Source organism: Symphalangus syndactylus, chromosome 12 (assembly GCF_028878055.3).
Source record: "Symphalangus syndactylus isolate Jambi chromosome 12, NHGRI_mSymSyn1-v2.1_pri, whole genome shotgun sequence".
Classification (NCBI taxonomy): Eukaryota; Metazoa; Chordata; class Mammalia; order Primates; family Hylobatidae; genus Symphalangus; species Symphalangus syndactylus.
In genome coordinates this window covers 87,625,744-87,697,832 of record NC_072441.2, presented here as the reverse complement: position 1 = coordinate 87,697,832, position 72,089 = coordinate 87,625,744, and the positions used below count along the sequence as shown (strand labels likewise).

The 72,089-nt window shown below is 37.6% G+C and overlaps 2 protein-coding genes and 1 pseudogene across 2 annotated transcripts; 1 reads left to right on the top strand and 2 right to left on the bottom strand.

Moving 5' to 3' along the window:
- Positions 1–30,943: 30,943 nt before the first annotated feature.
- OR10J1 (olfactory receptor family 10 subfamily J member 1) lies at positions 30,944–32,189 on the bottom strand. The gene has a single exon (XM_063628165.1). The coding sequence runs from the start codon at positions 32,150–32,152 to the stop codon at positions 31,190–31,192; it is 963 nt and encodes a 320-aa protein (XP_063484235.1). The 5' UTR covers positions 32,153–32,189; the 3' UTR covers positions 30,944–31,189.
- Positions 32,190–38,719: 6,530 nt separating this feature from the next.
- Positions 38,720–39,694, bottom strand: LOC134734881 (olfactory receptor 10J4-like). Its single transcript, XM_063628235.1, is given in 3 exon segments — positions 38,720–38,794; positions 38,796–39,022; positions 39,025–39,694. Coding segments are annotated over 3 exon segments (972 nt in total).
- Positions 39,695–58,799: 19,105 nt separating this feature from the next.
- Positions 58,800–62,340, top strand: LOC134734880 (olfactory receptor 10J3-like; annotated as a pseudogene).
- The last annotated feature ends 9,749 nt before the right edge of the window (positions 62,341–72,089 follow it).

Sequence of the window (72,089 nt, the reverse complement as noted above, 5' to 3'; positions counted from 1 at the left end):
CCCTTATAGAGGTGCAGATAGAGGCTCTCCAGGCAGGAAAAGCAAACCATTACCTAGAGTAAGTTTCTGTCCTGTGAGAATAAACTGCTAACCCTTCCAGGAAGAAAGGAGCCCAATGTAGTCAACTTGCCAATAAATAGCTGGTTTGTCTCCTTGATAAATAGTGCTATACTTGGGGTTCATTATTGGTCTCTGTTACTGGCAGTCGGATAATCAGAGGTGCTAGTAGTTATCAAAAGCTTAGTGACTGGCAATACATGCATAGCCTCTACCTCTGCCACTGTTGAAGATGTTCCTGTCAAATCAGGACTAAGTTGATCACTGATAAAAGCTGGCTAATATCAAGTGGCTGAGTCACTCCATCTACTTGATTGTTTAGTGATTCTTCTATGTTGATGCTTCCTGGTAGTAACAAATGTGTGATACAAGGATCACACTTCATGTCCACTCTCACATATATATCCACATGCCTCTATTTCAGACTTTCTTGTCTGCAATCTTCCAATCCTTTTCCTTTTAGGTTCCTGACAAACAAGTCGGGCTATTTGTTATGCTTATGAGTCTACCCATATTCTAATGTAGGGGCACTTCTCATTTAGCAAAAAGTAAATAATCAGGTGTACCATCCAAAGCCCCACCAGTTAGGAAAACTTTCCTACTGCACCATCTTTGAAGGCTATAATGCATCTATTTTTGACTTGTACCCACATATTGAGTTGATGCATCCACAAACCAAGCTAGTACATTTTCTTTTTTTTTTTTTTTTTTTTTTTTTTTTTGAGACAGTCTTTCTCTGTCCCCCAGGCTGGAGTGTGGTGGCGCGATCTCGGCTCACTGCAACCTCCACCTCCTGGGTTCACACCATTCTCCTGCCTCAGCCTCCCGAGTAGCTGGGACCACAGGCGCCCGCCAGCACGCCCGGCTAATTTTTTTTTTTTTTGTATTTTTTAGTAGAGACGGGGTTTTACCGTGTTAGCCAGGATGGTCTCGATCTCCTGACCTCGTGATCCACCCGCCTCGGCCTCCCAAAGTGCTGGGATTACAGGCTTGAGCCACCGCGCCCGGCCAAGCTAGTACATTTTCTTTATGCAGAACCTTCATAGTGAACTAAGGAAGGGTGATGCAGATACCACCCTGGCTGGTGACATGGAGATTTAGTTTACATGTTTATGCAACTTGCTTTTATGTTTTTGCCTTCTGGTCCTGCTTGTGCTGTCTCTGATGTACACTGTGGATCTTTTGAATAATTGTTACTGGGCCTATCTCACTTTACAATTTTGAAGGTCAAGCAAGATCTACTTCATGAAGAAAAATTCTAAATGCATGGTCACTGGTGTCCATTGTTGCCAAACATTCTATCTCTATTAGGGCCTCGTAGCTTGCCAGTGGCTGATTTTCCAAAAGTGTGTGATTCTCTGCTCTAGAAGGCATAACCCTGCTACAGAACCTCAAAGACTTATGTTGTGATTCTTCCTCTAGAGCTTGCCATATGTTCTACACTACGTATTTTTCTACCATTGACAGCTACAACAAAATAAGGTCTGCTAAATCATATAGCCCAAGTGACAGGTCTAATTGCACTACAACCTGTATCTGCTGCAGAACTCCTTCTATTCCAGGTCCTACTCAAAGTTGCAGGTCTATCATGTAATATAAAAGCTAGAGCATTACACCTAGTTTGTGGACTTACTGCCTCCAGAATGAAAAGGGGCTTACCAAGTATTGTGCTTCCTTTTTTTGTGGTAGGGGATGTGAGATGCACCAACTTGTGTTATTTGGAGGGAGTGTCATGGCATACCTCTGACCACGGGATTTCTGAAACCAAAATGACAAATTTCTGAGTGTTCAGAGTTTTTTTTTTCTCTCTCTCTGTAGTACATGTATCTTACCAAACCCTCTAGTATGCTAGCCACATTGCACTCACCCTGTCTGATCAACATGACGTGACTGATATGGTGGATCAGTGTGATGTTCTGTGGCAATGGCTTTCAGAACCATTGGATGAAAGGAACAGAATCTAGCACGAGCATTGAGGAGAAGCCTCTGCATCCATACTGCAGAATTGAGTCAAAGGAACGCCTGCTTCTTTTACAATTAGGATGCAGATTGCTCCACAACGTACACCGTTACAACCAGCATCAGAAATCCACAAAATTCAAAAGTTCACATATTTAGAGAAATGCTTCCTCTAGAGTCGCACTGCATTTGCTCTAATCTACTCCAGCAACATTGCCCAGGGCCCTGCTTCTCAATACCCATAAGGAAAGGCTGGAAGATGGCACCTTGGTTCAATTCTGCTGCTGAAAAATCAGTCCCTGTGCTTGTCAGTAAAAATGGCAAAAAAAAAAAAAAAAAAAAAAGAGGAAGATATGTAGTCTCTGTCTTACTACCAGCCTCTAAATCTTACATATATGTATCTGATGGGCTGAACCAAAATCACCTTGAGAACTGTAGTTTCAAGGGAGTCCAGGAAATATACCTTTGAGCCTTTCACTCTCTGCCATTTGGAAAGGCAAACTAGAAGAGTGAAGTAGATGTTGAACATGAGTCCACCATTTTCATCTCAATAATGATCCCTCATCAGATGGTTTTTGAAAGGATTAAATGTGATAACATATGGAATTGCTTATTACAGCAGCTAAATATAGTAATATTCAATAACTGTTGGGTCGTCGTTCTTAAACCATTTATTCATAATCAAAAGTATTAATTTTCAACCCCAAATCATGTCAATAACATTCAAAAGATGGACTTACTGTCAATTTGTCCATCTGTGATATAACTATATATAGGATTGACAATTTAAGTCAGTGCTGTCCAGTATGGTAGGACTGAGCACTTGAAACTTGCTGAGTCTGAATTGAACTGTTCTATAAGAATAAAATGCACACTGAATTTCAAAGACTTAGTATAAAGTAAATGTAAAATGTCTCACTAATAATTTTTTACTAATTAAATAGTGAAATGATATTTTAAAGAAATATTGCATTAATAAAATATATTATTCAAATTAATTTTATTTCTTTATTTCTGCATTTAAAAACTTTCGCCACTAGAAACATTAAAATTACATATGTAATTTAATTATACTTCTTTTGGACATTAATGCCAGAGCTAGTCCCTGAACTCTACCTTCTAAGTTTGCGTCTCCCTCTTGTGAGGGTCTTTCTCGCATTTCGAGTTCTCCTGCTTCTCTGGTTTTAATTATCCATATTACAGTTTAGATGAGGTATTTTTAAAAAATTCATTAAAAACATTATGAGAAACCATAAAGAAATATGACTACATCTGACTCTGATATTGGCTCTCCCACCCTGTCCCCTAAGTTATGAAACTCTGGAACATTCTGTTTTCTCCCTGTACTAACCTGAACACAGAACTTGGCACCTCTTCAAGCCTGAAAATAATCTCCAAAAGCCTGGGTAAGCAATGATAATGGTATTCTTGAAGAGCTGTAAAAGAAAATAGATGAAGGACTTTACATTGCACCCTTAAGGCAAATCTAACACCCCCTCCAATTACTCATTTCTAATGTTTTCCTGAATCCCTTCTCTGTTACTCAATGAATAGGGCTTCTGGCTCCCTCCTACTATTTCCTCCCTCTCTCCACTATCTTCCTGCCTCACTGGCCCCTTCCTCTGTCTCTAAGATTCACTCCTGTTAAAATTCCTCATCCCTTTAGTAAGCGGAACAATTTAGTTGCTGTATTGTGTTCCTTCGGCATTTCCTTAGGGTCTCATACTCCAAAAAAAGTAATTTCTTTTGAATAAATACAAAGTCTCCCTAAGAGGAATTTTGGGAAATATGATTTTCTTCATTTCATTACACAGAATAAATTGGATAACTTTAGAAAGTAAAGATTTCAATGCTAAGAAATTTGGTAAATACAATAAGGAGCTTTACCAAGTCTCAAGTCTCCTTAGTGTAAGACAGTCATTCCTAATCACATTTGGGTTGATACAGTCTACCTGCAGTTTGCACCTTCCGTTCTAATAACAAGGCAGGTTCCATCTTGTTTTACACTAGAAGAGCAGTTCATCAGTCTGAAGACAAAGCCAACACATATTTTTCTCATTTATGTCCCTTCCTACCATGTGTCCTTAATAATCTCCCTTTGATAACAAGTTTCTTAATTTAAGGTCAAAAATAGGTCATAGTTCATTTGTGTAGCTGTGTTAATTAACCCTCCAAATTCCAAGACAACAGCTCATCCTTGTTGGCTCACTTTATCAACTCTTCCATATTCTTCCAGTTCTTTGAAATTTATCTCTAGTATGTCCCATTTCCTAAGATGATGATTTTATCAGAATATAACCAGTGTAATATTCAGTATCATACTACCATAAATATATTGAGAGTTGAGAACACTAGAAAAATAATAATAAAACTAGGTTTCATTTATCAGCTAGCTACAGCTTTAAGTTGCTTTATATGCAATTAGCGCATTGTAATTATAATAACTATAAAAGAGGCAGGCATTATTATGTCTATATTGTACCTAGGAAACTATGGCTTAACAAGATTACGGCATTTCCCCTCAAAAAAAACGACATTCTATTTCCCATCAATGTGATGTTTCATTCAGGGTCCATACTCCATATACTTCCCCACTGCTCTGAAGTCCATAAAGTTCATTATAAAAGCATAGGGTTTTGGAATTGAAGGGACTTAGAGATTCTCTAATCCTATATACTCACTTTACAGTTATTACAGATGTCCCAACTAATTAGAACCATTCTTACCCCAAGACTTGGTTGATAGAATATTATACATTTAGGGACATGCAGGAGGTAATGTTAGTAACTTGGCTTGCAGAAAGGTTTAAAATATCTTTTTCCTTAATGACCCTAAATGAAGGCAAATGGCTTTCCAAGAACAGCTCTTTCAAGTAGGGAGCAACATATCAGCTGACTTGTTACCAGCTTTTTATTTGCATGATCAGTGTATTACCATCAACTTTTAGTAGCAGATAAAGGTATTTAAGGAATCAGCCTCAAGATGAGTAAACTTTTTCGGAAAAGGCTGTCACAAGCTTGGGTAGCTGTCTTACGGGCTTATTTCTTAGTCGTTTTGGGCTGTTGTAACAAAATATCTTAGATTGGGTAATTTATAAAACAGCAGAAATTTATTGCTTATAGCTCTGGAGGCTGAGAAGTCTAAGATCAAAGTGCTAGCAGATTTGGTTCTGATGAGGGCCTGTTTCACATAGATGGCACTTGCTGTGTCCTCACTTGGCAGAAGGGGCAAGGAAGCTTGCTTAAGCCTCCTTTATAAGGGTACAAATGGCATTTATGAGGGTGCAGCACTCATGACTTAATCACTTCTTGAAGGCCCCACCATATCATATTGGGTATTAGCTTCCGACATACGAATTTTTGGGACCACAACATTCAGACCATAGCAGCTTTGATACTGTTTGGGTATATCACGATTAATCAGCAGGGGGGTAGTGATTGCATCAGTGGAAAGAGGGAATGCTATGAAGACAAAAGTCAAGTTATTGAGCTCAAAAGATACACTGCTTACTTTGAAGTGTTTTCCAGGACTAACCCAGAACGAACTCCTCCCCATGTGGAAACCTTCCAGATGCTTTTGCCTGGTTGTTATAAATTGATCTCATATGGCACTGCCCATTAAGTTGGAGAGTATGCCACAAATATGTATTCTACAAATGTGTACTCTGTGTTTCATAGACTTTATGGTTTTCTTGAGGATGGTATGATGCCTATCTCTACTGAATATCAAATAGATCTTCAGAACTGAACAAAAATTGCTTAATTATACATTGTTCTTTCCTATGGCAGACATTCTTTTGTTGTTAGAGAGAGTCATTATGTAATAAAAAATCTTGAATTTTGGAGTAATAAAAACAAAGTGTTCCATCATATATTCATTTACTAAAAATATTTATCAAGAGATAATTCTATGTTAGTAACTGGCAAATGTTATAAATAAGACTTGTAAGGTTACTACTCTCATAGAACACAGATTCTAGAGAGAGGAGTTAGATAATTAATACATCAATAAATGAGTAAAATAAATCTTAAAAGGACAATAGGATGATAAGATTTGTGGCAAGGAGGTATTTTAGACTGGGTAGTCAGAGAAGGCCTCTCTTTGGAAGCAGCAACTGAGAAGGAAACATTATATAAGTGAACAGATAGGTCATAATTTAGCGCAGCTATAGGTAATATATAAAGGAATGGGTGTGGACGTGTACTAATAAGTCTTTTTTTTTCTTTTTTTTTTTTTTTTGAGACGGAGTCTCGCTCTGTCACCCAGGCTGGAGTGCAGTGGCGCAATCTTGGCTCACTGCAACCTCCACCTTCCAGGTTCAAGTGATTCTCCTGCCGCAGCCTCCCAAGTAGCTCGGATAACAGGTGTGTGCCCTCACACCAGGCTAATTTTTGTATTTTTAGTAGAGATGGCGTTTCACCATGTTGGTCAGGCTGGTCTTGAACTCCTGACCTCTTGATCTGCCTGCCTCAGCCTCCCAAAGTGCTGGAATTGAGCCATTGCTCCCATGTAAGTCTTTATTTAGAAAAACAGGCAGGGGTGGGGGAGTCAGATTTGGCCTGCAGGGGAAAACATTTCAGGCAGGAGGAATCTGGGAAGTTGAAAGGCCAAGGCTGGGTGTAGGCTTTGTATTCTTGTATTCTTGGAAAGTAGTATGGCTGGAGGCTAGTGACAGCGAGAGTGATAGGGTGTTGGAGACAGAGGTACAGGCCAGGTCAGGTAGGGCTTTTTAGACTTATGAAGAAATTTACATTTTATTCTAAATGCAGAAAGAAGCCACCAGAATGATTCACGCAGGGAACAGTGACACAATCTGATTTATATTTTAAAGAGGCTCTGGTTGCTGAGCAGTTACTATTTTTAGGGAAGCTAAAGTGGAAGCAAGGAGAGTCAGGAAGCTGTTACAGTAATCCTAGGAAAATACCATAGTGAAGACAGGGAGAGCTGGAAGTGTAGCAGTTTGAATCTCTCTCTTCACAGCTCCTTAACTATACATGAACTTTGAACTTCATTTCCTTCATCAGCTAAGTATAGATAAAATTCCTATTCTCTTTGTTAGGATAAAATAAGACTATAAGCCAAATGTCCAACAAATGGTTAGATGTTGGTTATGTTAGTTCTGTCTTTTTCTTCTTTGTCTAAAGCTCATACATTTTTTTTTCTTCCTTCTCCCCTTTCCTTCTTTTTCTCCTTTCCATGGATATTTATCTCCTTCCATAGATATTTAATGGTGAACTGGTTTGTGCAAAACACAGTACTTGGTACTGGAAGATATAGAGAGATCTTGTTTTCAAACATTTATTGAGGTATATAGTTGGGTGCTCAAACAAGCAGAACCTTTAGTTTTCGCTTTAGTTTTTCTTTACTTTTTTAGTAAGGCAAACTGCCATTCTAAAGTCCTAGCTAGTTATATAAATAATAATGAAGAAAAAGTCATCTTGGAGAAGATCTCCTTAGTTTTGGGCAGAATCAACTAAGGGTGATATACAAAAAAACTCCTTACATTAAAACAAAAATTAATTTAACATTGGTTCTGAGAATATACTGGAAGTTTTATCCTGGGAAACAAGTTTTTTTTTTTTTTTTCGTGACAAATATGCCCCAACCCACAACCCTTGTATATATGCAGCACAAGATTACTGGGGACGATGAGGTTATTAAAATAGCCACTGTAATTAAAGTGGTCTTGATATGGTTTGGGTGTGTCCCCACCCAAAATTTCATCTTGAACTGTAATCCCCACAATCACCATAATCCCCAAGTGTCAAGGAAGAGACAAGAGGGAGGCAACTGAATCATGGAGGCGGCTTCCTCCAAGCTGTTCTCATGATAGTGAGTCAGTTTTCACGAGATCTGATGGTTTTATAAGTGTTTGGTAGTTCCACCTGTGTTCATTCTCCTTCCTGACACCCTGTGAAGAAGGTGCCTTGCTTCCCCTTTGCCTTCCACCATGATGGTAAGTTTCTTGAGGCCTCACATGCTGAACTGTGAGTCAGTCAACTAAGCCTCTTTCCTTTATAAATTACCCAGTCTCAGGCAATTCTTTATAGCAAAGTGAAAATGGACTAACATACAACTGAAGTCATTTGGTAAACTTCAAGATCCCTCTTTCCACCTCTCACTGAAGGTAAGATCACCATGGCTGAAGTGGGGTGGATTTATCCTGAGTCAGATTTATGCTCTTGCTCTGTATGGTTCATACCTTTACAAACAGTTTTTAAATTAAAGCCTAAGTCATCCCAATTTTTCTCTCTGAATGATTTACCCTCCCAGAAGAAATGTTTTCAGTTAACTTGTAATTATCCATCTTTATGATGCAGCACAGTATTTTGGAAAATACACTAGTTTCAAATCAGCCATGTACCAGCTAGCTGCAGGATGTAGGACAGATTCCTTAAAATTTGTAAGATCCAGTTACCTCACTTATAAAATGAAGCCTTTGTACTAGATCATTCCAATGTCTTGTGCTCAGTGATTCAACAGAAGGACCAAATTGCATATCTGCCCCACAACTTTGGAGGCAAAGAGTAAGACAGTCAAAAGTAGAACTCTAGCAAGGTATAGTAAGAGAAGCAGGAGAAGTTGTTTGTAGAGAAAACACCACACAGCTTAATTTTGAAACCACATTATTCTCAGATTACATTTTTTAAAAATTGCTTTAGTTGAAAAATTTTATAAACTGTTGGTTAACAAATTTTTAAACCACAATAATAACTCTCTGCCTAGTATTCTATGTACCCCAGCCCCAGTGTGAACATTTCATTGCAATCAAGTCCTTACAGAAAACATCAGAAAGGCTATAAGATAACACCTTATAAGAGCAGGCTCATTTATCTGGGTACTTGAACATAATGAAGATACACATTCTTCTCTCATTGTATAGGATACCTATAGATAACCAAAGCCCAGTGAACTTTATGGCAGAAAGTAATTTAAAGTAATTAGGATTTTTTAAAAAGGAAAAAGAAATAGAGTTATGAGAAGAGAGATTTGGGATTAATACAGCAAAGGAGAAGGATTAACTCTAGTTTTGAATTCACTAGCCAGAAAGAAGTCTTTGGACCATTTTTGTGCAGCATGGGAATTTCACATGCAGAGAGGACCTGAGGAATTTCACATGCAGTGAAACATCACCTTTTTGCATTTTACTGAAATTGATGTTCATATTAAATCTATTTTATGTGGGAATGAGTAAAAAATTGATGATTTTAAAAACTAGATGATTTTAAAAACTAAAAACTACAATTTTCTACAATATTTTTGTACTAAAAAATTAGATTGCAATTCAAATGCTAAAAACTGGCTAATGGCTAATAAATATTGGACACACCTATGATGAATTATTTTGCATGCTTTAAATATTATGCTTATGAAGAGTCTGTAATACCATAGAGAAAATCTTTTACTTTATTAAGTGAAAAAGTAAAATGTGACTTTTATATAAAATATTATCTCAACATAAAAAACTATAAGAAATGTTCTTTCTATAATGTCCAGTTAGTTGGATTTTGAATCAATCATTCATTCATTCTTCTTTGTGTATTTTTTATAATATCCTATTTTTTCCAAATGGGTCCACAGTGTTTTTATTTGTAATTGGAAAACGAAATACTTAATTTGAAAACCTCCTTGTGTATAATCTGATTAAGTCTTGGAATATATAAAGAATCTCTTAGATTGTTTTGGAAAGAACAGTTATTCGTAAAGGCAAATAATTAATCAGAAGATATCTGGTAGCAATAAAACTGCTGAAAGCAGAAATGCTCTCTTTTATTTTTGAAAGCGTAAAATCAGAAAATTATTATTACAAGATATTATATTGTTGGTGATAGTGTGAAAGTTTAGTCTCCTGGCTTTCCCACCCCTCAGAGAGCAGAAGAAGATAAAGCAGGGCCAAGTAGAGAGTGATATTCCTGAGCATCAGCTGGTACAGCAAACACACAATAACAACAGCAAGCAAAACAAAACAAATATACAACAAACTCTTTACATTAAAGCAAAAATTGATTTAGTGCCTGCAGCAAAGGAAAGCTCTTTGCCTCTTTTCAACTACCTCTTTTCCGTTTGCATTTGGTAGCTCTCTTTGCCCGGTCTTTGGTGACCACTTGAATGCTACTCATTAATTTCAAGGCTAAATCCTCACCATTTTGCTTTTCTTTCTCTATAATCTCTCTCTCAGATATATTGTTCACTCTCATAGCTTAACTTTTTCACCTTATATTGATAGCTCCCTATTTTATATTCTAAGAACTTCTTACCTATCTTTCCAACTTTCTGCTGAGTATTTCCACTTAATGTCTTTAAAGTCACCTCTAACTAAATGTGTTTACAACTGAACTCACTCAAACTTCATATTTTTAGGAACCACCTCCTGCTTTCGGCACTCAGAATGGTAAGAGTGTTCTTTCATCCTATCTTCTTCATCATGATCCATATTAGATCTGGGACAAATTTCTGATTTAGCTTTTGTAACAACATTTACTTTCCATCTCTACTCTCATCCTTTTGGTTCAGGTTCCTGTCATCTCATTTTTGGTGACATTTTGGAAACATGAAAACATATTCTGAATGTAGTATGAGGTTCTCAGTTTGAGGCTAACTTGTGTTTCCACTGGGATTCAGACTTGTCAGACTTGAAGTCCACAGGAATCCATTTGCATAAAATAATTTTTATGTGAAAGAACTTCTGTGAAGGAACTTGTACAAGGGGAGGGGAGATGAAGGCAGAGGTTGGAGAGGGACAGCATATTTCCTGTTTCACATTGTGATGTCTGGAAGAGGTGCTGCAGGGCAGCTGTTGTCATGACGGGCTCTGTAGGAATAAAAATGTTTGTTTCTGGCCGGGCGCAGTGGCTCACGCCTGTAATCCCAGCACTTTGGGAGGCTGAGGTGGGCGGATCACGAGGTCAGGAGATTGAGACCATCCTGGCTAACACGGTGAAACCCCGTCTCCACTAAAAATACAAAAAAATTAGCCGGGCATGGCGGTCGCCTGTAGTCCCAGCTACTCGGGAGGCTGACGCAGGAGAATGGCGTGAACCCGGGAGGCGGAGCTTGCAGATGGCGCCACTGCACTCCAGCCTGGGCGACAGTGCGAGACTCTGTCTCAAAAAAAAAAGAATGTCTATTTCTGTTTCTATGTAATGAAGAGCAATGCCACTTGGAGAAGTTTTTCTACTCTTTTGTCTTTTGAGAAGACTGAAAAGACACAGTGTCAGTCAGCATGTGGTGATTGCAAGTTGTCTAGGTTCTTGGTGTTTTGAACAGAGTTGGACAAAACGCCCAGCAAAGCAAAGAAAGAATGAAGCAAAAAAAGAATGAAAGAATGAAAGCAGGGATTTATTGAAAACGAAAGTACACTCCACAGTGTGGGAGTGGGCTGAGCAGTAGCTCTGGGGCCAGGATACAGAATCTTCTTGGGTCCAAATGCTCCCTAGAAGTTTCCCATTGGCCACTTCATGCTCACCTCATGTCAATGAAGTGGTAGCCTGCAATCAGTCTGATTGATTGCAGAAAGCAGCCAACCAGGGGCTGAAGTGAAGTTACAAAGGTCACAATCCTGTGCAAACATCTGATTGGTTGCCAGAGGCTAGGGTGAATTACAAAGTTATACTTCTATACAAAGACTCCGCCCACAATCAATCTTATTGGTGGTGGACAGCAACCATTCAAAAGCTGTAGAGAAGTTACAAACTTGCAAAGGAAGACTGGACCTGCAATCAGTCTGATTTGTTGCGGACAGACAATTTCCCATCTGCCTGCAGAAAAGGTCAAAAGGAGTAGCCTCTGGTCCTTTTGTTACTTAGGTGTGGAAAGTTAGTGTTTTCCTTTCAATTTAGTTCTAGGAAGTCGGCATGAAACAGCCTTAGGTTCCCTCTCTCCAGACCCTATTCTCCTGCCTCAAGCATACAACCTTTATTTCCAGCTAAAATTCCTAGCTAAAAATGTCTAGCAAAATTCCTAGAAATAAGTGAATTAATGAAGACAAAATGAAGCAATACAAAGATATGTGATGGGAAGAGGGCAGATCTTACGAAAGACATATTATATTCCAGAATGACAATGGTAAATATTACACAAATATGTACAATTGACAAAAATACAATAACAATTTAGTGGAGAAAGGATAATCTTTTCAATAGGAAAATGAAACCTGACCTAACTTTCACCTTATGCAAAAATAAACTTAAATATGTTATAGATATATATGTAAATCTAAAACTATGAAACTTTTTGGAGAAAATCTTCCTGAACTGGAATTGGGCGAAGAGTTTTCAGACATGGTGCCAAAAAACGACAGAACTGATAAATCAAACTTCATCAAAATAAAAAACTTTTGCTTTGTGGAAGTAATTGTAAAGAGAATGAAAATACCAGCAATAGCCCAGGATAAGATGTTTGCAAAAAATTTATCTGACAATAGACTTGTATCCAGAATATATAAAGAACTCTCAAAATCCCAGACTTGGAATATAAACAATCCAGTTAAATATGTCAAAATATTTGAACAGACGCTTCACTGTAAGATGTAATGATGACAAGCACATGGAAAGCTATTCAGTATTATAACCCATTAAAGAAATAGAAAGTAAAACCTCTGTAATACAACTACACATGTAAAAGAATGGCTAAAAGATAAAAAAAAAAAACACATTGCCAACTGCTGGTAAGGATGCAGAACAACTGGAATTATCACATTGGGAAAGAAAAAACGTACAGCCACTCGAAAACAGTTTGGCAGTTTCTTATAAAATTAAACATATGCTCACTATATGACATGGATACCTCATTCTTTGCTATTTATCCAAATAGAATGGAAATTTATGTTCACACAAAACCCAATAGGCTAATGTTTCTAGCAGCTCTATTCATAATTACCAAAAACTGTAGCCAACCCAAATCTCCTTCAATGAACAAACAACAAGAGATACATCCATACAATGAAATACCATTCAGCATTATAAAGGAACAAACTGTTGATTGACTCAGCAGCTTGGATGCATCTCAATAGTATTAAGCTAAGTGTAAGAAGACAATTTCAAAAGGTCACATACTGTATGATTCCATTTACCTTATAGTCTTGAAAAGAGAAGACTACAGTAATAGAGAATAGATCAGTAATTGTTAGGATTGGGGTGAATGAGAGTTGTGACTGAAGGGATAGAATGAGAGAGTTTTTTAGATGATCAAATGATTCTGTATCCTAATTGTGGTGCTGGTTACAGAAATGAATACTTGCTAAATTTATAGAATTGCACACACACACAAGTCAACTTTCCTATGTGATAATTTTTAAAAACTTAATTAAAAATTTAAAAAATTATTTTCTGGTGGATTTCAGCAGTTCACAATCTTAATAATGAAGCTATGGGTATTACAACTCTATTGTAATGTTACCAATATGCATATATCCTCATAAATGATGTCTTTGCTTTTTTTTTTTAAATGCTGAGAGGCTAAGATTAATTTTGGTGAAAACTCAGCAAGAAAATTGGAATAAAATCAGAAAACCCATTACAGAGGAAGTAACCCAAATATGTAATTTAAAGCAAAATATTATTGAGAGGTATAATTCCAACTGCTCTTTTAAGAGATTGGACTATGCTAAAGTAAAGCACTCATCTGTCATCCAAGTTAAGGTGAATTTGGATATTTTGATTGGAAGAGAGATTTGGAGTGCTTAAATGTTCTGCATCACACAAAAAAGAGTGTTTTAAAATGTTGAGGAGAGACAACATAGTGAGCCTGAACTTCTATGTCTTCTTCACTCAGCAGTAATGAGGTGTGCTGCTCCTTCCCTGCTGGGGTGGTGTCAGAGGAGGCCAAGTTGAGTGTCAGGACTTATACTACCTGCCAGTAACAATAAGACCATCCCCCTCATAGTGTCAGTGGAAGTCAGTGGAGGTCACACAGGAGTGGTAACAAGGCACATCTAATTCTCCGAGCCAGGATGGTTTAAGTGGAAGCCTAGTGAGAAACTTTAATTCCCATCCTCACCCATCAGTAATAAGGAGATTGACCTCCCTTTAAGTGTCAGTGGAAGCCAAGTGGTGAACCTGGATTTTTGTCCCTACTTGGCATTAATGAGGTGGCACATCTTCTGCAACAGCAGTGTCAGAGAAAGCCAGCTAAGGCAGAATATTTTTAAAAGGATCCAAAGTCTCATAACATAATACAAAATATCTATGTTTCAACAGATAATCATGAATCTTATCAAGAACCAGGAATATCTCAAACTGAATGATAAAAGGCAATCAATAGATGGCAATATCAAGATGATACAAATGTTAGAATTAGCTGAGAAATTTTAAAGCAGCCATTCATAAAAATGCTTCATGAGCAATTATGAACATGCTTAAAACAGAGTAGAAGATCTTAGCAGATAAATAGAAAGTTTCAGCAAAAAAAAGAAAATATAAATTAGAACTAGATGAAGAATTTAGAATTGAAAAAAAAATCAATGTATGTACTCAACACTAGACAGGAGGGGACAGAGGAAAGAATCAGTGAATTGGATGATTAAAAAATAGAAACTATCCAGTCTATGAAATAGACGGAAAAGAATTGACAGAGCTTCAAGGACCTGGGAGAATATGACAAAGGAGCTATCATTTGTGTAATTGATTTCCTGGAACCAAAGGAGAAAGAGGACAGAGCTGAAAGAATTCAAATAATTCTTTCAAAGTATTCAAAGAATTGAAGGCTGAGAACTTCCCAAATTTGGCGAGAGACATAAAGCTACATATTCAAGGACTTGAGAGAACCTGAAACAAGATAAATTAAAACTAATTCACACCAAGACGCATCATAGTCCAACTTCTGAAAGCTATAGAAACAGGAACATTTTCAAAAGCAGTTAGAGAAACAACAAATTACCTGTACCAAAAAAAACAAAACAAAACAAAAACAACCAACCAAACAAAAAGAGTCAAATGGAGAGAATTTCTGATCAGAAACCACAAAGTTACAAGGAAACAATACAACATTTTTAAAGTACTGAACAAAACAACTCAGAATTCTATATCCAGCAAATATACCCCTCAGGAATAAAAGGGAAAACAAGACATTCTCAGATAAAAGAAAATTAAGAATTTGTTGCCAGCAGACTTACCCTAAAAGAATGGCCAATAGAAGTTCTTTCTGAACGTCTATGTCCACTCTACCCAGCAGTAATGAGGGGCCCAGCTCCTCCCCTGCTGGGATGGAGTCAGAAGAGGCTGAGTTGCGTGTCAGGACTTATATTGCCAGCCAGTAGTAATAAGACCACCCCACTCACAGGGTCAGTGGAAGTCACATAGGAGTGGCAATGAGACATACCTCTCCCTCCCAGACAGGAATGTTCTCTCAGAAAGGAAACAGTACCAGAAAAAAGCTTGAAATATCAGGGAGGAAGAAAGAAAACTGAATGTGAAAATAGAGGTAAATAAAATAGATTTTCCTTCTCTGGAGTTTTAAAAATTATGTTTGGTTAAAATAAAAATTATAACTGTTAGTGCTATAAGGGTTGATGTGGTTTTAAATTTGTGTAGAGGAAATATTTAAGACAATTATGTTATAAAAGAAGGAGGATAAAGGGATATAAATGGAGGTAAAATTTCTACTCTTTACTCAAACTGGTAAATTGATGACACCTATAGACTATGATAAATTTTGGATATATAATATAATACTTAATACAACCACCAAAAATCTATACCAAAATCTACATCTAAAACGAAACAGAAAAATCAAAATGGAATTTGAAAATATATCCATGTTACCCATAGGAAGGCATAAAAAAGAGAAACAAAAAAAAGATAAAATAGAAAAGAAATAAAATAGTAGATTTAAGTCCTAGCATATTAATAATTACATAAAATATAAATGGTCTAGATATACCAAATCAAAACAGATTGCAGAGTGGATGTCATAACATGACCTAAATATATGCTGTCTAGTAGAAATTAACTTTAAATATAGGCAGGTAGAAAATAAACTAATGGGAAAGAATAATCATGCAAGTATTAATTAAAAGAAACCAGGAGTGAGTATATTAATATCAGGTAAGGTAGGCTTCTGAGAAAAGAAAATGACCAGAGAAAGAGAGAGACATAATACGATGATAATCCTACAGCTAACTTTATACTTAATGGTGAAAGACTGACTGCTTTATCTGTAGGTTTGAAAATAAGGTAAATATGTCCACTTCCTTTTATTAACACAATGCTGTAACTAGCCAGCACAATAAGGCAAAAAGAGGAAATAAAAAGCGTCCAGATTGGAAAAAAAAGAAATAAAATGTCTTTCTTTGCAGAAGACATAATTGTCTATGTAGAAATTCCAAGGAGTCTTACAAAAATCTTTTAGAACTAACAAGTGAGTTCAGTCAGATCATGAAATACAAGATATACCTACAAAAATCAATTGTATTTCTATATACTAGTAATGAACACGCAGGCCTGAAATTAGTAGCAAAAAGCCATTTACAACTGGAAAAAAAGTGAAATAGCAGTAGGTATAACAAAATATGTATAGGACTTGTATACTCAAAGCTACAAATGCTGATAAAAAAATCAAAGATCAAAGTAAGTAAAGAGATATATGTGTTTATGGATTGGAAGACTCACATAGTGAATACATTACTTCTTCCTAAATTGATATATAGAAATAATGTAATTTCTATCAATATCTCAGAATTTTTTTGTAGATATAGAAAAGATTATTCTAAAATTTATATGGAAAAGCTAAGGAACTAGAATAGTTAAAATAATATAGGAAAGAAGGAATAAAGTGAAGAAATATGTCTACAAAATTTTAAGGCTTATTATATATTTATAATAATAAAGACTGTTAAGTATTGGTAGAAAGATAGATAAACAGATCAATAGGACAGAATAGAGAAACTAAAATAGTCACAAATATGTCCTACCTATATTTTAGAGAGATTACGAAGTAATTTGATGGAGAAAGAGCCTGTTCAACAATTAATGATGCTGGAGCACTTAGAGATTCACAGGCAAAAATAATAATAATAACAAACTTCAACCTAAGTCTCATATCTTATATAAAAATTAAGTCAAAGTAGACTATGCACATAAATATAGGCAGAGTTCTTTATATTAAAATTATGATCCATGAAAAATATGATAAATTGGGTTTCATTAAAATTTAAAATTTCATCAAAATTTAAAATGTTTGACAGCTTATTACTTATAATACCGAATAGGATTCCATTGTGTGGATGTTCAACAGCTTATTTACCTTCTCACTTATTGAATGACTTCTTGGTTGACTCCAATTTTTACAGACTATGAAGGAAGCTGCTATACACTTTTGTATGTAGGTTTCTTTGTGGACAAAAGTTTTTCATCATTTAGATAAACACCTAGCAGTGTGGTTGCTGGATCATAGGGCAAGAATATGTTTATCTTTGTGTAAAACTGTCCAACTCTCTTCCAAAGTAGCTATACCATGTTGATCCCAACCCGTAATGATTGAGAGTTCGTACTGTACCACATCTTCACGAGCAATTGGAGTTGTCAGTGTTTTAAATTTTAGCCATTCTAATAAGTACGTGGTTGTATTTCATTGTTATTTTAATTTTCATTTTCCTAATAAGAAATGATGGACCTTTATTCATGTGCTTATTTGCTATCTATAGATTTTTGATGAGGTTGCTATTCAGTTATTTGGCTCATTTTTAAATTGGGTTACTTGTTTTGTTATTGTTGAGTTGTAAGAGTTCTTTGTACATTTTGGATACAAGTTCAATTTCAGTAGCTTTCAGTTCTCTAACTTTGTTCTGTCCAGTATTGTGTTGGCTATTCTAGATCCTTTATCTTTCCATAAAAGATTTAGAAGCAGTTTGTCCATATTTACAAAATACCTTGCTGAGATTTTGATTAGCATTGTGTGAATCTGTAAATCTGTTGAGAAAAGATGCTATCTTAACAATATTGACTCTTTCAATCCAGGAACATGAAATATCTCAATTTGTTTAGATAATCTTTGATTTTTCTATTCAGTGTTATGTAGTTTTCTATATTAAAATTCTACACTTTTGTTTAGATTTATGTTTATTTTATTATTTGTGGTATTTATTTCTAATTTCGTTTTTTCATTACTGGTGCATAGAAAAAAAATTGACTTTTGTATAGTGACCTTGTATTCTATTACATTACCATACTCATTAGTCCTGGAAGCTTTGTTTGTAGGTTCTTTGGGGTTTATTCAATAATGTCAATTGTTAATAAAGACAACACTAACTCTTTCTTCCAATCTATATACCTTTTATTTCTTTTTCTTGTCTTATTGCAGAAACTAGGACTTCTGGTAGGATGTTGAATAGAAGTGCTGAGAGGGAACATCCTTGTCTTGCTTTTGATCTTAGGGGGAAAGAATTCAGTTTCTCACCTTAAGTATAATGTTAGTTGTGGGTTTAAACAATATTCTTTATCAAGTTGAAAAAGTTCTTTTTTATTCCTAATTTGCTGAGAATTTTACTTTTTCTAAATCAGAAGCCAGCATTGACTTTTGTCAGATGCTTTTCCTGCATCAACTGACATAAACATATGATTTTTCTTCTTTATCATGTTGATTTGGTGGATTACATTGATTGGCTTTTGAATCTTGAACTAGCCTTGAATACATGAAATAAACGACATTTAGTCATGGTGTATACTTTATCTTATATATTGTTGCATTTGATTTGCTCATATTTTGTCAATTTTTTTTGCCTTAACATTCATTAGAGATATTGTCTATGTTTTTAAAAAATGTGTCTATTTGATTTTGGTATGAAGGTAATAGTGACTTCATGGAATTACTCAAAAAACATTCTTTCTACTTCCACTTTCTATAAGAGACTGTGGAAAATTGGTATTATTTATTACTTAATTATTTGATAGAATTCACCAGTAAAACCATCTGGGCCTGTCACTTTAATTTTTTGAAAGGTTAATTACTATTAAATTATTTCTTTAATACGTATAAGGCTATTCAGTTTCTTTATTTCTCCTTGTGTGAGTTGTGGTACATTGTATCTTTCAAGGAATTGACCTATTTCATTTAAGTTGTCAAATTTCTGGGCATAGAGTTTTTCATATTCCCTTATAATCTTCTTAATGTCAGTGGGTCAGTAGTTATGGCCCCTTTTTCATTTAGGGTATTGCTAATTTGTGTGTTCTTTTATTTTTCTTCTTTCCCTTTCAAGAGGTTTATAAATTTTACAAAGAATCAGCTTTAAACTTTGCTGATAGTCTCAATATCAAACGTTTTTCTACTTTCAGTTTTATTGATTTCTGCTGATATTTATTTTTCTTCTGCTTGCTTTGTTTTTCTTTCCCTAGTTTCTTATGACAAGGCTTATGTTATTGATGCCAAATATTTCTTCTTTTCTATTGTATGCATTTAATGATTTAAATTTGCCTTCAAACATTACTATTTCTGCATGTCAAAAATGATAAGTTGTATTTCCATTTTCTTTCAGCTCAAAATATATTTTAAAAATTTCTCTTCAGACTTCTTCTTTGACCCGTGTGGTATATAGAAATTTTCACATATGCTGGGATTTTCCAGCTATCCTCTGTTCTTAATTTCTGGTTTTAACTTCACTGTGGTCTGATAACATACACTGTAAAATTTCTATTTTTAAAAATTGGTAAATGTGTGGTTTATGCTCCACAATGTCTATCTTGGTGAATGTTTCATGTGAGCTTCAGAAGAATGTGTATTCCACTGTCATTGGGTGGAGTATTCTATAAACATCAATTAGAGAAAGTGGTTGATAGTTCTGTTTAGTTCCTCTATATTCTTTCTGATATTCTGTGTTCTTAAACAATTACTGATGAAAGGGCATTTAAGTATTCACCTATAATAGGTTTGGCGCTTTACCTTTTCAGTTCTAAAAGTTTTTGACTCATGTATTTTGATGTCTTTTTGCTCCAAACATAGACATTTATATATCTTTTCATCTTGTAGAATCAATATTTTTATCATTATGTTTTACCCTTTTTTATATTTCATAATCTTCCTAGTTCAGAATTCAGCTTTGTCTGAAATTAATATAATTGCTGCAACTTTCTTTGGATTAGTGTTAGCATGGTATATTTTTCTCCATTTCTTTATTTTTAAGCTGTGTACATGGGTTTTTATTCAGATATAAACTATAAACAACCTATGAATGAATCCTGTGTGCCTCAAGTCTTTTAATTAAATGTATTTACACCATTCATATTTAAACAACCTTTAAATGAGTCTTGTTTTTTATTCATTTGACAGTCTTTTAATTGAAGCAACTGTTTTCTATTTATTGCATTTGTTTTTTGTTTGTTTTCTTCTTTTTTGCATTCTGTGCTTTTTTTTAAATTTTATTATTATTATACTTTAAGTTTTAGGGTACATGTGCACAACGTGCAGGTTTGTTACATATGTATACATGTGCCATTTTGGTGTGCTGCACCCATTAACTCATCATTTAGCATTAGACATATCTCCTAATGCTATCCTTCCCCCCGCCCCCGACCCCACAAGAGTCCCCGGTGTGTGATGTTCCCCTTCCTGTGTCCATGTGTTCTCATTGCTCAATTCCCATCTATGAGTGAGAACAGGCAGTGTTTGGTTTTTTGTCCTTGCGATAGTTTGCTGAGAATGCTGGTTTCCAGTTTCATCCATGTCCCTACAAAGGACATGAACTCATCATTTTTTATGGCTGCGTAGTATTCCATGGTATATATGTGCCACATTTTCTTAATCCAGTCTATCGTTGTTGGACATTTAGGTTGGTTCCAAGTCTTTCCTATCGTGAATAGTGCTGCTGTAAACATACGTGTGCATGTGTCTTTATAGCAGCATGATTTATAATCCTTTGGGTGTATACCCAGTAATGGGATGGCTGGATCAAATGGTATTTCTAGTTCTAGATCCCTGAGGAATCGCCACACTGACTTCCACAATGGATGAACTAGTTTACAGTCCCACCAACAGTGTAAAAGTGTTCCTATTTCTCCACATCCTCTCCAGCACCTGTTGTTTCCTGACTTTTTAATGATCGCTGTTCTAACTGGTGTGAGATGGTATCTCACTGTGGTTTTGATTTGCATTTCTCTGATGGCCAGTGATGATTAGCGTTTTTTCATGTGTTTTTTGGCTGCATAAATGTCTTCTTTTGAGAAATGTCTGTTCATATCCTTTGCTCACTTTTTGATAGGGTTGTTTGTTTTTTTCTTGTAAATTTGTTTGAGTTCATTGTAGATTCTGGATATTAGCCCTTTGTCAGATGAGTAGGTTGCAAAAATTTTCCCCATTCTGTAGGTTACCTGTTGATTCTGATGGTAGTTTCTTTTGCTGTGCAGAAGCTCTTTAGTTTAATTAGATCCCATTTGTCAATTTTGGCTTTTGTTGCCATTGCTTTTGGTGTTTTAGACATGAAGTCCTTGACCATGCCTATGTCCTGAATGATATTGCCTAGGTTTTCTTCTAGGGTTTTTATGGTTTTAGGTCTAGCATTTAAGTCTTTAATCCATCTTGACTTAATTTTTGTATAAGGTGTAAGGAAGGGATCCAGTTGCAGCTTTCTACATATGGCTAGCCAGTTTTCCCAGCACCATTTATTAAATAGGGAATCCTTTCCCCATTGCTTGTTTTTGTCAGGTTTGTCAAAGATCAGATAGTTGTAGATATGCGGCATTATTTCTGAGGGCTCTATTCTGTTCCATTGATCTATATCTCTGTTTTGGTACCAGTACCATGCTGTTTTGGTTACTGTAGCCTTGTAGTATAGTTTAAAGTCAGGTAGCGTGATGCCTCCAGCTTTGTTCTTTTGGCTTAGGATTGACTTGGTGATGCGGGCTCTTTTTTGGTTCCATATGAACTTTAAAGTAGTTTTTTCCAATTCTGTGAAGAAAGTCATTGGTAGCTTGATGGGGATGGCATTGAATCTATAAATTACCTTGGGCAGTATGGCCATTTTCACAGTATTGATTCTTCCTACCCATGAGCATGGAATGTTCTTCCATTTGTTTGTATCCTCTTTTATTTCATTGAGCAGTGGTTTGTAGTTCTCCTTGAAGAGGTCCTTCACATCCCTTGTAAGTTGGATTCCTAGGTATTTTATTCTCTTTGAAGCAATTGTGAATGGGAGTTCACTCATGATTTGGCTCTCTGTTTGTCTGTTATTGGTGTATAAGAATGCTTGTGATTTTTGTACATCAATTTTGTATCCTGAGACTTTGCTGAAGTTGCTTATCAGCTTGAGGAGATTTTGGGCTGAGATGATGGGGTTTTCTAGATATACAATCATGTCATCTGCAAACAGGGACAATTTGACTTCCTCTTTTCCTAATTGAATGCCCTTTATTTCCTTCTCCTGCCTGATTGCCCTGGCCAGAACTTCCCTCATTATGTTGAATAGGAGTGGTGAGAGAGGGCATCCCTGTCTTGTGCAAAGGGAATGCTTCCAGTTTTTGCTCATTCAGTATGATATTGGCTGTGGGTTTGTCATAGATAGCTCTTATTATTTTGAGATACGTCCCATCAATACCTAATTTATTGAGAGTTTTTAGCATGAAGGATTGTTGAATTTTGTCAAAGGCCTTTTCTGCATCTATTGAGATAATCATGTGGTTTTTGTCTTTGGTTCTGTTTATATGCTGGATTACATTTATTGATTTGCGTATGTTGAAGCAGCCTTGCCTCCCAGGGATGAAGCCCACTTGATCATGGTGGATAGGCTTTTTGATGTGCTGCTGGATTCGGTTTGCCAGTATTTTATTGAGGATTTTTGCATGGATGTTCATCAAGTCTATTGGTCTAAAATTCTCTTTTTTGGTTGTGTCTCTGCCAGACTTTGGAATCAGGATGATGCTGGCCTCATAAAATGAGTTAGGGGGGATTCCCTCTTTTTCTATTGATTGGAATAGTTTCAGAAGGAATGGTACCAGCTCCTCTTTGTACCTCTGGTAGAATTCGGCTGTGAATCCATCTGGTCCTGGGTGTTCTGTGGTTTTAATCAAGCATTTTATATAACTCTACATTGTCTCAGCATACCAGTTTTTGTTCTTTAAAAATTATAATAGTTATCCTGGAGTATACAATATACATTTTAAGCTAATCTAAGTTCACTTTCAAAAAACACTCTGCTGCTTCACATGTAGTGTAGATATCTTATAATAATGATTATTCCCAATCTTCCCAGCTACTTTTTGTTTATTTTATTTATTTATTTATTTATTCTATTAACCAAGTACATTGCTACTATTATTGCTTTAAAGAAGCACACATACCACTTAACCTAAAATAAAAGTTCTAAAAAAACTAGTTTTTTTAGTTCAATTAAGAATAATCTACTCTCTTCCTTTTTTATGTTGATTCAAGTTTCTGCCTATATAATTTTTTTCCTCATAAATATGTTATTTTAGCATTTCTTGAATGGCAAGTCTTTTGGCATTAATTTCATTTAGTTTTGCTTGTCTGATAAAGTCTTTGTTTCTTTTTTATTTTTGAAGAATAATTTTGCTTTCCATAGAATTCTAGGTGGCTGTGTTTTTTATTTTAACACTTTAAACATGTTACCCCACCTTTTTCTTGTTTGCAGGGTTTTCTGATAAGGAGTCTGCATTAATTCTTATTCTCACTCCTCTATAGTTAAGATGATTATTTCCCTCTGGCTTATTTAAAGATTTTCTCTGTCCTTGGTTTTCTGAACCTGGAAAATAATATGACTCATTTGCTTAAGTGGAGTTTTTGTTTGTTTGTTTGCTTATTTTTTCGTAGGAGCATTTGGTTTACCTTGCTTGGTGTTGTCTAAGATTTCTGGATATGTGGTGTCATTCCTGTCATTAATTTTGGAAGGTTCTTAGTCATTATTATTTCAATTTTTTTGTTACATTCTTTTGTTCTTCTCTTCCTGTTATTCTAATTCCATATGTATACTTTTTGATACTTTCCCCCAGTTATTTGATGTTCTGTTTTATTTTATTTTCTTTTTGTTCTTCTTGCATTTTAGTTTGTGAAGTTTCTATTGACAAATTTCCAAGCTCATTTACTCTCTCCTTGGTCATGTTGAATGTAATAATGAGTCCATGGAAGGCATTCTTTATTTCTGTCACTTCGTTTTTGATTTCTAGCATTTCTTTATTATTCTTTCTTAGGTTTTCTCTCTACTTACATTACCCATCTTTCTTGCATGTTGTCTACTTTTTCCTTTAGAGCCCTTATCATGTATTTTAGATCTTCATAGTTATTAAAATTCTCTGACTGATAATTTGAATATCTGTGACATATCTGAATCTGGTTTGATGCTTGACTTTTGTTTTCAGATTGTTTTTTTCTTTTCAGCATACCTTATAATTTTTGTTGTTGTTGAAAGCCGTACATGTTGTATTAGGTAATAGAAAGTAACATAAATAGGCCTTTAATGCAAGAATTTATGTTATTCTGGTCAGAGACTTCAAATTCCTTTACTGTCCTTTGACTTTGGGTTCCCATAAGTACTCTTCCTCAAAAAGTCTGCATCTGACACTCTCTCAGCTGTAATCCACTGTTATTATACTGGAGCCCTGTTGGTATGGTGGTAATTTAGGGTGGAGGAAGTTTTCTATTATCTACTAATTAGTTCTCAGTCTTTTAGTTGGCCCATGTCTCAAAGCTGTGACCATCACATGATTTTCTCCTTTAGTATATTTTCCCCAGGTCATCTCCTTTCCCTGCCTGCAGAATTGCCCATCTGTTCATTTGAAGTCCTGACCCATGTTGACTATTTTTCCTTCTTAGTTGAGATGGAAAGGGTAAAGGTGACTGGATAGAAAGGATTCCCTTCCCCTGACCTAAGACTCTAGCAAAGTTAGTTTTCTATGAAATACAGGCCTTTGTTATGGAGAAGGATGTGAGTGTGTTTCACAATGATTAATTTTCCCTTCTCCCTGCCAGACCCAGGAGGAGATCCTTTTTGAATCCTCACCATGAGAACCTGGTGAGGTTCTTGTATGCAAAATCCATGAAAGTGTGGGAGCTCCTATAAGACTGTGACCCCCAGGAATTTCTCACTGTCGAGCTAGTCCATACTCAGCTCCCAGCAGTTCATCAGAATTGCCATTCAAGTACTCTAGTTTATGGGTCCAGTGCCTCCTGAAAGGAGGCAGATCTCAGCTGTGTCTTAGCTGTAATATCTCTTCAGATATCCAGGTGGCAACTTGACTTGCAACCTCAGTTCTCTAATGGGTCCAAAAAAGTTATTGGCTTTTAGTTTGTCCAGCTTTTTCTGATTCTAAGGATGGAATAACTTCTAAACTCCTTTTCCTCTGATTAAACCTTAAAAAGACACTGTACAGATTGAACACTAACAGTAGCATCCATTCATTCCTAGTTTGGTTAGAAATAAGAAACTTAGCTAAAATTGCCCAGTAACAGAAAGCCTAGAGTCTAAATTTTTCTGTGGATAAACATTCTAAATCAAGAAATCAACAAATCCAATGAAAGACTAGAGAAATAAATTTGAAAAATATTTCCATTGTTTTCCTTCCTTCCCCCATTTCATCTTATATTTTACTTTCGTCCTAAAAGCCTTTCCTCTCCCCACCTCCTATCTCCAGTCCACAGAATTAAACTGTGGTCACTCAGCTCCTCAATTCCTTTGAAAAAAGTGAGATAATTAAAAAGCTCGAGAAACAAAAGTGAAAAGTTCTCGACTTTTAAGTTCCAAAAGGTATACAATAGAAATATTTGCATGCACACTTGGAGAGCAGATTTTTTAATTTCTTAAACTAGATATAGATTTGGGCTGGTCAAATTCAAAGGAAGGAACCACACAGGAGTGAAATTAGCAGTGAAACACTGACCAGTCTTGTCTCCACAATGTAGGAAACGTTCTGAGAGTTTAGAACCAAGATGCAATGTCCATCTCGCTGCAGTTTAGTGAGGTTTGTTGACAGCAATCAGCTAGAAGCTTACTGATCATCCAGAAGTGGCTTAGCAATTCCCCCACCCAAAATACCTTTGTAGATAGTCCTTCATGAAAGATCAAAGAAAAAAGATAAAAGCCTCTAGAATACAAGAAGAAGAAGAGGTAGAAATAGTACAAGAGAAGAAGAGGAACATTAGAGAGAAATTGGGGGGAGAGCCAGGGGGTAAAAAAGTAAGCCCTTATATTTAGGCAAGCTGAGACAATATGGAACCAGCTAGAAAACTCTCCTCTGAGCCACAGTAATGGAACAACACAGCATTCCTGAGGGCATGCTTTGCTGTCATTTCCAAAGAAGGCAGAAAATGTTTAAATACAGATGTGTTCAGTTATCAGGATGGAGGAATGCTGGAGCTAAACTTCAGCTGCTACACAGTAAATGAAAGGAACTTCTCTTAAGCAAAGAACAGTGCAATAAGGAGGACTGGGACAACTACCTGGGTTTAAGTCATTCTGACAATCACCAGCTATATGACTTTGACTACCTATCAGAGTTACCCATGTCTCCTCTGAGCCTTAGTTTCCTAACAGATAAAGTGCTGATGAGATTATCTCTACCAATATCACAGACATGTGGTGAGGGTCAAATGAAAATGCTTTATAAACTATATGCTGATGCTGCTAACACATTACATTAAGGGTCCACAGGCCATAAGAAGCTAGAGTAAGCTCATTTCCAGGGCAAGAGTGAAGGAGCTATTGAGGCTAGGGGTCCAGAAGCCAAATGGGGAAAAAATGAGATGGCTTATAGATGGGAGCACAGCCTATTCTGAAGCTATTTTGAGGATCCTTGAAAGCCTCAAGATTGACATCTAGAAACTGCAACATCCATTTCTAGTCTTTGATAAGAAAATTCTATCGCCAAAGAAAAATGCATACTCTTTCTGCATACTCTTTTTTTGTTTTCCCAACCCTGTTGAATAGATCTTCCTATTTACTTAATCTAATCTACTTTGTTTAGAGTATGAAAGTTTTCTTTTAGTGAATACTGGGATCCCATGGTGGACTTTGGTTAAGAGCCCATTTTTACCAATCACTTCTCACAGCTACAACATAAGGAATGGGAAGGCTTGAAGTCAGTAGACTGAATTCAAGCCTTAGCTCTCTCATTCATTAACTCTCTATTCCTGGTTGAGTTGCTTAAATGCTGTGACTCAATTTCAAGAGGTCTTTGTGGGTGAATCATTAACCTCTATCTCAGTTCAGTGGCCTTCAGCCTTATATTGTGTCTCCCTACCCCCACCCAGTACAAGTGCATAGGTTTTCCTTTGGGCTTACAGATGTCTCAGAGATATATGTCTGTAGATTGCTGGGGAGGAGGGAGTGTGTGTCCAACAGAAATATTGCAAAGGCATTTAACATATCCTAGCCTCAGTTCTACTAGGCGGTGAGTCAGTGAGGTACTCATGCTTTCTAAAGTCTTCGGTGGCATCCACAGAAATAAGAGTTTAAAGTTTGAGTTGCTGGAAGTTTCCTTACAAAAAAGAGTCCTGCACTACCATAAAGATCTCAAATCCCTCTATTGCATGATCTGTCCCTTTATTGCTAATGGTGTTTAGTATGTGCTTGAAGAGAAGTGAGCCGGGTGACTGGCCAAGAACCTGAGTTTATTATCCTTTATTTATAATTTAAAAACATCAATTGGAACTAAAGCTTTCTTCCTTCTGTGCTCTAGTTTAGCATTCATTAGTCTACCAAACATGTATATATACACATATATATATATATATATATTTGGTGTATATATATATATATATATATATATAGTCTACCATATATATATATATATATGCTATGTTAATATATGATATATATATATATAGCAGTCTCTCTGTCCACAAGCCAGACACTTGGCATAATTGACCACTTATTCCCAGCAACTGGCTCCAGATCTAACGCAACACAGTGTCTACTGAATTCTTGAATCTGTTTAAGTAAGAGTTAGGTTTGCTTGTGGAGCTCTAAATGCCTTTCTACGATTTGTTTTAATATTGCAGAAAATGGATACACATGTTCCCTAAATTCTTAGCTGGTTCTGCATGAATAAGACTTTACAGCTTGTGCTGTGCTGGAGATGGTCTTCCTCGTGAGTCCCCACTGGCTAGAGTAAGGGTCCCAGGTGGGCCTTTTATATAGGACCTCTCTTGGAAAAGCCTCGGGGATGAGGTTTTGATTTATTTGGAATGTTTGAGGCCCCGGAGAATGTAAATTTTGCCTAGTTTGATTTCTCTAGTACATCACTATTTCCATTGTGAGTCGCCCTTGGGTGAGGACTTATTCTAGGAAAACAGAAAATGCCAGCCAACTGGTGCAAGTTCAAGTTCTGCCTTCACTCCTTTTTCTGTCTCAGTCTTATTATCGTATAATGAGAGCCTTATCTTTGTCTCCCTTGAGATTGTTCTGAGGACCTAGTGAGATAATGGTTGGGAAATTGTCTTGTGGCAAGGGGCTACAGTATGAAAGCAGTGATACCGAGCATGAATGATGACTAAAATAATTCCAAAAAAAGGGAGTGTTGAAAACATTTGATTCCATAATGTCTGACTGTTAAGCTATTCTGTTCAAACAAGATTTCTGAAAAACCTGGGTGACAAATGTTCCAAAATTCTATGGTGTTGAAATGTTCTGAGTGAAGCCCAGCAGGAGCTGCATAGCCTTTGGCCCCAGGAGATAGCACTACACACAGATCAAGGCAACCTTACTGTCCAGGTAACAGGCATTTATTTCACTGAACTTCAACATGCAAGATCCATTCTTAGCTTGATGAGATTTAGCTTTATATAGATCAGGAAAAAATATCCCGAGGCTTACATTTTTGTCATTAAATATTAAGCATACTTTGTTCATTTCTCCATCACATTGAATTATGGTGAGTTCTGCATAAGCCCATCTCCCTTTCAAGACTGGAAACTGTTTAAGGGATAGTACAGGGCTTATTTCAAGATTTTTTTATGTCTAGCATAGTATCTGGCACATAGTAAAGACTTTATGAATGTTTATTGAATGACTGGTAAACATTTCATGAATGTTTACTTAATGCCTGTCAAAATCTTTACCAGCAATGTTTTGCTTTTAATTTTTCATTTTTTTTCTTGTCAGTTAACAACTTTTCTTCGTTACTTTTAGCCACCTTATAATGTTCTTAGAGAACTTTAGATATGGTTTTATTTTTGCCATTGACTTTGTTAATCCTGAAAAATGCCCTAGTAGTTCTATTACGGTCTGGAATGCAGATACATGTTTCCTTTGGATCTCTGCTGTTTTTGTTTGTTTGTTTGTTCGTTTGTTTGTTTGTTTGTTTGTTCGAAGGCTTTTCTGATTAAAGAGTCCACCCTTTCAGCCTAGTAGAAAGTGTGCCCTGAGATCATACTGCCACCAGGTCTGAGGCCCAGTCTAGTCACTGATTTAACAGCAAATCCTTATTCTTCCCTTGGTGCTCATCTGTATCTCAAACCCCAAATCTACATGACAGTTCTTGGACAGCTTCCTCTCCATGTTCTCTATGACTGTCTGATTCAGCTTCATCTTAAGTACATAATTATTTCTGTGTATTCTCCCCAATACCTTAGTCACATTTTCTTTTTACTCATGAGTTTTTTTGGCCTGGAGTCCAAAGTCCCCCTCCCCCCATACGGCTTTTTAGATATCTCAGGGGAGCTAAGTATGATAAAGATGTTAAGAATTCATATAGATGCTTCACAAACTGAATCCTAGTTCTCCTAAGTCCTGGATAGTTCCCATGCTTAAAAGTAAAAACTGGCCAGGTGCAGTGGTTCATGCCTGTAATCCCAGCACTTTGGGAGGCCAAGGTGGGCAGATCACCTGAGGTCAGGAGTTTGAGACCAGCCTGGCCAACAAGGAGAAACCTTGTCTCTAGTAAAAATACAAAAATTAGCCGGATTTGATGATGCATGCCTGTAATTCCAGCTACTCGGGAGGCTGAGACAGGAGAATCACTTGAACCCAGGAGGCGGAGGTTGCAGAGAGCTGAGATTGTGCCACTGCACTAAGCCTGGGCAACAGAGCAAGACTCCATTTTAGAAAAAAAAAGTTAAAGCTGAAATTCCTTAATTTGGCATATGAGGCCTTAGAATATGACCCCAACCTACCCTTCTGGTTTTATCTCCTTCAATCCCCACCTCCTCCATGTCCTGGAGTCAGCACAACTGAATCATTTTTCGTTCCCTGATGGGTCCTTTTGCTTTCATACCTGTAGCTACGTTGTTTCTTCTCTTTGGAATTCTTTCTCATCATTCAGACAATCTCTTGTGTTTTAAAAACAGTTTACATCACAGGTCCCCTCCTCTTTAAAGACTTCCCTAACAATCTCCAACAGTTTCTCTCTCTTCCACTTTCCCTTTCTTTATTTTTCTGAGTTCTTCTTTAATTGTTTGTAAATGCCACTCATCATAAAGAACTGAAACCATACTGTCAAATGCTTGTTTTTACCACTAGGCTTGTAGCTTCCTGAAGCCAGACAAGAAAGCTTTTTTAATCTTTATTTCTCCAGGACCTAGCACAGAGGCTAGTTCATAGCTCTTGCCCAGTATGTGTTTTCTGATTTAACCAAATTTGAAAGGATCCAGGAGTATCTCAGATTGTGCCCTCAAAACACTGTCATGATGACTGTAGAAGTGCCAGCATCTCTAATTAAACTGTGTATGCTCACCATCTTTAATAAGCAGTTTTGCTAGAATCTGGGATAAATTAACACATCCAGGAGAGAACATCTATTTCTCCTGGGCTATCTAATCCTGAGGCCTCTCTCCTTCCCCACACGGTAACTTATTACTTGACATGTCATAAACATACTCCAATAGGGAATCCAGTTTTAGAAGCCCTGGTGCTCTAGTATAGGAAGAAAGGGATTGTAGGAAACAGATTTTAAGTGTGTCTTGGATTCTATTTTCTCAAGGGGCTTTCTATTGCCTTCATTAGGTGGAGATTCACAAAGAAACCAAAAGGTCCGTAAAAAAATTTCTCAGCCCACACTACTTTCTGACCTTTTATTTAGGCATATCTTATCTTTGTTTTTCTATTTATCCCCCAAAACAGGGATAAAACTCCATCCAGTAACTTTATTTAAAGCTTCAGACTCCCAGTTGTATGAAACTGCTATTCCTCTTTTGCCTCTTATTTAAGGGGCAGGTCTCTAGGAGCCAAGGGTTTGTGAGTTTACACCTCATATTCCTGCCTAGTGTGGATGTTGACAGCCTCAGGAGAACTCTTCCTAAATGGTCAGGAAAACTTCCCACCAACAGCCCTGCACAGAGCATCTTTGACCTCTTTGTTTCTCAGGGTGTATACCACAGGGTTCAGTAGGGGAGTGATGACAGTGTAGGTCACTGAGATCAGCTGGTCATGATCCCTGGTGTTCTCTGACTTGGGCTTGAGGTAGGCAATGGAAGCACAGCCATAGTGGACAATGACCACAGTGAGGTGGGAGGCACAGGTGGCAAAAGCTTTTTTCTGGCCCTCAACTGAAGCAATCTTGAGGATTGTAGAGATAATGAGAACATAAGAAATGAAAACCAGACCCATAGGTACAACAAGCACCAGCACACTGATAATCAAAGCTAGGATTTCATTGACAGTGGTGTCAATGCAGGAGAGCTTCATCACAGGTCGGATGTCACAGAAGAAGTGGGGCACCTTTCTAGCACAGAAGGGTAACCTGAATACAGATGTCACTTGTGTTATTGCTACAATCAGCCCAATGTTGCAGGCCCCCAGGACAAGCTGGATACGCAGCCTCTTGTTCATAATAACCATGTATCTCAGGGGGTTGCAGATGGCCACATAGCGGTCATATCCCATTGCTGTGAGCAGGAAGCAGTTAGTGATGCCAAAGGTTACAAAAAAGAACATCTGTGTGGCACACCCTGCCAATGATATGGGCTGGCTCATACCTACGAGGCTGGAGAGCATCCTTGGGAGAAAGATCAATGTATATACAGTCTCTGAAGTGGACAGCATGCTCAGGAAGAAGTACATGGGTGTGTGAAGATGATGATCAATTCGGATGATGGTCACAATGATGATATTGCCTGCTAGGGTTAAGATGTATAGTGCAAGGAACACGCCAAAAAGGGTGATCTGCTGCTCACGGAAGCTGGAGAAACCTTGGAAAACAAAGTCAGTGATGAGAGTAAAGTTCTCTCTTTTCATTGATTGGTCCCCAAATCTGAAACATAAAAGCATAAAAGTCACATAGTCTCAGTAAAGCAGTAGAAGCACATTTCTGAAATTGATTGAAGTTCAATAGTTCTCAGTTACAAATCTGGTGATATATTTCCTAGTGGATTAAGTTAATCCCTGGGTTTACTTATCTTTACTTAAAATATTTTTACTCTGTGACCATCTGTTATAATTTTCCATGCATCACAGAATCATATAGTCTCACTTTTTCACTGTATAACCATACATGCTCGTACTTCATTTCTACTCTTCCTCCCTGACATCTGGAACGGCTCCTCTTTTCTCCTCTTATTTCTTTCCTACTCTTCAGAGATGAGGGCACATTTTCAAGCCTTCATAAAACCATATTACACTCGGAGGTTCTCATGTTTATTTGGATTATTTTTACCCCATTATTGCTGCCTCACCTCACACAAACACTTAGCAACTTTATAATACTTTTTATATCTTTTCATATTTCACTAGCTCCAAATTATGCATGGATTGTGTGCTTGAAAATAATTAGTTTAGGGATGGACTAGTGATGTCTTTTCTTTCAAGACTATGAATCATCCCCCTTGCACATCCTTTAAGAAGTAGAAGCAAAATAGAAAGGTTCATCTTGTCTTCAAGAAGAAAAAGGAAAATCTTAGACAACCACCAGCCTCTCCCCACTTCTGTCTGAGTGATGGAAGTCTGCTGACAGTTCAGAGCACTGATTCACGTATGTTGTAAACTATGCTACATCTTTACCTTCCCTAAACTAGAAGGCAAATTTATAGCCAATACAACTTTGTGAGTAAGCCTACACCCACTCTGCAGAGATAAACAATTGTATCAGGAAAGATACAGCAAATTTAAGTGTCCCTCACTTAAAGCAAAAGCAGACCCTGAATATAAAAAAACAGCTACACCAAAGATACATCATTTTGTTGAAGGAAGGGGATCAGTTCAATTTATGTAATATTTCACATTTTTATCTCTTTAAACAGTAAGCTTCTGTAGGGTATTTAAATTATATTCTGATTTGCTTATGCATATTCAGAAAGAGAAGTTTTGCATAAAGTAAATCACATCAGTGATGAAGGTTAGTATGCATGGAGACTTTCTTCAAGTTCATAAAAATCTATTTAAAAGAAGTTGATGACCAGCTGTTAATCATTTACACTAAGAATGCTAAAAAGAAAGTAAAGCTGCAATAGAGAATATTTTCCAATAAAGAAAATCATTTGATACTAAAATATATGTCTAAAGACATTTGTCTTCTGTGAGGCTTCTGAGCAAAAACTATGTAGTAGTCCAGCCACGGAATCGTATGGTGCCACTATGGTGAAATCAGAAATGCTTGGCTGAGCTTTTAACTGTTAAAATAATGAGCACAGAAGCTCTTGGCCATTCATGATGTGAAATGTCCTGCAAAACTTGTGGTGATTCTGCCCAAGGAAGAATTGTCTTATTCCAAATACCAATAGAGTTCCTATTGAGAAACACGTGGCTAAAATATCATCTTATCTGGCTGAAACTTGTCTGTCTTGAGGTAGAAGAACGGCTATTATGATTTGGTTAGCATCCTCCCCACTCTTAAAAGTCTATAATTCTTCAAAGGAAACGGAAGGAAGAGCAAATATAGCTTATGAAGACCTGTCCAGCTGTGATAGGAGCTGAAATACTACAATAAATTAAAGTCAGCTCATATGTAATGAGCCCCATTTCAGTCCTTCTAAAGACCACTCACATGACTCTGCTTAGCACTGAGGCACAACGGGAAAGCTGGGCTGGAGGAGGCTGAGGAGTAAAGGTTGAAATATCAGGCTCCCTTGGCCACAATGGATAGTCACAGGGTGACCAAGGTGAGCAAGGTGACCAAGAGTGCCTACGGCAGGACCTGAGGCTGAGCAGGCAGGGAATAAACACACCCTAGTAGGAATATAGTCAGGTTTGAGAGGCATAGGCATTCTTGATAACCCCTCTGTGTGGAAAAGTCTTTGAAGCCAGAGGAGATGCTCTCCCAGGATCAGGCAGCTGGGCTTCTGGGGGTCACTCCCTGAAGACATTCTGAGAGCCACCCCCCTGGGGCTGGGAGGATGCAGGTATCAGGTACCTGGAGGTCTCATTATGTGTGAGGCTCATTTACTCAATTCCAAGCTAGCGTTTGGGGAGCCTGGGAAAAGTTTTTGCTTCAAGTTGAAATAATATTTGAGGAAGCTGGTTTATTTAGTTGATTTTTAATTGTTTGAATAAGCACATTGTGAGTGTGTATATATATGCATGTGGTTTATTTTTTATTTTTTATTTTTTTACAGATGTGTCTTAGAAATCCATATTGACAAATCTAGGCAGCTCAAGCTTAGAGCCATACCACCTTGGATTTCAGGAAGTTTAGGGCCTTTTGCTTATAGGCAGGAACTCTATCTAGTATAAGAATCTGGTTTTCTTTTTGAGATAGAAGTATTTAAATATGGTCATCATTCTGCAGAGGGCAGTTCATGCTGCCTGTCCTTGCCCTGTGGCATTAAGGATTGGAAGTACACCATCTTTAGATCCAAAGATTCTCTCCTGGAGGCTAGGAAACAAATTAGCTTTTGAACACTGTTCTCTTTACCCAGATTTTTCTTCCCTTTATTTGGTAAGCTTCTAATTGCCTGTCAAGACCCAACTCCAAACTTACTTCTCACTGAATACTTTCCATGAGTTGTTTACCACTTCTTTAAAAATTTCTGAGTCTTTCATGTGATATTTATCTGTATCCATTCATTCTTTAAGCACTTAGCATATGTCAGGCCCTGTGCTAGTTGCTGGAAATACAGAAATGGATGAGGTGCTGCACCAACCCTTCAGGAGCTCAGGGTTTAGTTGCAGGTGATAGACAATCATAATAACTGAAATATAACTGTAAGTGAGACAGGGGGGAGACAGTCCTTGATTAGACTCAGGTTGATTATGAAAAATTACATTGTGTAGGTAAAGTGAGAACACATTACAAAACAGTATTTGAATGTATCACTTTTAAGAGCCTCTCAAGTGATTCTCACTTATCTCTCCTGTTCTTAGACTCTAAAGTTCCTTAGCAACTGGCCTCTTAAGGAAGTGATTCTTTTTTTTTTTTAAACCACTAACCATTTTTTTCCCTTTTCAGGTCTTTCTGGTGACTTTGCTTCCTTGTTGAAAAAAAAAAAAATACCCTGCACTGGGATTTGGTATATTGACCTGTGAGTGGTGTGAAGATGGATTTGAATTTGGCAAAAAAGAGGAAGAAAAACCAGCTAGGCTGCTGATGTAACAGAGATAATTGGGATTGATCTAGAGGGGTGGCAATTGGCCCAGAGGGGAGGGACACATGTGAGAAACATTTGAGGGAAATCAATAGGGCTTGTAACTGAATCAATGTGTGGCTCAAAGGACAGGAAAGAACCAATAATTTCATAAACTGCTTTCATCAGGTTCATTCATGCCAACTCTCTGATTATTTATAAATATACATAGCTTCTTCTTGTAACAGATGAAGCAAAGAAAATGATCTCCATATTAACGGTTCATGATCAGATATCATTGGTGGCTATGAGATCTCAACAGGAAAGGAGTGGAATTGGGCAAAAGAGCTCAAAGCTTTATGATACTATTGCTTTGGGACAAATTAGGAAAACTGTAGAAATGGGGAACTGGGTTGATGATATAAAAATGTGGTATCTGGCAAAAAGGACAGGTGTGCCACTTCAGTAGCAATTAATATTTATCAAACAACTTTCACGGATTTTTGTCTCACATAAGCCTCCAAATAACCCTCCGAAGTCAGTAGCAGTATCTAATTTTACAGATTAGGGATGTACAGAAAGTCCAATCTGCCACCAATAGCAAATATATTGGGATTTTATGCTAGAAAAGAATGAACACATGTGGAGTGACTATAGAAACGAAGTTGGCAAAACAGCCAAAAGAACCTAATGCAAAATCTTCTACTTCTGCAGACTGCTTTATTTGGGGAACAGATTCCAGTAGTTCTTATAGTTTGTTTGTGGCATTCAATTTAGTTTAGGATCCTGGGTCTAGACCTCTTAAGAAGGCTTTGGAATTGTCAATGGGAGTCTTTCAGGGCCCCGGATAGGGCTCAAAACAGATTTAACTGAGGTTCCTAAAGTTAGGTCTACTCTCACACCGTCTTCCACACTATTTCTGTCACCTGGAGCTGGCGTGTCCAAATTGTCTGTGTATGAAAACCCCTTTTTACATTCAAATATTTCTTGGATCTCCAAATTGATAATATTTGGATAATAATAGTTGTACTATTTGTACCTATTGAAAGGAAAAATAAGTTCTGAAAAAGAGAACTATGAATTAGTAATTGGCACTTTCAAGTGAATTATGGTACTTTAAAAAATACTTGCAGATGCTTTTGCCAGTATTTATTCAGACTGCATGTGAGAATTGATGCACACAGGAACCCTGGGACTTCTTGCAGTGACTCTGAGGCAACTAGGAGAGAAGAGGGAATGATGTTATGAGAGGTATTTGGCAGGTCAGTAAGGAGGGCTTAAATAAAGGGAATCTGGAGGAGAAATGCAGACAGGTGCTCTTAGTGGTTTATTAACCACAAAAAGAACACTCGGAGTGAAGTCTGAGTGATTGCCCCATAGACATAGATACCACTTTGCTTAGGTCTAGTTCCACATAAGCAGAGCCTGAAATAAGGTCCTGGGTATGTCCAGGAAGTAATACTTGGCAGACCCTGGGAGAATAGTTAGTTTCCTTTTACTGGAACATAGGATCAGGGACTATAAGACAAGCCCAGTTACAAAGTCAAGACCTCCTGAGTAAACGGGAATTCTATTGACAAAGAACAAATGAGAATCCTATTGTTAAAGCTAGGGCTCTGTGTCCATATCAAGAGTGACTTGACATTGACCTCAGAGTGACCCAGGGAGCAATGTCTGTGGAGGGTGCTGGTGGAGAAGGCACTGAGAGCTTTCCATGTGCCAGGGAATGGTATGCCCATAACATTGTTGACTTCTCACAGCAACCCTGGGAGTTGATATTGTCAGCTTCATCGTGCAGATAGGAAATAAAAACCAGGCCGGTTAAGTATCATAACAGGACACATGCTTGTAGTGGCGGATCTATGATTGGGAATGCATGCCTCTCCGTTCAAAGCCTGTACTCTATCTACAATATCATACTGTTTTAGCATCTCCTACTCAAGGTCATTGGTTCTTAAAGTTGGGGTTCAGGGTAAACAATAACTGTTCTTCAGTACTTGTTGGCCCACTTTAGACTTCCTTTCCTATTTTCCTCTTTGGGGTTGTGCTGAGTGAAAAAGGGATGCACCAAAGTATTTTAGGAAAAGGAGTGTATTATAATACACTATTTCTAAACTTCCAGACTGATTCCAAAGTCCAAGATATCACGAATAGGATCTGAGATATGTGTAAATCCACAATTTGGGATGGGGTGGAGGCTCCTCATTTTCCTAGGCATATGGAGCAGTATACGTTAGTTATTATGGAGGATAAAGCTGGTTAAAATGAACATCATGAGCTTACAATGCAACTACAGACTTCAGGGCTGGGTTGCACGTGTTTAAGTCCTGATTCTGCCTTAAGGAATTAACTTATTTGAGGTCTCAGTTTCCTCATCCATAAAAAAGAATAATAAAATATCTATTTCATAGATTTATAGTGAAGATTAAATTAATAACATACTTAAAATAATGACTACTATCTAGGATACATTCAATAAATGTACCAAAAGGAGATGTCACAAAGAGGGACAAACAGCCTGAAAGTGTTAAAATAATAGAAGGAAAACAAGAGAGAAGAGCTACCGTCTAATGTATTTTAGCTGCTCACAGCAGTCTTCCTTGCTTTTTCTTTCCTTCCTTCCTTCTTTCTTCCTTTTAATAAACATCTAACATCTACTATGCACCAGGCACTGTTCTAAGTGCAACAGATGCAAAAAGAGCACTCGCAGTGAAGTCTGAATAATTGCCCCATAGACATAGGTACCACCTTGCTTAGGTCAGGTTCCACAGAAGCAGAGCCTGAAATAAGGTCTTGGGTACAGTGATTGACTAAGGAGTGCCCTCAGAGGAAAGGGAATGAGAAAAGCAGGATGGGGCAGGGGAATCACTATGCAAGAACACAGTCTTAGTTGGAGCATAACTTAAGCCTGATCTAATGGAGGGATCTAGAATTGTGCCCTAGAGTTGGTCCCATCTTCAGACAAGGGGTGGTGGTGGCCTTTTGTACTCTTTGTGTCATTCATGAAGTCAAGTTCAGCTTACATAAACTCCTATGATATGATAGTATATATTCTTCCTATTTTCCCTGCTGGTTTACAATACCTTATGACAAGAGTAACAGGAATAATGTCTAACATTATGGTGCAGTGCATGAATATCCTTTATCTTATTTGATTTTCATTAAGCTTGGTAAACCCATATATCTGACTTGGCAAATCCATCTATTTCTTTTTTTCATTAATATTTTTCTTCCTTGTTTCAATCTATGAGGGGAATAGATTCCTAGATGCGCCTAGATCAGCCACCTGGTGCTTTCACAGTATCTCTCATCTGATTGTCCCCCTCACTGTGACACCTCATCAAACTCTTTTTCTTTGATTGTTATTGAACTGACCAGCACCTATGAGAGGCTTTCTGCCCAAAGCTCTAAGCAAAGGCATCCTTGACCTCTTTGTTCCTCAGGCTGTATACAACAGGGTTCAGCAGAGGAGTAATAACAGTGTATGTCACAGAGATAAGTCTGTCCTGCAGGGAATTTTGGGATTTGGGTTTTAGGTAGATGAAAGAGGTCCAGCCATAGTGGACAATGACCACTGTGAGGTGTGAGGCACAAGTAGCAAAGGCCTTTCTCCGGCCCTCAGCTGATGCAATCTTGAGGATGGGGTGACAATTAGGACATAGGAGATGAAGATCAAGACCATAGGCAGAACAAGGACACAGAGACTGATGAGCAAAGTAATAAACTCCTTGATAGTAGTGTCTGCACAAGCGAGCTTCATTATGGGCTGGATATCACAAAAGAAGTGGGAGATGAGATTAGCATCACAGAAGGGAAGGCTGAATACAGAAGAAACCTGAATGATAGCTGTGCTCAGGCCAGTGCTCCAGGATCCACTGGCCAGTTGTATACAAGCCTTTTTGCCCATGATTACTGAATACCATAGGGGGTCGAAGATGGCCACATAGCGGTCATACCCCATGGCTGTGAGCAGGAAGCATTTATTGACAGCAAAAGTGAGATAGAAAAAGAGCTGAGCGGCACAGCCTGGGATGGAGATGGCTTGCTGAGGACTGAGGAGACTGGACAGCATTTGGGGGATGATGGCCACGGTAAAACAGGTCTCAGAAATGGACAGCACACTCAGGAAGAAACACATGGGCGTGTGAAGTTGATGGTTAAGGCGGATAACTGTCAAGATGATAGCATTGCTGGCAAGGGTCAAAAGGTACAAGACCAAAAAGACCACAAAGAGGGTGAGTCTGTGATGCCACTCAAAAATGGAGAAACCCTCAAATGTAAACTCTGTCACAGCTGTGAAATTGGGCCTTGGCATTGAGGAGAATCTGAGTCTGAAAGAGATGAAATGGGAATGTTGAGCATCCAGGCTGGAAACAGTAGGCTGGTCCAGGATCATCATCAGCCATATGCAGGCACTGAAATGGAGTGTAGCTCTGGATTTCAGATGCTCTCAACATTCAGACACAGGCAAGTACTGAAGGACCCATCAAGGTTCTCTGGGCCCTGAGACTGGGGAACAGATGTAGTATGTGTCTGTTGACAGGAAGTAAATGTGTAAAGGGAGTACAGATGCCCTTCAATGTATGACGAGGCTACATCCTGATAAACCCATCATACGTTGAAAGTATCATATTAAAAATGCATTTAATACACCTGACTGAACATCATAGCTTATCCCAGCCTACCTTAAATGTATTCAGAACATTAGCCTACAACTGGGCAAATCACCTAAAACAAAGTCTATTTTATGATGAAGTGTTGAATATCATAGGTAATTTTTGAATATTGTACTGAAAGTGAAAAACCAAACGGTTGTATAGGTACTTGAAGTATAAATTCTTCTGTATGCATATCACTCTCACACTATTATAAAGTTAGAGACTGTATGTATTGGAAACCCCTAACTGGTTTGACTAGAAGTAGATGTAGACCAGAGAAAGCACCGAATACGTGTGCCCAGGCCTGAAACTCTACTCAGACTCACCTGGTTTAAATCAGCAATGGCACATTGCTCGTCAGAGGCCAGTGCAAAGGGACGTACCTAAAGAGTGAACGAGTTCAAGCCAAGGACAGATGGCTGTGTGAGGCACACTCCTGGGAAGTCAAGAGAGGACCATTCTCCTGTGTCCCAGGACTCTGGAGTCCCTCTCCTCAAAACTTGCTCCATCTCTGTTCAGAAGGGCTTCCATTTGGTAAGTCAAGGTAGAAAGCACTGCTTTCTCTCAAGGTTCAAATTCACAGTGGCTGGTGTCTGGAATAAGGAAGTGAGAGGAGACACTCCTTTTCTCCCGTGTGGATAGTCCAGTGTGCCGACCTAGAACATTCTGTGGTGCGTAGCCACTTCTCTTTTCAGTCCTGCTTTCTTCCAGTAGCCTCAAATATCACGTGTTTAATACCCGAGTCTCCCTGTTCCATGTGGAGGGTAGTTTCTGCTTCTATTTTTTAGTCTCTAAACACAATGAAGGCTTGGAAGGTTTTTTATAGATTTAAAGCACTAGTAACTATAAGACAACAGCAATAGAAACAACAAAATAAGTTCATAATAATCTCTGGCTTTAACCCCAGGGTAAATGGAGGGATGCCTGATTTTCTTTGCTCGTTTCATTTGTCTCCATTTGCTCATCTATAAAATAGAATAATAATATCTCCTTCATAGTGTTGCTATGGAGATCATATGAATTACTGTATGTAAATTGCCAAGTGCAGTTCCTGATACATAGCAGGCAAATACTACATTAAATTTCTGCTTTCCTCCTTCTTTTGTCCTTCCCATCCCCACTCCCCATAACTCTGGGTTGTATTTGTATGCTTGGCCACCCAAACATGCACACACACACACACACACACACAGACACACAAACACCCCATAATTTTTTTGCTCTCCTTCTTTTTTTCATGTTCATGGATGGTTGTTGTCATTACTTTCTTCAATCCCTGTTGGAAGGTCTGGTCTTTACTTTCTATACTCACTTCTCTTCCAACTCTAGATTTTGAAATGTGTGGGAATTGGGGGCAGGGTAGTCTGGAGTTAAATACCTCTGTGATCAAACCCAAGCACCACTTACTCATACATGACTTTGGAAACAGTTCTCACCTCTCTAGGCCTCAATTTCTTCTCTTGTAAGATGAAGACTGTGCTAATATCTATCTCAGAGACTGCTATGAAGAAATGGCACAATCTGGGATGGAGATGGTTTGTTGAGGGCTGTGGAGACTGGACAGCATTTCAATGAGAATATGCTGGATAAGGCATTTAGGCTTTGGAAGCTTTGCCTTCCATAAGGCTGGTACCCAGATTATCCTTTCTCTGTGATTTTTTTCACTATTTGTGCTTTTTGTTTCCTAAGTTTTGTGACACAGCTGTATATTCATTTTTTCCACTTGATAATTATCTCAGGAGATAAAAGAGAGAGATGAGGGTCATGAGGTTATGAGATGAGGGCCACGAGGTCACATTTAGTTACAGAACAAGAATCCCTGCATCAAGTCCTGAAATGTGACTTACATATCACTGGGCAGGATGGAGGCTTATTCAGGATTCAGGAGAGTGAGGCTTGAAACTAGAATGTCCAGGAATCCCATTGTACTGTGGCAGACACAGCACACAGAGAATCTTCTGAACTGGAGGACTAGAAGTAAAACAGAACCTACCAGGACCTTTCAGTTAATTTATCTCCCTGATCAGTCAGATCTGGGAGTAACAAACATACAGAAAGCAGCACCAGGCTCTCCTGCACCTCCCCATTGCCCTGTCCTGTCAATTTAAGTCTGAATTGCTGGCTGCCCAAGAGGACCATTCTCTTGTGCCCTAGGACTCTGGGGTCCCTCTCCCCAAAACCACAGTGACTGTCTGCAAGGCAGCAATAGCACAATCCAAACACTCTGATGTCTGGGGATCTCATTATAAAAGTGGCTCATCAACAGTCATACAGCTGGTACTTAGACAATCTTGGTTTTTCCCATAGGAATGAAGTCTTTGCATCAGCATAAGGTCCTGGACTGCTCCGTGGTTGAAGAGGACTCATGCCTCATGATGGCATTATGGGGAGGGCCTCAGAACCAATCATGTTTAAGGATGCAGTGTCGTGAGACAAACCACTCACACTCCAGGGTCTCTCTGTCTTAACCGCTGAGAGGCCTACCTCTGAGGTCTCTTCAGTTTGAATGTTGTGGGAACCATGACTCATTCATTTACTGATTTCTTCAGCAAATACTCATAGAATGTCTCTCGCATGCTAGGAACATGGAATACAGCAGAAACTGGGAACACTACACCTGTAGTGTAAGCCAGTTTTGCCTGCTTTGCAGTACCTGGCCACCCCTGTGTGTTACCCACAAAAAGCTGAGCACCTTCTCCTTGAGGAGATCAGAAGGAAGAGCTTTACTGAAGTAATTTCTGTAGCCCCCTCTTTCTCTCTTCAGCACTTAGTCCATCAACTGACCCATCCTTGCTTTCCTTTTAGAAGGTGAGCCCAAGATGGGCCTTTCTGAAGGTTGGAAGAGAACTGGATATCAAATTCCCCAGGATACCCTAAGACTTGGGCTCTTCAGTAATTCCTAGTTCTGGTGCCCAGTTTGTACCTTTCTCTTAGAGATTCTCTAAGTACCAGCATACTGAGAAATAAATATTTGAAAGCAGGACAGTTTATTGTGGTGTCTTTGACAAGCCAAGTAAGCTGGGAGAGACTGACAAGCATGGAAGAGTTGCCAGGCATTCAGTTCAATTCCACATAATCTCTCTTAAGGCCCTCGAACATTTACCCAACAGAAACTGGAAATACTTGAGCTCATAAGCTATTAAGATCCAAAGTCCCACAGGCCAGAGATGAATTTACGGCATATTTATCACTGCTTGAGAATGGCCAGTGCATAACTTCGCTAGGACTGTTTGAAATCCTTTAGGGAGCAGCTAAAGGAAGGCTTAAAGTTGGGCAGCAAGTCTTATCAAGACCTTGAAATAATCAGTTAATCTTGGGCCTTTTTTGTCAATGTCTCTTCTTTATAGTTCTCCTGGTAGCTATTTAAATATGTAGCTCTTTGAAATTAGATATAGAATGGAATTGAAACCTACGAGAAAGAAAAGGAAACCCCGATACTGAAATTGTGAACAGGAAAGTGACTGACTTTTTTAAATATAAGTTTTATTGTGTGTTTATCTGAAGAAAGATGGGTTTAGGGGAAAAAGGCTAAGGAAATCTAGGATGAATGTAGGTTTTTTTCTGACAAAGGAGAAAAATATATTGACGACTACATCATCTGCACATTTTGACAGTTTTGTCTTTTCTGTTCTGATTTTTATGTCTCATTTATTTCTCTTCACATTGCATTTGGTTATGAAATATAATATTCAACACTAACAGTTATAGATACATTTTTGTCTTTTATTCAGACTTTAAATGTTTTTCATGTTTTATTAACCGTTAAACATGATGCTTGCTATAGATCTCTGGCAGATATAAGGAAGTTCCCTTCTATTCCTGGTTTGTTTCCAAGTTTATCATAAATGGTCTGTTAAATTTTCAGCTAGTTTCTTTTCTGCATTCATTGACACAATCATACGCTTTCTATTCTCTAAGTTGTTGGGGTGAATTACATTAATAGATTTTTAAAATATTGGCTCATTCATACTTTTTTTTTTTTTTTTTTTGGGACGGAGTCTCGCGCTCTCACCCAGGCTGGAGTGCAGTGGCGCGATCTCGGCTCACTGCAAGCTCCGCCTCCCGGGTTCACGCCATTCTCCTGCCTCAGCCTCTCCAAGTAGCTGGGACTACAGGCGCCCGCCACCAAGCCCGGCTAATTTTTTTTTTTTTTTTTTTTTTTTTGTATTTTTAGTAGAGACGGGGTTTCACCGTGTTCTCAATCTCCTGACCTTGTGATCTGCCCGCCTCGGCCTCCCAAAGTGCTGGGATTACAAGCGTGAGCCACCGCGCCCGGCCTCATTCATACGTTTTAATGGAAACCGCTACTTGATCTTTTTATATACTGCTGAATTCAGTTTACTATTTTTTCATCTATCCATTATTGTCTGATAATTATCTTTTCCTACTTGGCTGTTTTTGGTATGAAAGGTTTGCATTTAGCAGCCTCTTTAAATGCTGGCTAAATCTCACACCTTTCTATCCTCTGAGCATGATGTTGTTTTTTGTGTCTTTGTTTTTTGGAAAAGAGTAGGTTTTTCACTACTAGCGTTTCCTTTTTATGGGGTTTTTATTCTAGTACATTTTCTATTTCCTGTCTAATTATGGTAATATATCCTTTTCTCCAAATCTACCCATTTTATATACCTTTTAAAAATAAATTAATATAAAGTTGTTCAAAATATGCTTTTATAAGTATTTTGTTCCTCTATATCTGTCCTTGTATCCTACTTGATAATGTTTCTTGTGTCTCTTTGATTTTTGTTGATCATGGCTGTTAGGGGTTTCGTTTCTAATTAATCTCTTCAACTATCCAAACTTAAAAAATAAAATATCTATTGTTTTAGTTTTCTTTATTTTTGCATTTAAATTCATCATAGTTATTTGTTTTTACCTTCTCTAAATTTGCTACTCTTTTGGAAACTTTTTGAATTTAAATATTCATTTATTATTTTCCAGTAAATATATAAAGCAGTTCTGAGAACTGCTTTGGATGTACATCATTAGTTTTGTAGTCTTTTTGTGAAGCTGTAGTAGTATATATTTTAAAATTTTATTTTTGTTTCTTCTTTAACTCATAGTTTATTTAGATGCTTATGTTAAGAGAATAAGCTTAATACAGGAGTCAAGAGCACTTGTGTCTCTCTCTGCCACTCACTAACTACATAACCTTGGACATATTGCTCAATCTCTCTGTGCTTCAATTTTATTTGTATACTGAGAGGAATAATACTGCCTATCTCAAGCAATATTAAAGACTGAATGAGTAAATATTTCAAAGTGCTTAGAATAATGGCTAACATATAGTAAGTGCTATATACATGTTTATTAAATATCTATGATGTATATAGATCTTTGAAGGTTAATGGAGAAGAGTTTGTCTACTTCTTTTTTGGTTGATTTCTTATTTTATTGCATTGTGGTCCATGAAAAAAAATTTACATAATATCAATATTGAGACATCCTTTGGGATCAAAAGAGTGAACATTCTCTTTATGAAGATTTGAGCTTTAGATTAGGCTTGTTAATTATTGCTACAACTCTTTTAAGTCCTACTAAACCATTGAATGTTTTGTTAGTTTCAAAAAAAAATGTGTTGTCTCCAGTTATGATTGTGTGTTTGTCAATTTATCCTAGTATTTTTATCAGTTTTTGCATAGTACATTTTAAAACTAAGTTGTTAGGGCCTTATACATTCACAAACGGAATATCTTCCTGGTGAATTATTTTATCAACATCGTAAGTTCCTTAGTTGTTTTCACTTTAAATAATATTTTGTTTGTTATGAGCAATATTACATCAATTTTCTTTTTGTTTTCATTTGCTCAAATACCATTTTCAGCCTCTTTATTTTCCAACTTTTTGTCATTTTAATATACATTTAAAAAAATTGAAGTGGTAGATTATTAAAATTCAGTCTGAGAGCCTCTGTGTTTCCATTAATTAGCTTAATCCATTCACATTTATTGTAATTAAATAAATTTTTGAATATTACTTACACCATATTTTATATATTTTATTTACTAGGTTTTCCTAATTTCTGCTTGTTTCTTAGCCAGCCTTTTGGTGAATTGTTTTTTAAAATTTGTTTCCATTGTTTACTACGCACACTATGCAGTTAGATATCCACCATTTCTATTTCTCCCGCAGTCATCGTTAATTTTTACAGTTTAATTTTATTTTTGCTAAATAATCTAAATATAGAATTTAAGATGTGAAATAGCACTATATTATTTTAAGAGTTAGTTATTATCCAGACATAATTCTTGCCTTTCGGAGGCAGCCACTTTCAGTTCTTTTACCTGTTTCTTATGTTATGCATCTTTATTTTTCTGTTATATTGTATAAAATATGCACATAATGATATTTCTTGATTTCTAAATGTTAGGCATTCTCTCTTGACTTCCTAGCTCATTTACAACACCATCTCTGTGTACATGAACACAAACACACCCACATACTTCTTCTGTCATCCTTTCAGTAAAAATTAAATCTATTTTCAGAACATACATTATTATGATATGAACATATTTTTCACAACTGAACTATGCAGCTTACTATAAGTTCATATCTCTCTTTGCAATTTTTCTTGCTAATATTTTGTAATTGAACTCTGTTATTAAGTTTTCAAGTATCTTGAAACAATTCTCAAACTCTCCATCAGAACTATAAAGCCTTTTCTCTATAGATACAGTTAGATACAGTCAAATACATGAGATAATCTCCCCAGGTCATATTTATTTAGTTATTTATTTAGCCTTCTAGTTATTTTGTTTCTTTTTGGCCTAATACCACCATTCTGAAGTTCTTTACTCTCCTGCAATCTGGATTTGATTGTTCTTTAGGACTGCTGCGTGATTACAGTGCTGGAGCTTTTCCTCACCAACATGCTGAGATTTTCTTGTCTCTTGCCTATGTTAGTTTCCCTGCTTCTTAGATCCCTCATTCTGATGGAGAACCTCTTCAATAACTATCTGAGAATAAGAACATGGGATGTAAATTTTTTGAAACGTCCGCTTCTCTAAAAATATGTTTATTGTATCCACATGTTGTATTTTGTTGGATGTATTAATCTATTTTAGAAATAATTTTATATCACAATTTTGAAGGCATTGTTTCATTGTTTACCAAATTCTAGTGTAATTGTTGAAAAGTCTAATTTCGTTTAAAGTCTCAGTCTTTTAATACGATGTGTTTTTCTCCCTTTCTTTGTCTGGAAACTCTTAGCATTTTTCTTTATCCCTAGAATTTTGATGTGACATGATGGTGGTCTTCATTGTGTGTTCCTTTCTTATTTTCTTTCTTGCTATGTTAGTTTCTCAATCTGGGAATTTATATTTTTCAAGTATTTTGAAATACTGTTTTCCTTGTGCTGTTCTTCCTCTATTTGCTTGTTTGGAACTCATATTTGTTGGACATTCTACCTCTTCTATCAATCTTCACATTGTTTTGTCTCTTATTTCCCAACTTTTTAATCTTTTTATTACATTTTCTAGAAGGCTTCCTCAAAATTATCTTCCAATTTGTTAATGTATTATTGAAAGAAATTGTCTTATTTTCCAAGGTTTTCTTTTTGTAGAAGCCTGTTTTTATTTCACGGACACACTCAGTTCTTTCATCTCATTGAGGATATTAAACGTGTGCATACACACATCATATGTATATATACACACACATACATGTATTTCAATATACATATATGTATACTTACATATTTATGTTATATATTTACATATTTATATATAATACATACTTAATTTGAATATATATATTTGGGTACATATATACACATATATGCACATATACATATATGTGTATTTACATACATTTAAATCATGTATGTACATATATGTATATGCACATATATTTACATATGTGCATATTAACACATATGTAAATATTAAATTATTTCCTCTTTAATGCATTATCTCTATTTTTTTCTAATTTTTTAATTTTTTCTGTTTGCTTGTTCCAGTGTGGCTTTTTTTTTTTTTTTTTGAGATGGAGTCTTGCTCTGTCACCCATGCTAGAGTGCAGTGGCATGATCTCTGCTCACTGCACCCCCGGTCTCCTGGGTTCAAGCGATTCTCCTGCCTCAGCCTCCTGAGTAGCTGGGATTATGGGCACCTGCCACTTCGCCTGGCTAATTTTTTGTATTTTTATTAGAGACGGGGTTTCACCATCTTGGCCAGGCTGGTCTTGAACTCCTGACCTAATGATCCACTCGCCTCAGCCTCCCAAAGTGCTGGGATTATGGATGTAGTGTGGCTTTTAATGTTAGAAACCACCTTGGCTGTCTGTTCATATCTATTAAAAAAGCTCTAATAAGCCAATTGAAAGTTTTGGGTGTGTTTCTTATATTGACAGCAATACAATGGCAAGTAGTTTTCATTGGAAAGCACCCAGATGTCAGTATCTATAAGTTTATTCTCTCAGGATTCTTCATTTCCCTAGGAAGAATTCCTTTAATGTTCTTTCTGGTGGTTGTAAACCTTGTTGCCAGAATTGTGGGAGTCAAAGAAGGAAAAGGAGACTGGAGGAAAGTCTCTCTGCATGGTTTGTAGAATTTTCTTAATCTCCTCATTGTCTACACTGCACTTCCTCTCCAACTTTCAAACCCTTCTGGAAAATGTAAATCTGCAGTATTTTACTTGAATATGGGAAGTACAGTGAGTTATATTAGAAATGTGCAACCCTGGGCTTAGGGAGACTAAATCTGCTATAATATGCAGTATGCCTGCCTGCTCTTTGCTCCAGAGGGAGACACTGTCTCTGTGTTTCAAGGCTGTTCCTTATACAAATATCTTTGAAATCATAGGATCAACCGATCATCAATGCCTGTCTTCACAAGATGTACTGAAATGTAAGAGGCCCACAGAGAATTGTCACCGTCAATTCAAGCATGTAAATCAAAAGCTAAATGGGAAAGAAGATATATTGTGTGTGGCAGTGGGTGGGGTAAATATTGGCCTCTATAATAAAGTGTAGAAGCATTGGCATCACGTGTAGGAGAAAAGCAGCATGTCTTTATAAGGGAGATATGTTCCTTAAGAGGCTATATGAACCATCTGCTGTATAAAGAAAAAAATGTATTTTTGGTTTTGAAAAATTGGAAAGGATTGAAATAGAAGAGGGGCTTCAAGATGGCTGACTAGATGCATTCGGTATTCACCTCTTCCATGGAGAGAAACCAAATTAGTGAGTATATAATTACTTTGAATAGCTCATTTGAGAACACTAGAGTTCAACAGAACAGTTATGGGAAGCACCAGAAGCAAGGAAGGAGAGGGAAGCAATGTAGCCTGTTCAGCTGGGGTCTGCTGGCAGCCTGAAGAGGTTCCCTAATGTGGGGAAAGGGTAAGCGAGAAGCCCCCCAGTGGTCCTCATTTCCACCCAAGACTCCTACAACTCTAGCCACAGGAAAGCAGCTCAACTCTAGTAAGGTTCGAAACTTACATAGGGAACTGCCTGGGGACTACACAAAGACACTGCTCCAGAGGGAGCTCACGCTGGGTCCCACAACCCCCGGAGTCTTGTGCAGCTGCAACACAGCATCATTTTGAGAGCCAAGCCTCCACCAGTCTCTGTCCTGCCCTAGGGCTTAACAGCCTCTGCATCTCCACATCCCTGAAGCCCCACTGACATTCTGTACCTACTGCTGCTACTCCTGGGATCAAGGTGGGAACCATGGGCAGAGACCTCTGCATCTCACCTGTGGAGGGATGGCTGCACATTTTTAAGTGCCCCAGGGAAAAATTCCACAGCTCACAGCTGCCTCCATTGCAGACTGGTGCAGGGTTGAGGCACAAGAAACATGCACAGTCCCCATCAACATGCCTAAGGTTACTTCCACTGAAAGCAACTCCACCCTCCTCAGTAGTAGGGCCACAGTGCAGTCACTGCTGCCCCACCTAAGCATTCTGCTGGGGGCCTAGGGATCACCCCATCTCTCCCTACAAAAGCCAATACCTGAATGCACCACTGGGGAGACTGCCCAGCCCAGCTCCACCAACTCCAGTACTCAGCACACTGTTTGAGGCCTGGAAATCACCCAGCTCAGCTTAACAGTGTTTGGCACCTGAGCACACTACTGTTGGGGTCTGAGGTCAAGCCCACTCAACCTGCAGCTACAACAGATAGCATTACATGGATGTGCCACCTGCAGGCCTGTACAGTGCATTGCAGCAACTGCCAACATCACCGTGGACTGCTTGGGTACCAGAGGGTTGTCCTGCCACTATTACTGTCATTGCCCATGCCATGCCTGATGCCCAGGTGCTTAAGAACCTGCCCACCCTCCCTGCCACTGCTGATACCCAAGCAAGTCACCTGGAGCCCCAAGAATCAGCCTGCTTGCACAAGTTAAAATCAATGCCAGCGTACGTCACCATGGGGTCATGAACAGGCATGATCATCCCACTGCCATCACCACCCAGGCCCAAAGACTAGCTCACCTGGCATTCCAGTTCCTACCCAAACTTCACCACAGCCTCTACTAACTACTACACCGTAAGCCACTAAGGAAATCAAAGACACCACTGACATTGTACAGCTAAATAAATCATAGAGACACTATACCACTGTGTGCACCCACGATCCAAGCCACAGTGCCCTAACCAACCAATGCCATAGATATATCTTCAGGAAAAATTCCACCCCCATGAGAACAAATTCAAAAAACTGGAAAAAGCAACTATTCCACCAGATGTGCAGATATCAATGGAAGAACACAGGAAACATGAAATTAATACAACACCTCTGAAGGAACATAAAAATTCTCCAGAAAGAGATCCCAATCAAAAAGAAATTTGCCAAATCCCCAAAAAAGAATTTAAAATATTGATACTCAGGAATCTCAGTGAGATAAAAGAGATTACTGGAAACAATATAAAAAATCAGAAAAAAATCAGCATGTGAATTTTAAAATTACTGAAGTCATAGATAACATAAAAAAGAACCTAACAGAAATTCTAAAATTGAAGAATTCATTAAATAAAATACAAAATACATTTGAAATCTTCAGCAATAGACTAGATCAAGCAGACAAAAAAATCTCAAAACTTAAAAATGGGCCTTTTGAAATAACTCAGGCAAAAATTTTTAAAAGAATAAAAAAGAATTACAAAGCCTATCTGACATATGGGGCACCAGAAAGTGATCAAGTACTCAAATCTGTGGTATCTCAGAAGACAAGAAGAAAACAAGAGGTTTAGAAAACCTATTTAATGAAATAACAGATTAAAAACTTCCCAAGTCTAGCAAGATTTGGGAACATCAAGATACAGGAGTCTCAAAGATTCACAAATAGATACAATTTAAGGTTTCCATGGCATGTTATACTCAAAATGTCAAAAGTCAAAGAAAAAGACAAAATTCTAAGAACAGCAAGAGGAAAGCATCTAGTCACTTATAAAGGAACTTTGAGCAGACTAACAGCATATTTCTCAGGAGAAACCATACAGACCATGAGATAATAGTATGATGTATTCAAAGTGCTGAAAAAAAAGAACCTACTAACCAAGGATTTTATACCTAACAAAGTTATCCTTCATATATAAAGGAGAAATAAAGTCCTCTCCAAATAAGCAAATTTATCACCTTTAGACTGATCCTACAAGAAATGCTTAAGGGAGTCCTATGCCTGGTAGCAAAAGAAAGATAACTACTATCACTAAAATACATGAAAATGTAAAAATCACTGGTTTAGCAAACAAAAAAGGAAGAGAAAATATTCAAATGTTACCACTACAAAATTCCAGCAAACCACAATAATAAACAATAAGAGAGAAAGAAAGAAACAAAGAATATACAAAACAACCAGAAATCAATTAATAAAATTACAGGAATATGCCCTCATCTATCCATAATAAACTTAAAAGTAAATATATTGAACTTCCCACTTAAAAGGTATAGACTAGCTGAGTAGAATAAACAATATGACCCAACGATACGCTGCCTATGAAAATTATCTTACCAGGAAAGATGCATATAGACTGAAAGTAAGGGAATAGAAAAATACCCTCTATGGCAAATGGAAACCAAAGTGAGCAGGAAAAAAACTATACTTATATCAGATAAAACAGACTTTAAGTCAAAAACAGTAAAAAGAGACAAAGAAGGTCATTATAAAATAACAAAAGATAAATTCAGCAATGGGATATAAAAGTTATAAACATATATGCACCCAACATCAGAGCATCCATATATAAAAAATATTATTACATCTAAAGAGAGAGAGAGAGACTCCAATACAATAGTAGTTGGAGACTTGAACACCCTACTTTCATCATTAGATAGATCATCCAGATGGAAAAGTAAAAACAAAAAATGAATTTTAGTTGCATATTTAACCAAATGAACCTAAAAGGCATTTACAAAACATTTCATCCAACAGCTACAGAATACACATTCCATTCATCAGCACAAGAAACATTCTCCAAAATAGATCATATGTTAGGACACAAAACAAGTCTCAACAAATTGAAAAATACTGAAATCATATCAAATGTCTTCTAAGACTACAGTGGAATAAAACTAGAAATCAAGAGAAACTTTGGAAACTGTACAGATACATGTAATTTAAACAACATGCTCCTTGTGTTAGTCTCTTCTCACACTGCTAATAAGGGCATACCTGAAACTGGGTAATTTATAAAGAAAAAGAGGTTTAATGGACTCACAGTTCCATGTGGCTGGGGAGGCCTCACAATCATGGCAGAAAATGAAAGACATGTCTTACATGGCAGCAAGCAAGAGAAAAAACTTGTGCAGGCAAACTCCCATTTATAAAACCATCAGATCTCATGAGACTTATTCACTATCACAAGAACAGCATGGGAAAGACCCACCACCATGATTCAGTTACCTCCCACTGGGTTTCTCCCACGACACATGGGAATTATGGGAGCTTTAATTTAAGCTAATATTTGGGTGGGGTCACAGTCAAACCATATCATTCTGCCCCTGGACCCTGCCAAATCTCAGGTTCTCACATTTCAAAACCAATCATGCCTTCCCAACAGCTCCACAAAGTCTTTTACTCAAACTTTAACTCAAAAGTCCAGCATTAACTCAAAAATCCACAGCTTAAAATCTCATCTGAGACAACCCGAGTCCCTTTCGCCTGTGAGCCTGTATAATCAAAAGCAAGTTAGTTACTTCCTAGGTACAATGGGGTTGCAAGCATTGGGTAAATACACTCATTCTAAGTAGAAGAAATTGGCCAAAATGAAGGGGCTACAGGCCCCATGCAAATCTGAAATCCCATGGGGCAGTCAAATCTTAAAGCTCCAAAATGATTTCCTTTGACTCTATGTCTCACATCCAGGTCACACTGATGCAAGAGGTGGGTTCCCATGATCTTGGGCAGCTCCACCCCTGTGGCATTGCAGGGTACAGCCTCCATTCTAGCTGCTTTCATGTGCTGATGTTCAAGGTCTGTGGCTTTTCCAGGTGCTCAGTGCAAGCTGTTGGTAGATCTACCATTCTGAGGTCTGGAGGACAGTGTCCCTCTTCTCATAGCTCCACTAGGCAGTGCCCCAGTGAGGACTTTGTGTGGGGGCTTCAACCACACATTTTCCTTCCACACTACCCTAGCAGAGGTTCTTTGTGAAGGCCCCACCACTGCAGAAAACTTCTGCCTCGATATCCAGGGGTTTCCATACATCCTGTGAAATCTAGGCAGAGGTTCCCAAGCCTCAATTCTTGACTTCTGTTCACCTGCAGGCTCAACACCACATGACAGCTGCCAAGGTATGGGGATTACACCATCTGAAGCTATGACCTGAGCTGTACCTTGGTCCCTTTTAGCCATGGCTAGGGTGGCTGTGACTCAGGGCACCAAGAGACTGTGCATAACAGGGGGGCCCTGGACCTGGCCCAGGAAACCCCTTTTTCCTCCTAGGCCTCCTGGCCTGTGGTGGGAGGGGCTGCTGCAAAGGTCTCTAACATGCCCTGGAGACATCTTCCCCATTGTCTTGGCAATTAACATTTGGCTCCTTGTTACTTACGAAAACTTCTCCAGCTGGCTTGAATTTCTCCTCAGAAAATGGGAGTTCTTTTCTATTGCATTGTCAGGCTGCAAATTTTCTGAACTTTTATGTTGCTTCTCTTTTAAAGCTAAATGCTTTTAACAGCACCCAAGTCACCGCTTGAATGCTTTGCTGCTTAGCAATTTCTTCCACCAGATACCCTAAATCATCTCCCTCAAGTTCAAAGTTCCACAAATCTCTAGGGCAGGGGCATAATGATGCAAAAACATAACAAGAATCACCTTTACTCCAGTTCCCAACTGGTTTCTCATCTCCATCTGAGACCACCACAGCCTGGATTTCATTGTCCATATCATTATAAGAATTTTGGTAAAAGCCAGTCAATAAGTTTCTAGGTAGTTCCAAACTTTCCCACATTTTCCTGTCTTCTTCTGAGCCCTCCAAACTGTTCCAACCTCTGCCTGTTACCCAATTCCAAAGTTTCTTTTACATTTTTGGGTATCTATACAGCAGCACTCTACTCCTGGTACCAATTTACTGTTAGTCTTTTCTCGCACTGCTAATAAAGACTACCTGAGACTGGTTAATTATAAAGAAAAAGAGTTTAGTGGACTCACAGTTCCACGTGGCTGAGGAGGCAGAAAGTGAAAGGCATGTCTTACATGACGGCAGACAAGAGAGAAAACTTGTGCAGGACAACTCCCACTTTTAAAAACATCAGATCTCATAAGACTTATTCACTAATATGAGAACAGTATGGGAAAGACCTGCTCCCATGATTCAAATACCTCCCACCGTGTTTCTCCCATGACGTGTGGGAATTATGGGAACTACAATTTAAGATGAGATTTGGGTGTGGTCAGAGTCAAACCATATCACTCCTCAAAGGCCATTTGATCAAGAAAGGAATTATGGAGTAAATAAAATTTATTGAAACAAATAAAATGGAAACACAACATACCAAGACTTGTGGGAGACAGCAAAATCTGTGCTAAGAGGGAATTTTATAGAACTAAACATGTATAGAAAAAAGTAGATTTTAAATAAACAATCTAATGATTTACTTCAATGAACTAGAAAAGCAAGAACAAAACAAATTCAAGATTAGTAGAAGAAATAATAAAGATCAAAGCAGAACTAAATGAAATACAGACTTAAAAAACAAAAAATCAGTGAAATGAAATGTTTTTTAATAGATAAACAAAATCAATAAGCTGCTAGGTGGAATAACCAAGAGAAAAAGAGAGAAGACCCAAATAAATAAAATCAGAAATGAAAAAGGAGACATTACAACTGATACCACAGAATTAGAAAAGATTATTGGAGACTATTATGAGCAATACACACTAACAAAATAGAAAACCTAGAGGAAATGAATAAATTTCTAGACTCATATCACCTACCAAGACTTGAATCAGGAAGAAATAAAAAACTTGAACACACTAATAATGAGTAATGAGATTGGATCAATAATAACAGGCCTCCCAACAAAGAAAATCCCAGAATTGGATAGCTTTACTGAAAAATGCCACCAAACTTTCAAAAAAGAACTAACATCAATATCCTCAAATTATTTCAAAAAAATTAAAGGAGAAAATTTTCTCTAACTCATTGTATGAGGCAGCATTACCCTAATACTAAAACCAGACAAGGATGCAACAAAAAAGAAAACTACAGTAAAATGCTCCTGATGAACACAGATACAAAAATTCTAAACAAAATACTAGCAAACCAAAACCAACAGCACATCAAAAAAAAATAATAATGCACCAGGATTAAGTGGGATTTATACCAGAGATGCAAGAATTGTTCAACACATACAAATCAATAAACACAATACATCACATCAACATAATGGACAAAAACCATATGATCATTTCAATAGATGAGGAAAAATTATTTTGCAATATTCCCTCATGATAAAAAAAGTCTCAAGAAACTAGGCAAAGAAAGATCATACCTGAACATAATATAGGCCACTTATGACAAACCCACAGCTAACATTGTACTGAATGGGGAAAACCTGAAAGCCTTTTATCTAAGAACTGGAACAAGACAAGGATTCTGCCTTTCACCATTCTTATTTGATGTAGTACTAGAAGTTGTAGCCAGAGCAATCAAACAAGAGAAAACTAAGATACTCAAATTGGATAAGAATAAGTCCAATTGTCCCTCTTTGCTGATGATATAATCTTACATCTAGAAAAACCTAAAGACTCCACCAAAAAAAAAACCTCTTAAATCTATAGATAAATTTAGTAAAGTTGTAAGATACAACATCCACACACAAAAATCAATGGCATTTTTATACATGAATAGTGACCTAGTGAATTCTTTATTTCTTTAATAAAGAAGGTAATCCCATTTACAATAACTGAAAAAAAACTAGGAATAAATTTAACAAAGGAGGTGAAAGAGCTGTGCAAGAAAAACTATAAAACATTGATGAAAGAAATTTAAGAGGACACAACAAATGAAAAGATGTCTCATGTTCATAAATTAAACAATTAATTATCATTAAATAATTAATCACATTAATATTTTCACATTCTTAAAATAATTAATATCATTAACATAAAATTGAATATTAGTCATATCATTTAAAATTAATTATCATATTCATATCATTAAAATTACCATATTGCCCAAAGCGATCTATAGATTCAATGCAATCTCCATTCAAATATCAATGTCATATTTCACAGAATTAGAAAAAGCAATCCAAAAATTTGTATGGAACCAAAAAAGAGCTTGAATAGCCAAAGCAATCTTGAGCAAAAACAACAAAGCTTGAGGCATCACCTGACCTGACTTCAAAATGTGTTACAAGGCTATCATAACCAAAATAGCATGGTATTAGTATAAAAACAGACACACAGACCAGTGAAACAGAATGGAGAATTCAGAAATACATTCATTTATTCATGGTCAACTGATTTTAGACAAAGGCACTAAGAACATACATTGGGAAAAGGATACTTTTTTCAATAAGTGGTACTGGGAAAACAGGATGCCCATATGCAGAAGAATACAAGTGGGCTTCTATCTCTCACCATATAAAAAAATCAACTCAAGATGGATCAAAGACTTGAATGTAAGACCCAAAACTATGAAATAACTAGAAGAAAACACAGGGAAAACACTTCAGAATACTGATGCAGGCAAAGATTTATGTATGGTGAAGATCTCAAAAGCATAGATAAAAACAAACAGATAAATTGAACTCTATTAAACTAAATAGCTTCTTCACAGCAGAGGAAACAATCAAGAGTTGAGAAACAACACACTGAATGGGAGTATATATTTGCAAACTATTCATCCCACAAGGGACTAATGTCCAGAATACACAAGGAACTTACCACAACAGTAAAAATAAAAGTCCAATTAAAAAGTGGGCAAAGGACAACAATAGATATTTTTCAAAAGAAGATATACAAATGACCAACCCTATATGAAAAAATGCTTAATATCACTAATCATCAGGGAAATTCAAATCAAAACCACAATGAGATATATCATCTTACCCTAGTTAGAATGGCTATTACTAAAATTAATAAATAACAGAAGATGCAAACAAAAGGGAACACATATACAATATTGGTGGGAATGTAAATTAGTACAGTTGCTATAGAAAATAGTATGACATTTCTCAAAAGCTAAAAATAGAGCTACCATATGATCCAGCAATTCTGCTGTTGGATATGTGTTCAAAAGAAAGGAAATCAATATATTGAAGAGATATCTGCACTTTTATGTTTATTGCAACACTCTTCAAAATAGCTAAGATATGGAATTCACCTAAGTGTCCATCAACTGGCAAATGTACAAAGTAAATATATGGTATATAAACACAGTGGGATACTGTTTGACGATAAAAAGAATGAAATCCCATCATTTGAAGCAACATGGATGGAACTGGAGGTCATTAAGTGAAATAAGCCAGACACAAAAAGAAAAATTTTACATGTTCTAACTCATATGTGGGAGCTACAAAAGTTGATTTCATCGAGGTAGAGAAAAGAACGGTATATACTAAAGCCTAGGAAGGGTGTGTGGGTAGGAGGAGGGTGATGAAGAGAGGTTGGTCAATGGGTACAAACATACAGTTAGAAGTTATAAATTCTCACAGTCCACAGCAGGTTAGGGTGACTGCAGCTAGTAACAACGTATTGTAAATTTCAAAGTAGCTAGAAGAGAGGACTTGAAATGCTTCCAACACATAGAAATGATAAATACTGAAGGTGATAGATACCCTAAATACCCTGATTTGATCATTATACGTTCTCTGCATGTAACAAATACTCACATGTACCCCATAAATACGTAAAATATTATGTGCCAACTTAAAAACCTAAAAAACTCATTAAGTGTGAGCTATACATACATTTAAGAAAGATTAATAAAAACAATATAATTTTTTAAAAATTGGAAAAGCTGTCTTCAACATTTGAGCCATTAAAATAATGGAGAGACTTTATCGTTATGGATAGATTAGAGATAGATAATACATGTGAAGTTAAGTGGTTAATTATCTTGATGGAAATGTATACGTAGACTCCTCAAAGTTTGTGAAGATATAAAAGCAATGGAAATGAATGACCAAAATCTCTTTGCAGTTGGTAGGAAGAGGCAGGTAAGTCTCAGTGAGAAGTTGCAAAATAATGTATTAGAAAAAGAGAGTATGGAGTATGCTTAAAGCACAATGTTCTGACTTACTAAGTAAAAAGAAAGTGGAATTTGATGGCACAATAGGCTATTCCTAAGTATACAGGCCTAAAAAGTTAAAAACGAAATGGAGATGGGTTTAATCGGTGAGCAGTCAAAAGAAAAGAATCCTTATGCAAATCCTTGGTCAGCTTCATGCAGTGCAGGTAAATTTCTCATTCACACTACTGCAGAAGATTCAGAGAATAGCTGGGGAAATGCCCTGGTGAGAGTCTCAAGATCTCCAGTGTGCAAGTTATGTGATAAGAAGAGACTCTGAAGTCTGCAGTAAAAGAGGCAGAGAAGGGATGTGATTCATTTAAATACAGTTATGAATGGAGTGCACAGAGCTAATATAGGCTCATTCAACTCACACAATACTAGGAAGTACATGATGACATATCAAATTCATCATTTGTGTTTTGGAAAATCCCACACACCATGGTGCTTTTCAATCCCAGGTTCATAGCTTGGTTTCTCTTTCTTCCTTATAGCAGTTCCCAAGGGCTCAGCCTCTTTAATGTTGCTGTGAAGCACAAAGTCCTAGACCCATTCAGAACCACTCTTTTATTCCCTAAACATGACATAATCTTCTCTAATCATGATAATAATAATTATGGCCAAAATTTTTCGGGATGTTACTATTTGTCAGTCACCTTGCTCAATGATTTATGTATTGACTCATTTGAGCCTCACAATATTCTTATGAGTTAAATACTAACATTACCCATTTTATAGATGAGGAACTTGTGTTAGAGACAGGTTCAGACTTTGCCCAAGGTGGAATGAGAATTCATCTTCGGCCTTCTGTTTCCGGGTCCTCCGTATGTAACCACTGAGCTACAGCGATTCTCATGCTGGTTCATCTGGATCTTAGAAATGCTGGGCCCTCTTACTTGATGCTGCCTGCAACATAAGCCTTATTCACTTTTCCTTTACTATCTTGGACAATACCTCCTTTATAGTATTCTTTGACCCTAAGACTGAGTTAGGAACCCTTCTTCATGTTTCCATATCATTCTACACTAAGCTCTATCATAGCACCCCTTACTTTCTACATTGTTACTCCCATTTGCCTTTCTTTTGTATTGATGTTGTGAGTTATTTAACATCAGGGACTCTTTCCCATTCTTTATTCACTCAGTAAATAATTACCGAGAAACTAAAATGTACTAGCCATTGAATTCATAGACCTTGACACATAGTATGGGAATAAGAAATATTTGATGAATAAATAAATTAATTAATGCACTTCTTTGGGATTCTTCTCCCTTTAAGATCAGTTGTGAATTTTATCACTGATTTCACAGAGAAATATAAGAATTAACTGCATAACCACATTGAATAGGTTATAAAATTGATTGTATTCATGCACAGTTTCTGTAATTATTGCCCTTTGTCTTTGGCTTCCAATTCTTTCTAAAATCATCATTGGAAGTCTTCCTGGTTAAACGCACCTCCTTTAATATCTCTGCTGATGGAATGCTTCAGACTTTATGTATACTTAGAGTACCATATAGCATTCACTAGGTGCCAGACACTTTTCTAAGCACTTTGAGATATGAATGGATTTAATCCTCACAATAACTCTGTAAAGAAGGTGCTATCATTAAGCTCATTTTAGAGATAAAGCAATTGAGACACAGACAAGTTAAATAACTTGCCCACAGTTACACAGTTATGACCTGGTGGAACCAAAATTAAATTCTGGGCAGTGTGGCTTCAGAGTACATACTGCTTCCCATTACACTCTATTTCCTCTTTGAGGCATAACAATGGAAAATTGCATTTTGATACATTCTTTGTGAGAGATCACTTGGTAAAAATTTTATAGAGAAAAACATGGCACTCTATCAGAGTTGAAGATGCTCATAACTTTTGACTCTGCATTTTTTCACTACCTGTTATTCACTTATGTGTGAAATGACATCCTGACAAAGTTTTCTATTGCAGAAATGTTTGTTATGGTAACAACTGGAAAAAAAGACCAAAACATTGACCTCTATTTCCGAAAACATGGCCACTATTGTAGTTTGAATGGCTCGCCAACAGCCTGGCCTTGCACTAGTCATCTAAAGGAGCAGAGCTAAGGAAAGTAATGCCCAGGACTCCAGATATTCGGGAAGAATGCTTGATCTGGGATCCTCCCAGGGCCGTCTTTGCTGGCAATTCATACTGATGGAAATGAATGGATTAACCCCAGATATTTATCAACCTTCACTATCTCTGCCTCCTCATTGTGTCATCAAAGGCTCAGATTAAGGGTAAGTATAGAGGAAGCTGAAGTGCCTGGTCCATTCAACATTTTCTTCCTCTCTGACCTGGACCCACCTCTTCAATGGTCAAGTAGGGTAGCTGTTTTCGTAATTTTGTTGTTCACATTATGTTGAAATTTCCTTCCCTTTGGTCTCTGCCCTTAATCCAGTAGGTCATTAGAAGTTTCTTAGTTTATTTCCAAGAGTGCTGAGCTCTTGATCAGTAGAAGAACAAAGATAACCGCTGTGTCTGGAACATTATCCAACGAATCCAAAAACTGGTGCTGCTCAGATCACTGTGTAATGTGTTACATAGTTGCAGCCTCACCTCTGTCTTTCCTTTGTCTGTTTCCTTCAGATTTAGACATTCTTCAGTGCCAAGGTCAAAGTCCACTGCTGTGACTGAGCCCTTCTTTGAAGGTTTCTCCAGCTTCAGGTGACAGCACAGACTTGTCTTCTTTGTTGTCTTTCTAACTTTGTACCTGCTGACTCTCTCTGGCAATGTGATTATTGTGACCATTATTCGCCTGGACATTCACCTCCACACCCCCATGTACTTCTTCCTGAGCAGTGCTGTCTATCTCTGAGACCTGCTACATGGTAGCCATTATTCCCCATATGCTTTCTCGCCTCTTGAATCCTCACTAGCTTATTGTCATGCAAGGCTGTGTCACTCAGCTATTCTATCTGACTTTTGGCATCAATAACTGCTTTCCGCTCATAGCAACGGGATATTATTGCTATGTGGCCATCTGCAACCCTTTACGGTATTCATAGGTAAGAGGGCTTGTGTCTGGCTGGAATCTGGATCACTGAGGATTGGCCTTGGTATGGCCATTGTCCAAGTATCATCTATGTTTGGCCTGCCCTTTTGTGATGGCTTTGTCATCTCCCACTTCTGTGATGTGAGACCCCTGCTGAAGCTGGCCTGCACAGACACCACTGTCAATGAGATAATCAACTTTGTTGTCAGTGTGTGTCCTTGTCCTACCTATGGGCCTGATCTTTATCTCCTATGACTTCATCATCTGCACCATCCTTAAGATTGCTTCAACTGAGGGTAGGAAGAAGTCCTGTGCCACCTGCACCTCCTGCCTCATAGTGGTCATCAGCCACTATGGCTGTATTTCCATCATCTACCTGAAGCTTAAGTCCCAGAGTTTCCTGGGGCAGAACAGATTCATCTCAGTGACCTACACCATTATCGCTCCCCTGCTGAACTCTGTCATTTACAGCCTGAGGAACAAGGAGCTCAAAGATGCTCTGTGCAGAGCCATGAAGAAGAAACTGTTCAACCCCCAGTGTGTCAAGATTGTGATGGCCTCCCTTCATGTGCTTACTTCTCCAAAGTTTTGGCAGTCAGGAATATTGTGATTCTCCACAGTCCAGGGAGCCTCCTATGGGGCCTGCTCCTGGAATGTTATCACAGGACATGCCTTCTCTCAGGTTAGCAGTCATATTCCCATGAAACCAGCTAAAAGGGCCTGTGAGTTTCACCAGTTCTTACTCCTGTCAAATAACACAAAAATGGAAGATTCATGTTGGAAACCTTGTAAAAAGCTTCAGATATGTCATTCTATTTTGAGGCTGGGGAACCTTCAGAGGGGAAAATGGAACGTGTTAATTTAGTTGTTCCTCATACAATTTCCCCTTTAGATCCACCTTTTTTCCTCATGTCTTTATTTGTTCACAAACTTTGGTATAAGTTTACTGGTTCCTCTTTCACTGGTGTAGGCATCACCCTCACCCCATTAAGCCCATGGTGAGCTATGAATATATGCTGTTTCTCCTAGATAGCGCTACCTCATGTCTTGCACCACCGTTATCATGGGGTACAAAGATGGGGAATTACCCTTTATCACACTGACAACAAAGTTCTATATGTTTGTACATCGCTTTATAGTTTATAAGGAACTTTCACATGTAGGATTTCACCTGATCCTTAATGAACCCTATAAAGTAGGCTGGGAAACAATTATGTTATCATCCCTATCTTACACCTGAAAATACTAAAGCACATATAGATAGAATTTATCTGCCCAGGCACACGAAACTAGACAGTTGTAGCAATAGGATTTGGATCTAGTTCTCTTATCATTGTCACTTGCTCTTTGTAATGAATGGAGTAACATGAAGCAGAAACTTCTTGAGAAAAATCATGGTCTTCATTGGTTAGTACAGGCAAGGCTGTCACTATTCTATGAAGCATGTCTATGCATTTTAGGGGAAAAAAGCATCTTCTCTATACATTTCTGTTGAAAACTATCATAATAATTTTACTGCCCTCTCCTAATAAATTATCACAAATCTATGATGTTTGAGCTGTAACTGATACTCCTGTATCATTTACAAATGTGGCACTGTCGCACACTGCACAACCTGCAGAATCCTATGCTGCAATTCTGACGATGGGTGTGAAAAAGGATACTGGAAACAATAGGTACCTAGTTCCTTTCCCGGAGTCTACATTCATTCCTGGATTGTCTAAAAGGTGGAAGACATTAAATGCTATTATTTGCTGAAATACCTCCAGTTTCTCCAACTCAGGCCTTTTCAAGAGAATGTTCAAGTTATTTCAAAAGGTACAGTTATTTTTGACTACAGTCATCCTGTTGTGCTATCAAATAGTAGGTCTTATTTATTTTTTCTATATTTTTTGATACCCATTTACAATCCCCACCTCCCCCTCAAGCCCCCAGCTATACTTTTCAGCCTCTGGTCACTCTCTATGTCCATGAGTTCAATTGTTTCGATTTTTAGATCCCACAAGTAAGTGAGAACATGCAATGTTTGACTTTCTGTGCCTGGCTTATTTCACTTAACATAATGATCTCCAGTTCCATTCATGTTGTTGCAAATGACTGGGTTGCATTCTTTTTTTATGGCTGAACAGTACTACATTGTGTATATATGCCACATTTTCTTTATCCATTCATCTATTGATGGACACTTAGGTTGCTTCCAAATCTTAGCTATTGCAAACAGTGCTGCCACAAACATAGGAGTACAATCTCTTTGGTATACTGATTTCCTTTCTTTTGTGTATATATCCAGCAGTTGGATTGCTGGATCATATGGTAGCTCAATTATTAGTTTTTTGAGGAACCTCCAGAAAGTTGTCCATAATGGTTGTGCTAATTTACATTCACACCAGCTGTGTGCAAGTGTTCCCTTTTCTCCACATCCATGCCAGCATTTGCTATTGTCTTGTCTTTTGGATATAAACCATTTAACTGGGGTGAGATGATATCTCACTGTAGTTTTGATCTGCATTTCTCTGATGATCAATGACGTTGAGCAGCTTTTCATATGCCTGCATGCCATTTGTATGTCTTCTTTTGAGAAATGTCTGTTCAAATCTTTTGCCTATTTTTGATCAGATTATTAGATTTTTTCCCATAGAGTTGTTTGAGTTCCTTATATATTTTGTTTATTAATCCCTTGTCACGTGGGTGGTTTGAGAATATTGTCTTCCATTCTGTGGGTTGTCTCTTCACTATGTCAAATGTATACTTTACTATGAAGAAGCTTTTTAACTTGATGTGATCCCGTTTGTCCACTTTTGATTTGGTTGCCTGTGCTTGTGGGTTATTTCTCAAGAAATTTTTGCCCAGGTTAATAATGTCCTAGAGATTTTCCCCAATGTTTTCCTGTAGTAGTTTCATGGTTTGGGGTCCTAGATTTAAGTCTTTAATCCGTTTTGATTTGATTTTTGTGCATGGTGAGAGATAGGGGTCTAGTTTAATCCTTCTGCATATGTATACCCAGTTTTCCCAGCACCATTTATTGAAGAGACAGTCTTTTCCCCTAGTTTGCGTTCTTGGTAACTTTGTTTAAAATGAGTTCATTGTGGGTGTGTGGATTTGTTTCTGGGTTCTCTATTCTATTCAATTCATCTATGTGTTTGTTTTTATGACACTAGTATGCTGTTTTGGTTACTATAGCTCTGTAGTATAATTTGAAGTCAGGTAATGTGCTTCCTCCAGTTTTATTCTTTTTGCTTAGGCTAGCTTTGGCTATTCTGAGTCTTTTGTGAGTCCATATAAATTTTATGATTGGTTTTTTTATTTCTGTGGAGAATATCATTGATATTTTCATAGGGATTGCATTGAATCTGTAGATGGCTTTGGGTACTATAAATAGTTTAATAATATTGATTATTCCACCCATGAACATGGAATCTTTTTCCTTTCTTTGGTGTCCTTTTCAATTACTTTCGTGAGTGTTTTATAGTTTTCATTATAGAGATATTTCACTTCTTTGGTTAAGTTCATTCCTAGATAATTCATTTTATGTGTTGCCGTTGTAAATGGGATTTTTTAAAAAATTTGTTTTTCACATTTTTGACTGTTGGCATATGGAAATGCTACTGATTTTTGTATGTTCATTTTTTATCCTACAAGTTTACTGAATTTGTTTATTAGTTCTAAGAGTTGTCTTGTGGAGTCTTTAGGTTTCTCCAGATATAAGATCATAGCATCTGCAAAGAGGGATACTTTGGTTTTTCCCTTTCCAATTTGGATGCCCTTTATTTCTTTCTCTTGTCTGATTGCTCTAGCTAGGACTTCTAGTACTATACTGAATAACAGTGATGAAAGTGGGCATTCTTGTTGTGTTCCAGATCTTACAGGAAAGGCTTTCAGTTTTTCCCCATTCAGCTAGTATCATTCAGTATGGTACTAGCTGTAGGTCTGTCATATATGGCTTTTATTTCGTTGTGGTATGTTCCTTCTATCCCCTGATTTTTAGGGGTTTTATCATGAAGGGATGTTAGATTTTATCAAATGGCTTTTTTAAGCATCAGTTAAAATAATCACATGGTTTTTGTCCTGTATTCTTTTGATGTAATGTATCACATTGATTGATTTGCAAATGTTGAACCATTCCTGCATCCCAGGATTAAATCCCACTTGGTCACGATAAATGATCTTTCCAATGTATTGTTGGATTCGGTTTGCTAGCATTTTGTTGAGGATTTATGCATCAATATTCATAAAAAATATTGGCTTGTAGTTTTCTTTTTTTGATGTGTCTTTGTCTGGTTTTGGTATCAGGATAATGCTGGCCTTGTAGAATGAGTTTGAAGTATTCCTTCCTCTTCTATGTTTTGGAATAATTTGAGTGTGGTTGGTATTAGTTTTTTAAATGTTCAGTAGAATTCAGCAGTGAAGCCATCAGGTCCTGGGTTTTCTTTCCTGGAGACTTTTTATTATGGCTTCAATCTCATTACTTGTTATTTATCTGTTCAGGTTTTTTATTTCTTCTTGGTTCAATCTTGGTAGGTTGTATGTATCTAAGAATTTGTTCATTTCTTCTAGGTTTTCCAATTTATTGGCATATACTTGCTCATAGTAGCCACTAATCATCCTTTGAATTTCTGCAGTATCAGTTGTAATGCCACCTTCTTCATTTCTGATTTTATTTATTTAGAGCTTCTCTATTTTTTTCTTTGTTAGTCTGGCTAAAGGTTTGCCAATTTTGTTTAACTTTTCAAAAACCCAACATTTTACTTCATTGATCTTTCGTGTTTTGTAAATTTTAATTTTATTTATTTCTGCTCTAATCTTTATTATTTATCTTCTGCTAATTTGGGTTTGGTTTGCTCTTGCTTTTCTAGTTCTATAAGATGCATTGTTAGATTGTTTTTTGAAGTTTTTTCTCTTTTTTTTTTTTGATGCAGGCACTTATAGCTAAAAACTTCCCTCTTAGTACTGCTTTTGCTATATCCCATAGGTTTTGGTACATTGTGGTTCCATTATTCTTTGTTTCAAGAAGCTTTTCAATATTTCATTGACCCACTGGTCATTCAGGAACATATTGTTTAATTTTTATGTATTTGTATATTTTCCAAAATTTCTGATTATTCATTTCTAGTTTCATCCCCTTTTGGCCAGAGAAGATGCTTGATATTATTTAAATTTTTTGAATGTTTTAAGACTTGTTTTGTCACCTAATATATGGTCTATCCTTGAGAATGATCCATGTGCTGAGGAAAAGGATGTGTATTCTGCAGCTCTTGGATGAATGTTCTGTAAATATCTATCAGGTCTATTTGGTCTATAGTGCAGAATAAGTCTGAGGTTTCTTTATGGATTTTCTCCCTGGAAGATCTGTCTAATGCTGAAAGTGGGGTACTGAAGTCTCCAGCTATTATTGTATTGGGGCCTATGTTTTTATTTAGCTCTAATAATATTTTATTTATATATCTGTTATATATTGGGTACTTTATATTTATATTTAAATTTTATATAATATACATTTACATTTTATAAAATATTTATATTTAAAATTGTTATATTCTCTTGCTGAATTGACCACTTTATCATTATATAGTGACACTCTTTGTCTTTTCTTATAGTTTTCATCTTGAAATTTATTTTGTCTTATATAAGTATAGTGACTCCTACTCTTTTTAGTTTTCCATTGGGATGGAATATCTTTTTCCATCCCTTTATTTTCATTCTATATGTGTCTATAGGTGAAGTGCTTTTTGTCGGCAAAGATCAATGGATCTTGTTTTTTCATCCATTCAGCCAGTCCATATATTTTCACTGGAGAGTTTAGTCCACTTGCATTCAATGTTATTGTTGATAGGTAAGAACTCACTCTTTTTTTTATTATTATTGTACTTTGAGTTTTAGGGTACATGTGCACACTTACTCTTGCCATTTTGTTGTTTCCTGGTTGTCTTGTGATCTTCTCTTCCTTCTTTCTTTCATTACTATCTTCCTTTAGTAAAGATGATTTTCTCTGTTGATATAATTTAGTTTCTTCCTTTTTTATTTTTTGTGTATCTATTGCATATTTTTTGGTTTGAGGTTACATGAGGCTTACAAATGCTATCTTATAATCCATTATTTTAACTTGATAACAACTTAACACTATTTGCATAAACAAACAAACAAGCAAAAAGAAAACTAACAAAAAATTGCCTTAACTTTGTCCTCCCACTTTTTAACTTTTTGTTGTTTCTATTTATATCTTATTGTACTGATTATGTCTTGAAAAGTTGTAGTTATTATTTTTTATTGGTTCATCATTTAGTTCTTCTATTTAGTGTAAGATTCGTTTACTTATACACAACAGTTAGTGTTATCATGTTCTGTGTTTTTCTGTTTACTTGCTATTACCAGTAAATTTTCTATTTTCAAGTGATTATTTATTGCTCATTAATGTTCTTTTCTTTCTAATTGAAATACTCCCTTCAGCATTTCTTTTTTTTTTTTTCTTTTTTTTGAGACGGAGTCTCACTCTGTCGCCCAGGCTGGAGTGCAGTGGCGCAATCTTGGCTCACTGCGAGCTCCACCTCCCAGGTTCACACCATTCTCCTGCCTCAGCCTCCCAAGTAGCTGGGACTACAGGCGCCCACCACGATGCCCGGCTAATTTTTTTGTATTTTTTAGTAGAGACAGGGTTTCACCGTGTTAGCCAGGATTTCACCGTGTTAGCCAGGATGGTCTCAATCTCCTGACCTTGTGATCTGCCTGCCTCAGCCTTCCAAAGTGCTGGGATTACAGGCATGAGCCACTGCACCTGGCCAGAATTTCTTACAGGACAGATCTGGTATTAATAAAACCTCTCAGCTTTGGCTTGTCTGGAAAAGTCTTCATTTTACCTTCATATTTCAAGGATATTTTTGCTGGATATACTATTCTAGACTAAAAGCTTTTTTTTTTCTTCAACACTTAAAATATGTCATGTTATTCTCTCCTGGCCTGTAATGTTTCCACTGAGAAGTCCACTGCCAGATGTATTGAAGCTTCATTGTATGTTATTTGTTTTTTTTCTCTGACTGCTTTTAGTATCTTTTCTTTATTATTGACCTTTGGAAGTTTGATTATTAAATGCCTCGAGGTAGTCTTTGGGTTAAATCTGCTTCATGCTCTATGACCCTCTTGCACTTGCTATTGATATCTTTCTCTAGGTTTGGGAAGTTTTCTGTTATAATCCTTTCGAATAAACATTCTACCCCTATCTCTTTCTTTACCTCCTCTTTAAGGCCAATAATTCTTACCAGTTCTCAACAATAATTCTCTAAAATAGCCTTTTTGAGACTATTTTCTAGATTCTGTAGGCATACTTTATTGTTTTTCATTCTTTTTTCTTTTGTCTCCTCTGACAGTATATTTTCAAATAGCTTTACTTCAAGCTCACTAGTTCTCTCTTCTTCTTGATCCGTTCTGCTACTAAAGGACTCATGCATTCCTCAGTATACCAATTGCATTTTTCAGCACTGGAATTTCTGCTTGGTTTCTTAAAATTATTTCAATCTCTTTGTTAAATATATCTGATTGAATTCTGAATTCCTTCCCTGTATTATCTTGAATTTCCTTGAGTTTCCTCAACACATCTATTTTGAATTCCCTTTCTGAAAGGTCACATATCTCTGTTTTTTCAGGATTGGTCCCTAGTGCCTTATTTAGTTAATTTGGTAAGGTCATGTTTTCCTGGACAATGTTGATAGTTGATGCTAGTAGATATTCTTCAGTGTCTGGGAATCAAAGAGTTATGTATTTATTGTAATATTCACTGTCTTGGCCTATTTGCAGCCACCCTTCTTGAGAAGACTTTCCAGATATTTGAAAGGATTTGGGTGTTGTGATTTAAGCTGTTTCTGCTTTAGGGGTCACCCTAAGTCCAATAATGCTGAGGCTCTTGCAGACTCTTGCTGTGCTATTTCCTTGATGGTCTTGGATAAGATTACCAGAATTCTCTGTATTACCAGGCAGAGATTCTTATTCTCTTCCCTTACTTTCTCCCAAACATACAGAGTTTCTTTCTCTTTTCTGAGCCACCTACAGCTGGGGGTGTAGTGACACAGGCACTCCTGTGGCCACCATCCCTATGACTGCACAGACCTGAAGCCAGCATAGTGCTGGGGCTTGCCCAAGGCCTGCTGTAGCCAGTCCCTGGCTACTGCCTATGTTCACTCAAGGCCCTGGGGCTTTATAATCAGCAGGCAGCAAAGGCAGCCAGGCCTGTGTCCTTTGCTTTAGGGTGGCAAGGTCCCCCAAGCCCCAGGTGGGTCCAGAAGTGCCATCCAGGAGTCAGGGACTAGAGTCAAAAACCTTAGGAGACTATCTGGTATTCTATTATATTGCAGCTGAGCTGGCACTCAAACCACGAGACACAGTTCTTCCCACTCTTCCTTTATTTTTCCAAAGGCAGAAGAACCTCATCCCCATAGCCGCCACCACCCATGGCCATGAGGAGTACTGCCAGACTACCATCGATATTCCTTTAAGGCCCAAGATCTCTTAAGTTAGCTTGTGATGAATGTTGTCTAGCCTGGGACTCACCCTTCAGGGCAGTGGGCTCGCCTCTGGCCCAGGGCAGGTCCAGAAATGCCATCCAAAAGTCCAGTTCTGGAATCAAGGACCCCCAAGATTCCACTTGGTGCTTTACCCCTTGTGGAAGTGTTCTTACCTAAGGTGCAAGAAAAAGTCCCCTTTACTTTTCCCTCTGCTTTTCTCAAGTGGAATGAGTTTCGCCCCATAGCCACCACAGCTAGTAACGTGCTGCGTTTTACCTCAAGCCAGCAAGTCTCAGAGGCTCTCTAAGGCCCTCAATGTAGTACGTGGGTATCACTGCTGGTTATTCAGGGTCCAAGGGCTCTTTGTTTGGCAGTCAATGAATGCTGGCAGGACAGGGTCCTTTTCGTTAAGGCAACAGATTCCCTTCTCGACTAGGGTGTGTCTAGAAATGCTGGCTGGGGCCTAGGGTCTGAAACAGGGGCCTCCTGACTGACTGGTGCCCTATCCTGCTGTGGCTGAGCTGGTGTCCAAGACGCAAGACAAAGTCCTCCTCACTCTTTCCTCACTTCTCCTTAAGTGGAAGAAAGGAGTGTCTTTTGGAGCCATGAACTGTGCAGCCTTGGGTTAGGGGAGGGATGATGCCAGCATTCGTTTGGCTTCCTTAGCTAGTGTCTCAGTCTATTCCATGCCCACCCCTCACAACAAGTCCACTATCTCTGGGCCTAGTTCAGCCCTGGGACTCACCTAAGTGTTGCAGTCCTGATGATCTAGACTGCCTTTCAAGTTTACTTAGTGACTGAGAGCACTTTGGCCCTTGGTGATGAGGTTTGCAGGCATTCATAGTTCAGAACACTGGGATTGGCAATTCCCTTCTGACTAGGGCTAGTTGTTTTTTTTTTTTTTTTTTTTTTGAGACAGAGTCTCGCTCTGTCACCCAGGCTGGAGTGCAGTGGCGCGATCTCGGCTCACTGCAAGCTCCGCCTCCCGGGTTCACGCCATCCTCCTGCCTCAGCCTCTCTGAGTAGCTGGGACTACAGGCGCCCGCCACCACGCCCGGCTAATTTTTTTTTGTATTTTTAGTAGAGACGGGGTTTCACCGTGGTCTCGATCTCCTGACCTCGTGATCCGCCTGCCTCGGCCTCCCAAAGTGCTGGGATTACAAGCGTGAGCCACCGTGCCCGGCAGACTAGGGCTAGTTTAAATGCTCCCTCTGTGTATGGGTGTCAGCTGAGTTTGTTGGTTTTCCCTTCTGCTCTAACAGAACAGCACTGAGTTCAATGCCTCACAATTGTGTTCTCCTTCCTCCAGCACCTAGAGATGCTTGCGAGGGTTGGGGAGGGGTGGCATAGGTGATTCAGGGCTGTTTTTCTATCTCTTCATTGCTTTTTTTCAGCAATATGAAGTTTAAACCAGGTGTTATGAATGTTCACCTTGTTTTTGGTGTTGTTTTCCTGTGTAGGTAGTTGTTAACTTGGTATCCTTGCTATGGGGATGATTGGTGCAGCTTCCTATTCTGCCATCTTGTTCAACTTCTCTCCCTGAGCCTGGTGGTTCTTATTCCAAAGTCAGAGAAGAAAGCACTTATTCATTAATTATTGTCTATGCATTAAGTGCTTTGCTAGAAATTTTACACACAGTATCTAATTTAAACTATTATTCTCCACAATCTAATATATTAATCATTTTATTCACTCAGTTTTCCAAGCGATGTCTATGGAGGGCTTTATTACCTGTTTATGCTACTCTGCCATGGCTGGCTTTTAGAAGATTGGTGACCTTCAAGTCTACCAACTTTTTGATCATGGGAACTCTTTCAACTCTTAAAAATTATTGGGGACCCTATGAGCTTTTGTCCATATTATTTCACTG

Excerpts from the sequence above, each read along its gene's own strand:
- OR10J1 (XM_063628165.1), bottom strand. The coding sequence starts at position 32,152 with ATGCTTTTATGTTTCAGATTTGGGGACCAATCAATGAAAAGAGAGAAC.